General features: G+C 30.0%; 1 protein-coding gene across 6 annotated transcripts; it reads right to left on the bottom strand.

Annotated features, from left to right (window-relative positions):
• Nucleotides 1-8,112: 8,112 nt before the first annotated feature.
• On the bottom strand, nucleotides 8,113-53,742 carry LOC142227924 (apoptosis-inducing factor 3). Of its 6 annotated transcripts, none has more exons than XM_075298151.1 (4): nucleotides 53,640-53,742; nucleotides 52,584-52,958; nucleotides 14,135-15,063; nucleotides 8,113-9,123 (listed from the first exon to the last, which is right to left on the bottom strand). In XM_075298151.1, exons 1-4 carry the CDS (start codon nucleotides 53,731-53,733, stop codon nucleotides 8,371-8,373), a joined length of 2,151 nt encoding a protein of 716 aa, XP_075154266.1. In that variant the 5' UTR covers nucleotides 53,734-53,742; the 3' UTR covers nucleotides 8,113-8,370. The 6 variants fall into 6 exon arrangements, with proteins under 6 accessions (XP_075154266.1, XP_075154265.1, XP_075154269.1 ...); XM_075298150.1 differs by having other exon boundaries at nucleotides 53,628-53,733; XM_075298154.1 differs by lacking the exons at nucleotides 52,584-52,958; nucleotides 53,640-53,742 and adding an exon at nucleotides 34,391-34,529.
• Nucleotides 53,743-72,089: the final 18,347 nt, after the last annotated feature.

The raw sequence follows: 72,089 nt of genomic DNA on the forward strand, positions 1-72,089 counted from the left end.
CCCATATATAGCTTTCGCCCGATTTACACTCATTTGCCCACAGAGGCCAATTTTTTGCTCCGATTTAGTTGAAATTTTGCATAGGGAGTAGAATTAGCGTTGTAACTATGCGTGCCAAATTTGCTTGAAATCGGTTCAGATTTGGATATATCTCCCATATAAAGCTTTCGTCCGATTTACACTCATATGACCACAGAGGCCAATTTTTAACTCCGATTTAGTTGAAATTTTGCACAGGGAGTAGAATTAGCATTGTAGCTATGTGTGCCAAATTTGGTTGAAATCGGTTCAGATTTAGATATAGCTCCCATATATATGTTTTTCTGATTTCGACAAAAATGGTCAAAATACCAACATTTTCCTTGTAAAATCGCCACTGCTTAGTCGAAAAGTTGTAAAAATGACTCTAATTTTCCTAAACTTCTAATATATATATATCGAACGATAAATCATAAATAAACTTTTTCGAAGTTTCATTAAAAATTGCTTCAGATTTAAACGTTTCCCATATTTTTTTACTAACATTGTGTTCCACCCTAGTGCATTAGCCGACTTAAATTTTGAGTCTATAGATTTTGTAGAAGTCTATCAAATTCTTCCAGATCGAGTGATATTTAAATGTATGTATTTGGGACAAACCTTTATATATAGCCCCCAACACAGTTGACGGATGTGATATGGTATCGAAAATTTAGATCTACAAAGTGGTGCAGGGTATAATATAGTCGGCCCCGCCCGACTTTAGACTTTCCTTACTGGTTTTTTACTAACATTGTGTTCCACCCTAGTGCATTAGCCGACTTACATTTTGAGTCTATAGATTTTGTAGAAGTCTATCAAATTCTGTCCAGATCTAGTGATATTTATACCCTTCACCACTACTGTGGTACAGGGTATAATAAGTTTGTGCATTTGTATGTTTAAATGTATGTATTTGGGACAAACCTTTATATATAGCCCCAACACATTTGACGGATGTGATATGGTATCGAAAATTTAGATCTACAAAGTGGTGCAGGGTATAATATAGTCGGCCCCGCCCGACTTTAGACTTTCCTTACTTGTTTTTGATATGTTGTTGTTGTTGTTGTAACAGTTTATTGTGATCTCATCCATTTCATGTTATACGCTTGGTACATCAGCTTGTTGGCAGATCAAGGAACTCTGCGACTATGATGGGGTGTGTCCAGAGTGATCTGGTGGTAAGTCGGGTTGGTTTGGCTGGGCAAGAGAAAAGATGACGCGTGTCGTGTGGCCCTTGGTTGCAAATTGGACAAACGTCAGCTACGCTGCTATCAATCACCGATAAGTAGGAATTGAGGCGGCTGCACTTGCCTGATCTTAATTGGGCCAAAACTACCCTAGTCTGCCGTGGGAGGTCTCTTTCCTCCGGTGCTATGGGCGGTGGTCGGACTCCAAGAACAGGATTAACCTTGTAGCTTCTCAGCTACAGTATCCTCATGAATCCTGTTCAAACCTGCCTGGTACGCTGCTTGATCTAGAGGCTCTCTTTTATAGCGCTGGATCTCGCGCTCTAGATTATGTATATCAACCCTTACGTTCCTGGGTGGTGGTTGTGTATCCATAAGATGGTGGTTTGGATGATTACTGCGATAACAACCCAGGAGATACTGCTTTGACAACATGTAGTTGTGTCTTCGCACAGGGATGATCTTTGTCTCCACATAAAGGTGATCCAGGGGTGTGCTGCGGAGACACCCAGTCGCAGTTCTAAGAGCAGCGTTCTGGCAGGTTTGTATGTTATTCCACTGCGTATCACTGGTCTGCGGTGTCCACACTGGCGCTGCATAGTTTACCACTGACCGGCCAATTGCCTTATAAGTAGTTAGCAAGGTTTCTTTGTCCGCACCCCAAGTACTGCCGGCTAGTGACTTGAGGACCTTGTTTCTACCACGGAGCTTATTACAAATTGCAGAGGCATGGGCAGATGACCTAAAAAGGCTGTCGAATGTGACCCCAAGAATCTTGGCTGAAATTTGGTACATGGTGTTAGTATATGGTCTCTAACAACCATGCAAAAATTGGTCCATATCGGTCCACTTTTACGTATTGCCCCCATATAAACGGACCCCCAAATTTGGCTTGCTCTAAGAGAAGCAAATTTCATCCGATACGGCGGAAATTTGGTACATGGTGTTAGTATATGGTCTCTAACAACCGTGCAAAAATTGGTTCTCATCGGTCCATAATTATATATAGCCCCCATATAAACCGATCCCCTGATTTGGCTTGCGGAGCCTCTAAGAGAAACAATTTTCATCCGAATCGGTTGAAATTTGGTACATGGTGTTAGTATATGGTCTCTAACAACCACGCAAAAATTGGTCGACATCGGTCCATAATTATGCCGGAATTGATTCCTATCAGTCCATAATAATATATAGCTCCCATATAAACCGATCCCCAGATTTGACCTCCGGTGCCTTTTGGAGAAGCAAAATTCATCCGATCTGGTTGAAATTTGGTACGTGGTGGTAGTATATGATATTTAACAACCATGTGATTTGAAATTTGTGGATGACAGTCTTTCGTAGAAGTTTCTACGCAATCCACGGTGGAGGGTACATAAGATTCGGCCTGGCCGAATTTACGGCCGTATATACTTGTTTTTTTTTTTCATAACATTTTCTCTTGAATTGAAGTCTAGACATTTGAAAAAAGTTTGAAAGCGTGTTGGAAATAAGCTTTTCTGTAATACGTCTGTTCATTGAGCTGTGTTCATTTAGTATAATCAAATGCCATATATTTTTTCTATGTTTGCTTGATCGTACAGAGGGCGCTGAAGATTGATTACCAATTGACTCTATTTTAAGATTTTGTCGTTTGGTAAAATTGTTTGATTGTGATTAAATTGAATACAACTGCAATAATTACACTAAAAATACGTTCGTCCTCCAACCAAAGAAGAACCATCGAACCAATATGACCATTAAATTTAAGCCTACGATCCATAACAATGCCAAGATCAACAAAAGAATCAACCTCTTCCAATAACCTAAAGAATCGCAATAGACCTAAAGAATCGCATAAACTTGCATTTCCTCAAGTTCAAATCCATCACCCTACACCAATCATCAAATCTATTCAAATCACCTTGTAATAAATGCACCTGATCAGAATTATCAAACGAGGAGAATAACTTAACGTCATCAGCATTGGCTAACAAGAACATCGTTTCACTTAGTTTTTTTTTTTTCAATAAAAATTAATCAATGCACATCTCGACGATTCACAAGAATAAATTTTTATGAAGAGATGTTTCCTCAAACCACAACGTTTGTGAATATTTTCTAGTAAAACGTCCATAATTCATTGGTTCTCATAGTGAAAATCTTTTAAAATTTTATACCCATCATTCCACTTGTAATACATCGAAATATTGGTTTCCGACAATATAAAGTAAGACAATATATCCATTTCCGTCTGTGGTCTTGCAATTTAGCAATTTAGCATGTGTGTACGTAGTTCGAAGATAAACCAGTCCCCCGATTTGGGGTCTTGGTTTTCTACTTTTTATCTCCTGATGTGAATGCTGGGGCTTCTAGACAACGTAATTTTTATCCGATTTGCTTGATATTCAAAATCTAGAGGTTTTTTAGGTCAGTTGTTGTAGCCCTTTGGAGTTTATATTTTCGAGTTTTTCGGAAAATCGACATACTCCAACTGGGGGTTTGCAGTTCTTGGACAGAGTTGAAAACCCTGTGTCCGCCGTAGACCCGACGGCAACGAGGGTCGGGTCCGTTGTTGTTGGGTTTGTACCCCTTTGGAGTTTGTATTTTCGAGTTTTTTCGGGAGTTTGCAGTCCTTGGACAGAATTGTGTCCGTCCCGGGCCGTAGACTCGACTGCAACGAGGGTGGGGTCCGTTGTTGTAACAGTTTGTTATGTGGTTTCATCTATTTTGTGTTCTGCGCTTAGGTACTTCAGCTTGTGTCCAGATCAAGGAACTCTGCAACAAGGATGGGATGTGTCCAGAGTGATCTGGTGGTGAGTCAAGTAGGTTTGGCAGGGCAAGCGAAAAGGTGAGGAGTGTCATGTGGCCCTTGGTTACAGATGGGACACACATCAGCTACGCTGCTATCAATCAGTGATAGGTAGGATTTGAGGCGACTGCAATTGCCTGATCTTAGTTGGGCCATAACTGCCCTGATCTGCCGCGGGAGGTCTCTTTCCTCTGGTGCCATGGGCGGTGGACGAGCTCCGAGAACAGGTTTAACCTTGTAGCTTCTCACCGCTTCAGCTACAGTATCCTCAGGAATCCTGTTCAGAGCTATCTGATATGCTGCCTGATCTAGAGGCTCTCTTTTGCAACGCTGGATCTCGCGCTCTAGTAGGTGAAGATGAACTCTTACATTCCCGGGGGCAATAGCAACCAAGGGGGTACTTTTTAGACAACATGTAGTTGTATCTACACACTGGGATGATTTTGGTCTCCGCATAAAGGTGATCCAGAGGTGTACTGCGGAGACATCCTGTTGCAGTTCAATGGGCCGCGTTCTGACACGTCTGTATGTTATTCCACTGCGTGTCGCTAGTTTGATGTGTCCACACTGGCGCTGCATAGTTTACCACTGACCGGCCAATTGCCTTATATGTAGTCAACAAGATTTCTTTGACCGCACCCCAAGTGCTGCCGGCAAGCGACTTGAGCACTTTGTTTCTACCGCGGAGCATTGGCATGGGCAGACGACGTATAAAGGCAGTCGAATATGACCCCGAAAATCTTGGGGTAATTTACTGTCGGAATTATTTCGCCATCGACACTTACATGCTGTCGGAATTATTTCGCCATCGACACTTACATGCAACTGCCTGCGTACTTCTGCCGTTCATGTAGTGAAAAGTATGGCTGACGATTTGGTGGCACATATCATCAAATTTCTAGATGTGAAGTAAATTGTAAGATCAGCGAGGTATACGTTGTTGATGTAACAGTTTTCAATGTAGTTTCATCCATTTTGTTCCGCAAATAGATGTGACAGACATGGTTTGTATCGGTTCATGTTTTGATAGATCCCCATATAGATGTGGATCTCCCGATTTGACTTTTTGGTCTTCTAGACATCGCAATTTTTTACGATTTGCTTGAAATTGGAAATTCAGAGAAATTTTCCAGGTCCATACATGAGTGCGTCGAATATGGTGCCAATCGGTATATGGTTTGGTTTAACCCCAATATAGATTGATTTCCCGATTTGACCTCTTGGGCTTCTGGATACCGCAATTTTTATCTGATTTTCTTGAAATTGAAAATCTAGATGTATTTTATGTCCACAAATAGCTGTGACGAATATGGTGTGTATCGGTCCATGTTTTTATAGAGCCCCCATTTAGACCAATTGGGCTTCTAGAAACTGCAATTCTGATCTGATTTTCCTGAAAATTCAATTTTAGAGATAGTTTTGAACTAAAAATGGGTGTGCCGAATATGGTGGTCTTCTTGGTCACAATGGAATGAATAATCTAAGTGAGCCTGAAATTTAATCGGGCTGCCACTTTAATTTTGGTCATCCAGAAACCAACATTTGTATCCGATTTTCCTGAAAATTTATATCTAGAGGTATTTTATATCTACAAATATATGTGCTTAATACGGTATGTATCGGTCTATATTTTTGGGTATAGGCCCAATATAGATCGATTTCCCGATTTTATTTCTATAGAAAATTTTGTCAAAATTTTATTTCTATAGAAAATTTTGTCAAAATTTTATTTCTAAGAAAATTTTGCCAAAATCTTATTTCTATAGAAAATTTTCTCAAAATGTTATTTTTAGAGAAAATTTTCTCAAAATTTTATTTCTGTGGAAAATTTTGTCAAAATTTTATTTCTATAGAAAATTTTCTCAAAATTTTATTTTTATAAAAAATTCTGTCAAAATTTTTTTCTATAAAAAATTTTGTCAATTTTTTTTTTATAGAATTATAAAAAATTCTGTCAAAATTTTTTTCTATAAAAAATGTTGTCAAATTTTTTTTCTATAGAAAATTTTGTCAAAATTTTATTTCTATAGAAAATTTTGTCAAAATTTTATTTCTAAGAAAATTTTGCCAAAATCTTATTTCTATAGAAAATGTTGTCAACCTTTTATTTTTATAAAACATTTTGTCAAAATTTTATTTCTATAAAAAATTTTGTCAAAATTTCATTTCTATAGAAATTTTTGTCAAAATTTAATTCTATAGAAAATTTTGTCAACATTTTATTTCTGAAGAAAATTTTGTCCAAATTTTATTTTTATAGAAAAGTTTTTCAAAATTTTCTTTGTATAAAAAACTTTGTCAACATTTTGTTCGATAGAGAATTTTGTCAAAATTTTATTTCTATAGAAAATTTTATCAAAATGTTATTTCTATAGAAAAAATTGTCAACATTTTATTTCTATAGACAATTTTGTCAAAGTATTATTTATTTATTTATTTGTTTATTTAATCAACCAACGCCCTTCTGGACAACATGTTGATAGAAATTCAATCAATAGAGCTCTATTATTCCAAATAAAAACTTAACCTTATAATTAAAACGAAACTAAAAAAAAAACTTAAAATTAAAATCCTAACGCACAACCCGTTATACATAGCAAACAAGAAATTAAAACGCATTGAGTTTGAAATTGTCAGTGAGATGATAAATATTTGCATTATAGAGTAGATAAATAATTTAACAAATTCTTTTTAAATGTAAAAGGAGTAATAGAGAAATTTTTAAGGTGGTGAGGTAGCGAGTTCCATAACCTGGCTACACGTACAGAAAACGATCTCTCAAAGACAAGATGGTGAAAATGATCCAACAGCACCTGTGTATTTCTAGTCGTATTCAAAAACGTTATTGACTCCATCAAATACAGTGGTGAACCAAATTTCACCACACAGAAAAAAATACAAGCATCTCAAGTTTAAAAAGTTGTCAAATGAACAACCCAAAAACTGAAAAGAAAAGTTTCTCAAAATTTTATTTTTAGAGAAAAATTTCTCAAAATTTTATTTCTATGGAAAATTTTGTCAAAATGTTATTTCTATAGAAAATTTTCTCAAAATTTTATTTTTATAAAAAATTTTGTGAAAATTTTTTTCTATAGAAAATTTTGCCAAAATTTTATTTCTATAGAAAATTTTGTCAAAATTTTATTTCTAAGAAAATTTTGCAAAAATCTTATTTCTATAGAAAATTTTGTCAAAATTTAATTTCTATAGAAAATGTTGTCAAAATGTTATTTCTATAAAACATTGTGTCAAAATTTTATTTCTATAAAAAATTTTATCAAAATTTTATTTCTATAGAAAATTTTCTCAAAATTATATTTCTATAGAAATTTGCCTGAAATTCGAAATTTCGATGTATTCTTGGTGTGCCGAATATGGTGTGTATCGGTCTATGTTTTAGAATAGCCCCCAAATTCAAAGCGTTAATTCATCTTTTTCTTGCACGTGAGATGAGACGTTTCTTCTTAACTGAACTGATTTTCTTGAGGTAGTTGTTTCTTAAAATCCATCTGAAATTCTACTTCCAAGTAACCCACTGTGACGAAAACTTTCAAAGGAAGATTAAAGTGTCAGTTCGATTTAATTCAGGCTCACTTATAGCTCCTTCGCATTAGGCTTGAAATGTACTAAAAGCGGATTTAAAATCAAAGTCAATTGACAGTTGAAATCTAGTTAAAGTGGATTTGGGAAGTGTAATGTGTATGAGGTATTAGACTATTCAGTCCATTGTGATAAAAGGAAATTGCTCCCAAAAAAATTTGCTTTCCTCCGGAACGAAGTTTTTGAGAGAAACAAAATTTTAGCTTTTTAAAAGGTATTTGCTTAATTCATGAGAAGCGATGCAAAGAATGTATCTAATATTGTTTTATTTGTCATGAAAAAAAATTGTTAGCGTCAAGCTGAATTCTAAAATTTCGTTCCTGAGAAACTATAACGTTCATGGTTTATCATAAACAACTAATAACATTTGTTAGTAAATACAGCAGAAAAGTCTGCTAAAACAGCCAAATGTCAGCTGAAAAAGGTAAAGCAGTCATTGTTTATATTCCAAATTTCTTTGGGTGTGTTGTTTCCCGAAGCCTACATTCTTCGTAATATCAAAACAATAGCTTTCTATATTATGGTATTGACAAATACTATATATGTATATGTAATAACAATTTAAGTATTTAAATATTTTATAAAATACACATAAAAAATATAAATAAGAATGATCCACATTTTTATATGTATAAACAGGCATACATAGGTAGGTACATATTGTTTCTAAAAAAGCATCTATTTTTTGTATTTATTAATAATAAACAAATATTTATTAGATATTAGACATAGACGGATAATAATAATGGCTTAAATGCTACAACTGATTCAATGACATTTAGCCACCAGGTGTAATTTTTTTGTCCACGCCACTGGATCACTTGGGTCCTCCAAATCTTTACGATGCAATGATTTTCCTTGACTCTGCAATTCAGCAAATTGGGCAACAATAGGATCACGTCCACAAGAAGCTACAGCAACAACCTTATCATCATCGTTCACAAAATAGGCAACAAATTTCAAATTTTCCAAATCACCCTCGATGACCACATCACTATATTGTCCATAGCCAGCATAACGGAAACCTTTACCAAACAACATGGTAAAGAAGAATGGTACAGCTCGTAATTCTTCCATATACTTTCCAGCCATATTAAGGGCAGCTATACGACCATGATATTGAGCCAATTGATAATGGCCAATTGTGGCACGCTCTTGATTGTGCGAATATACGGGGGCATTGGCAATATCACCACCTACATAGACATCATCGACCAATGTCTTTAGATTCAAATCGGTATCAATGGATCCATTATGATTTAGTGGCAGACCAGAACCAATAAGGAAATCTGTATTGAATTTTGATCCAGTGCCCATGATGAGGACGTCACATGGTAATTTAGTACCATCCTTGAGTACAACTTCATTGACATTGTTATCACTGTCGCCTAATATGTCCACAATGCCACTATTCATTATGGCATTGACACCTTGATCACGGAATAAGCGTAAAACACGTTCGCCCACCACAGGACCAAAACTAGCCATCAGGGGCACCTCTGTGCGTGAGATCAGAGTAACCTAATAAGAAGAAAAGAAAAAGAAGAGAAATGTGTTTAGTATTATATGGTAAAAAATATATATTTTATAATATTCGATTTTTTGTTCAAGGGCTATGCAAGACGGTAATCACCACCGTGGGGCAATGGTTAACAAGTCCCGAACATAGTTAGAATCCCAAAACAGTTTTCAATCGTATGTTGGTAAACCCGTTCAATTATGCCGGGATATATCTGAATTTTTCAACTTCGAAAAACTCACTTTCGATTGGTGATTCACTTCGCTTGCACGAAAGTGACCAGTTTGTAAATAAAAAACAAGTAAGGAAAGTCTAAAGTCGGGCGGGGCCGACTATATTATACCCTGCACCACTTTGTAGATCTAAATTTTCGATACTATATCACATCCGTCAATTGTGTTGGGGGGCTATATATAAAGGTTTGCCCCAAATACATACATTTAAATATCACTCGATCTGGACAGAATTTGATAGACTTCTACAAAATCTATAGACTCAAAATTTAAGTCGGCTAATGCACTAGGGTGGAACACAATGTTAGTAAAAAATATGGGAAACACTTAAATCTGAAGCAATTTTAAGGAAACTTCGCAAAAGTTTATTTATGATTTATCGCTCAATATATATGTATTAGAAGTTTAGGAAAATTAGAGTCATTTTTACAACTTTTCGACTAAGCAGTGGCGATTTTGCAAGGAAAATGTTGGTATTTTGACCATTTTTTGTCGAAATCAGAAAAACATATATATGGGAGCTATATCTAAATCTGAACCGATTTCAACCAAATTCTACTCCCTGTGCAAAGTTTCATCTAAATCGGTGCAAAAAATAGGCCTCTGTGGTCATATGAGTGTAAATCGGGCGGAAGCTATATCTAAATCCGAACCGATTTCAACCAAATTTGGCATACATAGCTAAATACAATGCTAATTCTACTCTCTGTGCAAAATTTCAATTAAATCGGAGTAAAAGATTGGCCACTGTGGTCATATGAGTGTAAATCGGGCGAACGATATATATGGGAGCTATATCTAAATCTGAACCGATTTCAATAAAACTTGGCACACTTGTCTACACTACTAATTGTACTCCTAGTGCAAAATTTCAACCAAATTGGGGTAAAACTCTGGCTTCTGGGACCGTATTAGTCCATGTCGGGCGAAAGATGTATATGGGAGCTATATCTAAAGCCAAAACACAACTTGTGCCTAATTTGAAGTCGATTGGAATAAAACTACGTCCTGAACTTTGATTACAAAAATGTGTTCACGGACAGACGGACATGGCTATATCGACTCAGGAGCCCACCCTGAGCATTTTTGCCAAATACACCATGTGTCTATCTCGTCTCCTTCTGGGTGTTGCAAACATATGCACTAACTTATAATACCATGTTCCACAGTGTGGCGCAGGGTATAAAAATGGATGGGTTTACTTGCCAAAAAGGTCAACGGAAAATGTACACTTTCGATTTCACTGTTGTCACTCGTGCAAAAATAATCTACCAAACTTTGAAGAAAATTTTACAACAAATCTATACAAACAAAAAAAAAATCAAATAAATTTGGAAAACACATTTTTCCTCCATTACTCTTATTATTACAACAATAAAACTTTTATTTCCCAAAATTTTATTTCTATAGAAAAATTTCCCAAAATTTTATTTCCCAATTATTTTGTCAAAATTGTATTTCTCTTATATTTGACATCGAATATTTTATCAATTATTCAGTAACCATTACTCAAGTTTATAACATCATTACATAAGCTACTCTTCTTCTTACTTTTTAATATTACTCTTTCGACCGCCAATTTATGAACAAGTTTAATAAATTGAAAGAAACTATTTTGACGTGTATTATCCAAATTTTATTTCTATAGAAAATTTTGTTAAAATTTTATTTCCATAGGAAATTTTGTCCAAATTTTATTTCTATAGAGAATTTTGTCAAAATTTTATTTCTATATTTTTATGTATTTTATGTATATAGAAAATTTTCACAAAATTTTCTATAGATATAAAGAAAATTTTGTCAAAATTTTGTGTATATAGAAAATTTTGTCAAAATTTTATGTATATAGAAAATTTTGTCAAAATTTTATGTATATAGAAAATTTTGTCAAAATGTTATGTATATAGAAAATTTGGTCAAAATTTTATGTATATAGAAAATTTGGTCAAAATTTTATGTATATAGAAAATTTGGTCAGAATTTTATTTCTATAGAAAATTTTGTCAAAATTTTATTTCTACAGAAAATTTTGTCAAAATTTTATTTATGTAGAAAATTTTTAAAAATTTTAGTTCTATAGAAAATGTCAAAATTTTATTTCTATAAAACATTTTGTCAAACTTTTATTTCTTAAACATTTTGTTAAAATTTTATTTCTATAAAAAAATTTTGTCAAAAATTTATTTCTATAAAAAATTTTGTCAAAATTTTATTTCTCTAGGAAATTTTGTCAAAATTTGATTTCTATAGAAAATTTTCTCAAAATTTTATTTCTATGGAAAATTTTGTCAAAATTTTATTTCTATAGAAAATTTTGTCAAAATTTTATTTCTATAGAAAATTTTGTCAAAATTTTATTTCTATAGAAAATTTCGAAAAAATTTTATTTCTATAGTAAATTTCGAAAAAATTTTATTTCTATATGAAATTTTGTCAAAATTTTATGTCTATACAAAATTTTGTCAAAATTTTATTTCTATAGGAAATATTGTCAAAATTTTATTTCAGAAGAAAATTTTGTCCAGATTTTATTTCTATAGAAAATTTTCTCAAAATTTTCTTTTTATAAAAAAATTTGTCAACATTTTTTCGATAGAGAATTTTGTCAAAATTTTATTTCTATGGGAGATTTTGTCACAATTTTATTTCTATAGAAAATTTTTTCAAAATTTTATTTTTAGAGAAAATTTTGTCAAAATTTTATTTCTATGGAAAATTTTGTCAAAAGTTTATTTCTATGGAAAATTTTGTCAAAATTTTATTTCTATAGGAAATTTGCAAAATTTTATTTCTATAGGAAATATGCAAAATTTTTCATCTATAGAAAATTTTGTCAAAATTTTTCATCTATGGAAAATTTTGTCAAAATTTTATTTCTATAGAAAATTTTGTCAAAATTTTATTTCTATAAAATATTTTGTCAAAATTTTATTTCTATAGAAAATTTTGTCAAAATTTTATTTATATAAGAAATTTTGTCAAAATTTTATTTCTATATAAAATTTTGTCAACATTTTAAGTCTATAGAAAATTTCGACAAAATTTTGGTTCTTAGAAAATTTTGTCAACATTTTATTTCTATAGAATATTTCAACAAAATTTTTTTCTATAGGAAATTTTGTCCAAATTTTATTTCCATAGAAAATTTCCACAAAACTTTATTTCTGAAGAAAATTTTGTCCAAATTTTATTTTTATAAAATATTTTGTCAAAATTTTTTTCTATAGAAAATGTTGTCAAAATTTTATTTTTATAGAAAATTTATTCAAAATTTATTTCTATAGAAAAATTTATCAAAATTTTATTTTCATAGGAAATTTTATTTCTATAGAAAATTTTATTTATGTAGAAAATTTTTTCAATATTTTATTTCTATAAAACATCTTGTCAAAATTTTATTTCTAAAACATTTTGCTAAATTTTATTTCTATAAAAAATTTTGCCAAAATTTTATTTCTATAGGAAATTTTTTCAAAATTTGATTTCTATAGAAAATTTTCTCATAATTTTATTTTTAGAGAAAATTTTCTCAACATTTTATTTCTATGGAAAATTTTGAAAAAATTTTATTTCTATAGAAAATTTCAAAAAAATTTTATTTCTATATGAAATTTTGTCAAAATTTTATTTATATAAGAAATTTTGTCAAAATTTTATTTCTATAGGAAATATTGTCAAAATTTTATTTCTGAAGAAAATTTTGTCCAGATTTTATTTCTATAGAAGAAAATTTGTCAAAATTTTTGCGATAGAGAATTTTGTCAAAATTTTATTTCTATAGGAGATTTTGTCAAAATTTTATTCCTATAGAAAATTTTTTCAAAATTTTATTTTTAGAGAAAATTTTCTCAAAATTTTATTTCTATAGGAAATTTGCAAAATTTTATTTCTGTAGGAAATTTGCAAAATTTTTCATCTATAGACAATTTTGTCAACATTTTTCATCTATAGACAATTTTGTCAAAATTTTTCATCTATAGAAAATTTTGTCAAAATTATATTTCTATAGAAAATTTTGTCAAAATTTTATTTCTATAGAAAATTTTGTCAAAATTTTATTTCTATAGAAAATTTCGACAAAATTTTATTTCTATAGGAAATTTTGTCAAAATTTAATTTCTATAGAAAATTTCAACAAAATTTTATTTCTGAAGAAAATTTTGTCCAAATTTTATTTTTATAGAAAATTTTCTCAAAATTTTATTTCTATAAAAAATTTTGTCAAAATTTTTTTCTATAGAAAATTTTGTCAAAATTTTATTTCAATAGGAAATTTTGTCAAAATTTTATTTCTATAGAAAATTTCCACAAAATTTTATTTTTATAGAAAATTTTCTCAAAATTTTATTTTTATAAAAAATGTTGTCAAAATTTTTTCTATAGAAAATTTTGTCAAAATTTTATTTTTATAGAAAATGTAGTCAAAATTTATTTCTATAGAAAAATTTATCAAAATGTTATTTTTATGGGAAAATTTTATTTCTATAGAAAATTTTGTCAAAAGTGTATTTCTACAGAAAATTTTGTCAAAATTTTATTTCCATAGGAAATTTTATCAAAATTTTATTTTTATAGAAATTTTTGTCTAAATTTTATTTTTCCAAAATTTTATATCTATAAAAAATTTAGTCAAAATTTTATATCGATAGAAAAATTTGTCAATATTTTATTTCTATAGAAAATTTTGTCAACATTTTATTTCTATAGAAAATTTTGTAAAAATGTTATTTCTATAAAAAAATTTGTCAAAATTTTTGTTTCTATCAAATATTTTACTTACACTCTTAACTTTTTTAGCCCAACTCTGGGCAGCTTCCAAGGCAATAAAACTGGAACCCAAACACACCAAGTTACTCTCAGGTTTTATGAGCTTACTGATCTCCTTAACATCTTCATATTCTCGAACGACCATGACACCATTCAAATTCGAACCATTTATGCGAGGCTTGCTTGCCGTACAACCAGTTGCAATGAAAATTTTATCATACTTCAAGGTGGTGTCATTCGAAAGATACAACATTTTCTCATCACAACTCATTTTGGTGGCGGCAACACCCATTAGAGTTTCAATACCATATTCATTATAGAATTCGGGTTTGCGGAATTGTAAAGTTTCAATTTGAGCATCACTGATCTTGGACAGTTTAACACGATCATAGGGTAAATATTGTTCCTTGCAGACCATAACCAGACGTCCGGTAAATCCTTCTTGACGCAAAGTTTCAGCACATACAGCACCGGCAGGGCCACCACCAACAACCACATAACAACGATTGTCGTTGGGATCACGTTTTACCATATCCTTTAGACGACGAGAATTCTCCAGATCCTTACGTTTGGCCCGAATCATAACTTGGCCACTGGATTCGACCTCAACCTTATAGCATGGCAAGGAATCAAGACCTGGGAAATCTTCAATATCTCCTGTATCGATACTGAAACAGGCTCCATGCCAAGGACAACGGACACGGCCATCACCCAATACACCCGTATGTAAGGGGGCACCATAATGGGTACACTTATTGCCAATGGCTTTGATTTGATCCTTTTGTTTGACAATTAAGACCTTGGTATTCTCATTGAATTCGAATTGTTTCATTTCATGCTCCTGCAAATCGCTCACATTGCACACAGCAACGGGATCAGTGTAGTCGTCGACCATGTTGTTGGCTTCGCAGGTAGATTGATACAAACCCGAACCAGTAGTACCTGGAATGGAAAGAGGATTTAGTTTTATTATGCTATTGAAATGCCAATGGAATTTTAATGTGCTAACTTAAGTGTCAGAGTTGGGAAAATTTCTAAGGAAAATCCCTTTTGGGAAAATCGAGATTTTTCTAAATAAAAGGCGAGATGATAGAAAAATTTGGAAATAGTTTTATTGTGAGAGCTGGCGAAGACAGTTGTACCAGTAACTTAAGCAGAGACAAAATGGAAACTGTAGGAAATATTTATTTTCGACTTAAAAAACCTGGTTTACTTAAATTGGATACTCAATTATTCATAATTTCAGAATTATCCTTTGCTTTTGCTATTGATTCTCTTAACGATGACCATCACTTCGTTAAAGGCCTTACCCATGAGACATGAATCCTTCAATGATGAAATATTAAATGATGTTCTATTCAATTCGGATTCATCTGGCAATCTATGGAATCTTGGAAAAAAATACGATTACAGTGTTGTCAAAGAAGGTGATGTACCAATTGACATCTATTGGAAGAAAAATGTATTTGGAAAATCCCATATGGATGAAGGTATAAGTCTATACAATAATATCTACGATTCGAAAAGTGTAGATATTGATCACACGACCACAACAACAACGGCTGCACCTACGACCATTCCAACTAAAGCTGGATTTTGGCAAAGAATTAAAGCTCTGATTTGTAATGATTTTGATATCTCCAAGGCTGCGGAGCAAAGTGGAAGTCTCCTCGAACCAATTGTCGATGTCATTGAGGATGTTGAACATAGTGAAACATGGAAGACTGTCGGTAAATATGCATCGAAAACTAGAGATGTTGTCGTCGAAAATGTCGATGAATTGGGTGATAAGTTAATAGGTTGGAAAGATGATATAGCGGGTATGGTGAAAAAAATTAAAATCTAAGAAACTACAAAACGAAGAGTAACGCTGTGTGTTAGTGTATGTGTGTGTAAAATCATCTTGGACAAAAACCTAAAAACTCCCATACATAGAAATACATATATGCTGAAATAGCGAAATGCCTACACCCAGAGATGGAATATGATCACCTCAAACATATTTACTTTTTCACGGCGATCATGTAGCATTTTTGTCGCAAAAATATTCTTTTCTCGCCAAACATAACATGCTTTCCGAAATCAGATACATAATTTGCGAAAAATGACGTGGTGTCGACAAACATGTTACATGTTTTCCGTGAAAAAGTAAGATTTTGCTCTTGAATCATGTTTGGGGTCAGTGTTGCCAGTATTTTTCAGGCAAATTATGATGTTTTCGTCCCCAAAAATCCCAAATTTAAACTTAAATTACTCATAATAATCCCCAATACATGTTTGACAAGTTTTTTTTTGAAAAAAAAAAAAAAAAATAATAATAATAAAGCAAAAGGCGCTGCTGTAGACAATCAGTAATAATTTAAAAATTAACATTTTGTCAAATCCAACAAGCTGGATTTCGAACCACAACACCAATAAAGTGGGGATCGTCTTCCAAATGCTGGAGGTATGAAAATTGTCACCTTGTGAACGAAAATTTAATTCTAAATCTTCAATTAGTAAAGGGTGATTCTTTTGAGGTTAGGATTTTCATGCATTAGTATTTGACAGATCACGTGGGATTTCAGACATGGTGTCAAAGAGAAAGATGCTCAGTATGCTTTGACATTTCATCATGAATAGACTTACTAACGAGCAACGCTTGCAAATCATTGAATTTTATTATCAAAATCAGTGTTCGGTTCGAAATGTGTTTCGCGCTTTACGTCCGATTTATGGTCTACATAATCGACCAAGTGAGCAAACAATTAATGCGATTGTGACCAAGTTTCGCACTCATTTTACTTTATTGGACATTAAACCAACCACACGAATGCGTACAGTGCGTACAGAAGAGAATATTGCGTCTGTTTCTGAGAGTGTTGCTGAAGACCGTGAAATGTCGATTCGTCGCCGTTCGCAGCAATTGGGTTTGTGTTATTCGACCACATGGAAGATTTTACGCAAAGATCTTGGTGTAAAACAGTATAAAATACAGCTCGTGCAAGAACTGAAGCCGAACGATCTGCCACAACGTCGAATTTTCAGTGAATGGGCCCTAGAAAAGTTGGCAGAAAATCCGCTTTTTTATCGACAAATTTTGTTCAGCAATGAGGCTCATTTCTGGTTGAATGGTTACGTAAATAAGCAAAATTGCCGCATTTGGAGTGAAGAGCAACCAGAAGCCGTTCAAGAACTGCCCATGCATCCCGAAAAATGCACTGTTTGGTGTGGTTTGTACGCTGGTGGAATCATTGGACCGTATTTTTTTCAAAGATGCTGTTGGACGCAACGTTACGGTGAATGGCGATCGCTATCGTTCGATGCTAACAAACTTTTTGTTGCCAAAAATGGAAGAACTGAACTTGGTTGACATGTGGTATCAACAAGATGGCGCTAGATGCCACACAGCTCGCGATTCTATGGCCATTTTGAGGGAAAACTTCGGAGAACAATTCATCTCAAGAAATGGACCGGTAAGTTGGCCACCAAGATCATGCGATTTGACGCCTTTAGACTATTTTTTGTGGGGCTACGTCAAGTCTAAAGTCTACAGAAATAAGCCAGCAACTATTCCAGCTTTGGAAGACAACATTTCCGAAGAAATTCGGGCTATTCCGGCCGAAATGCTCGAAAAAGTTGCCCAAAATTGGACTTTCCGAATGGACCACCTAAGACGCAGCCGCGGTCAACATTTAAATGAAATTATCTTCAAAAAGTAAATGTCATGGACCAATCTAACGTTTCAAATAAAGAACCGATGAGATTTTGCAAATTTTATGCGTTTTTTTTTTTTAAAAGTTATCAAGCTCTTAACAAATCACCCTTAAAATAAGGTGGTAGGCACGTTGCTCAAGTCGGTAGAATTTTACCAGAAATGGTACATCTTTTTATTGCTTGGTAGATTGGTAAAATTGTTGAAGATTTTGTGATAATTTTCTATAGAATTAAAATTTTGACAAAATTTTCTATATAGAAATAAATCTTTGATAAAATTTTCTATAGAAATAAAATTTTGACAAAATTTTCTATAGAAATAAAATTTTGACAAAAATTTTCTATAGAAATAAAATTTTGACAAAATTTTCTATATAAAGGGTGATTTGTTAAGAGCTTGATAACTTTTTTTTTTAAAAAAAACGCATAAAATTTGCAAAATCTCATCGGTTCTTTATTTGAAACGTTAGATTGGTCCATGACATTTACTTTTTGAAGATAATTTCATTTAAATGTTGACCGCGGCTGCGTCTTAGGTGGTCCATTCGGAAAGTCCAATTTTGGGCAACTTTTTCGAGCATTTCGGCCGGAATAGCCCGAATTTCTTCGGAAATGTTGTCTTCCAAAGCTGGAATAGTTGCTGGCTTATTTCTGTAGACTTTAGACTTGACGTAGCCCCACAAAAAATAGTCTAAAGGCGTCAAATCGCATGATCTTGGTGGCCAACTTACCGGTCCATTTCTTGAGATGAATTGTTCTCCGAAGTTTTCCCTCAAAATGGCCATAGAATCGCGAGCTGTGTGGCATGTAGCGCCATCTTGTTGAAACCACATGTCAACCAAGTTCAGTTCTTCCATTTTTGGCAACAAAAAGTTTGTTAGCATCGAACGATAGCGATCGCCATTCACCGTAACGTTGCGTCCAACAGCATCTTTGAAAAAATACGGTCCAATGATTCCACCAGCGTACAAACCACACCAAACAGTGCATTTTTCGGGATGCATGGGCAGTTCTTGAACGGCTTCTGGTTGCTCTTCACTCCAAATGCGGCAATTTTGCTTATTTACGTAACCATTCAACCAGAAATGAGCCTCATTGCTGAACAAAATTTGTCGATAAAAAAGCGGATTTTCTGCCAACTTTTCTAGGGCCCATTCACTGAAAATTCGACGTTGTGGCAGATCGTTCGGCTTCAGTTCTTGCACGAGCTGTATTTTATACTGTTTTACACCAAGATCTTTGCGTAAAATCTTCCATGTGGTCGAATAACACAAACCCAATTGCTGCGAACGGCGACGAATCGACATTTCACGGTCTTCAGCAACACTCTCAGAAACAGACGCAATATTCTCTTCTGTACGCACTGTACGCATTCGTGTGGTTGGTTTAATGTCCAATAAAGTAAAATGAGTGCGAAACTTGGTCACAATCGCATTAATTGTTTGCTCACTTGGTCGATTATGTAGACCATAAATCGGACGTAAAGCGCGAAACACATTTCGAACCGAACACTGATTTTGGTAATAAAATTCAATGATTTGCAAGCGTTGCTCGTTAGTAAGTCTATTCATGATGAAATGTCAAAGCATACTGAGCATCTTTCTCTTTGACACCATGTCTGAAATCCCACGTGATCTGTCAAATACTAATGCATGAAAATCCTAACCTCAAAAGAATCACCCTTTATAAATAAAATTTTGACAAAATTTTCTATAGAAATAAAATTTTGACAACATTTTTGTGAAAAGGAACTATATAGAAAAAAATGTTTAGAAAATGTTCTATGTAGAAAAAAAATTTTTTTGAGATAATTTTCTATACAGAAATAAAATTTTGTCAAAATTTTCTATAGAAATAAAATTTTGACAAAATTTTCTATATAGAAATAAAATTTTGACAAAATTTTCTATAGAAATAAAATATTGACAAAATTTTCTATATAGAAATAAAATTTTGACAAAATTTTCTATAGAAATAAAATTTTGACAAAATTTTCTACAAAAATAAAATTTCGACAAAATTTTCTATAGAAATGAAATTTTGATTTTCTATAAAAAAAATTTACAAAATTTTCTATAGAAATAAAATTTTGACAAAATTTTCTATAGAAATAAAATTTTGACAAAATTTTCTATAGAAATAAAATGTTGACAAAATTTTCTATAGAAATAAAATGTTGACAAAACTTTCTATAGAAATAAAATTTTGACAACATTTTTGTGAAAAGGAACTATATAGAAAAAAATGTTTAGAAAATGTTCTATGTAGAAAAAATTTTTTTTTGAGATAATTTTATATACAGAAATAAAATTTTGTCAAAATTTTCTATAGAAATAAAATTTTGACAAAATTTTCTATAGAAATAAAATATTGACAAAATTTTCTATATAGAAATAAAATTTTGACAAAATTTTCTATAGAAATAAAATTTTGACAACATTTTCTTTAGAAATAAAATTTTGACAAAATTTTCTACAAAAATAAAATTTCGACAAAATTTTCTATAGAAATGAAATTTTGATTTTCTATAAAAAAAAATTTACAAAATTTTCTATAGAAATAAAATTTTGACAAAATTTTCTATAGAAATAAAATTTTGACAAAATTTTCTATAGAAATAAAATTTTGACAAAATTTTCTATAGAAATAAAATTTTGAGATAATTTTCTATACAGAAATAAAATTTTGACAAAATTTTCTATAGAAAAAAAAATTTGACAAAATTTTCTATAGAAATAAAATTTTGACAAAATTTTCTATAGAAATAAAATTTTGACAAAATTTTCTATAGAAATAAAATTTTGACAAAATTTTCTACAGAAATACAATTTTGACAAAATTTTCTATAGGAATAAAATTTTGAGATAATTTTCAATACAGAAATAAAATTTTCTATAGAAATAAAATTTTGATAAAATTTTCTATAGAAATAAAATTTTGACAAAATTTTTGTGGAAAGTTACTATATAGAAAAAAATGTTTAGAAAATTTTCTATGTAGAAAAAATTTTTTTTGAGATAATTGCTATACAGAAATAAAATTTTGTCAAAATTTTCTATAGAAATAAAATTTTGACAAAATTTTCTACAAAAATAAAATTTTGACAAAATTTTCTACAAAAATAAAATTTCGACAAAATTTTCTATAGAAATAAAATTTTGATGACATTTTCTATAGAAATAAAATGTTGACAACATTTTTTATATATAAATAAAACTTTGACAAAAAAAATTTTCTATAGAAATAAAATTTTGACACAATTTTCTATAGAAATAAAATTTTGACAAAATTTTCTATAGAAATAAAATTTTGACAAAATTGTCTATAGAAATAAAATTTTGGCAAAATTTTCTATGAAATAAAATTTTGACAAAATTTTCTATATAGAAATAACATTTTGACAAAATTGTCTATAGAAATAAAATTTTGGCAAAATTTTCTATGAAATAAAATTTTCTATGTAGAAAAATTTTTTTTTGAGATAATTGCTATACAGAAATAAAATTTTGTCAAAATTTTCTATAGAAATAAAATTTTGACAAAATTTTCTACAAAAATAAAATTTCGACAAAATTTTCTATAGAAATAAAATTTTGATGACATTTTCTATAGAAATAAAATGTTGACAACATTTTTTATATAGAAATAAAACTTTGACAAAAAAAATTTTCTATAGAAATAAAATGTTGACAAAATTTTCTATAGAAATAAAATTTTGACAAAATTTTCTATAGAAATAAAATTTTGACAAAATTGTCTATAGAAATAAAATTTTGGCAAAATTTTCTATGAAATAAAATTTTGACAAAATTTTCTATATAGAAATAACATTTTGACAAAATTTTCTATAGAAATAACATTTTGACAAAATTTTCTATATAGAAATAAAATTTTGACAAAATTTTCTATAGAAATAAAATTTTGACAAAATTTTCTATAGAAATAAAATTTTGACAACATTTTCTATAGAATAAAATTTTGAAAAAATTTTCTATAGGAATAACATTTTGATTTTTTTTCTATAGGAATAAAATTTTTACGACATTTTCTATAGAAATAAAATTTTGACAAAATTTTTTATATAGAAATAAAACTTTGACAAACTTTTCTATATAGAAATAAAATTTTGACACATTTTCTATATAAAAATAAAATATTGAGAAACTTTTCTATAGAAATAAAATTTTGATAAAATTTTCTATAGAAATAAAATTTTGACAAAATTTTCTATAGAAATAAAATTTTGAGATAATTTTCTATGGAAATAAAATTTCGACAAAATTTTCTATAGAAAAAAAATTTGACAAAATTTTCTGTAGAAATATAATTTTGAGAAAATTTTCTATAGAAATAAAATTTTGACAAAATTTTATGGAAAGAAAATTAGTTAAATTTATGGAAATAAAATTTTGACAAAATTTTCTATATAGAAAAAAATTTAGACAAAATTTTCTATAGACATAAAATTCTGGCAACATTTTCTATTGAAATCAAAAAAATCCCCAAATTTATGGAAATTCCCCACCAAATCCTGAAGTCCCCAACTCAGAAATTTCTTCCCCATCCTCGAAAAAATATCCCCAATTTTGGGGGGGGGAAACCCCCCCCCCCCCAAAATATCAATTTGCCAAAAACAAAAAAAAATCCATTTGAATGGAACAAACCAAAAATATAGTTTAGGGGCTATTATAGAACAATGGAAGCGAACAAAATATATTTGTATACGTATTCATAAAAAACGCAAAAAAGAAGCGGACCTTTTTCAGAAAACATTTAATTTTCATGCTGTGTGTACTTAAAATGTGCAAAATATCAATTTGCCAAAAACAAAAAAAATCAATTTGACTGGAACAAACCAAATATCCATCTTGGCTTTTCTTACAATTTTTAGATTTTAAGCTGTCTTTTTTAGCAGTATGTTTGCTTTTCCAAAATAGCAGATTGTTTGCTGTTTCAGCAAAAAACAAAAACAACTAAAAGAGCATATTTTTTCCGCTGTAAAACAGCAGTCAGTGTTTGTTTTTAATGGCCGTCTTTTTTCTATGAGTGTATACCCATAGAAAAACTATCTAAATAACACAAGTGGATATTTACTGATATGTTTTGTAATTCTAGGCCTTTCTTACAAGTTTTAAATTTTGAGACGTAAAAAGTTACCCAACGACTTTTTAAGAATCAAAACTAGTTTACATCGTATTCCACACTTAAAGAAATTGTTAGTAGACACAGCAGAAAAGTCTGCTAAAACAGTCTGCTGAGAAAGGGAAAGCAGTCACTGTTTGCTGAAATAGCAAACATAATCAGCTATTTTACAACAAAATTTTTTCTCAGTTTGGCTGAAAGAAACAAAAAAGTTAAATTCCTTGTTGGCTGAAGTGGAAACATATAACACCGTATACCGACTGCTGTTTAGCAGACTTGTTTCTATTAGCTATCAACATATATCTAACATATTACAGACCTAGACCTTGTTTGTTAATTTCAACGAAACTAAACCATGTTGTGGGAAAATTGAGACAACAATATTATCTGTTTTAGCAAAAACGGATTTTCAGCAGACGTTTTGCTGTTTTATTGTTTTTCCATGGTTACTAAAAAATTTTGAAAATTTATGAATCAACAATTTTATTCAGGCAGCTTTTTCAAACATCTTTAAAATCATCATGGGAAATAAGTACATCTCAATAGCACCATGATTATTAAGTAAATATCAAGTAAACAATTTTTTATATTAATGTTTTTCGATGCACACACGCAGCGTTTTAGTTGTAAGACTTTTTCAGATATAAACATTATATTTAAAATAAAAATGCTTAAAATATATTGCTAGCTCTATTGTAAGTGAAATCATTTTTTTTAATCATACTAATTTCATTTTTCTGAACAAATGATGTACTTAACTCTATAAATACAATGAATAAAAATTAATACTATTTTTTATATATTTTACTTTGTTTTAATTAAAAATGGATATTACTTTGGGCTTCCAAACCTACATAGTTATTGTGTCGATTTGGTATTTGCAACTGACAGAAGTAAGGAAACTAAATCAGTATACATTGCGCTTCCACATTTTTATTGTTAAGTTTAGAATAGAACTTGAAAACGGAATATTTACGTTTTTTTTGGAAAATTTTATTTCTATAGAAAATTTTTGCAAAATTTTATTTCCATAGAAAATTTTTGGAAAATTTTATTTCTATAAAAATTTTTTGTCGAAATTTTATTTCTATAGAAAATTTTGCCAACATTTTATTTCAATAGAAAATCTTTGGAACATTTTATGTCTATAGAAAATTTTTGCACAATTTTATTTCTAAAGAAAAATTTTACAAAATTTTATTTCTATAGAAAATTTTTGCAAAAATTGATATCTATAAAAATTTTTACAAAATTTTATTTCTATAGAAAATTTTTGTCAAATTTCATTTTTACAAAATTTTATTTATATCGAAATTTTTTTTCAAAAATTTATTGCTATAGAAAATTTTTGTAAAAATGCATTTCAATAGAAATTTATTTCTATAGAAAATGTTTGCAAAATATTATTTCATTATTTTTGTTTTTGATTTCAGTTTAAAACCATGCCTTGACTAAACTACATTCCTCATCAGTATCCTCTACTTGCAGCAAAACTATCAACCAATTATCAGAATAAAATCAGTTCACTAAACCCAAAGTAAACCACACTTGAACCTTCCGAAAAAAGGTTTATGATAGTCGGCTTTTGCCGTAATAAATCTTTCTACAAACATCTCTCAAAGGAAAAGAGAGATGTTTGTACAAAGATTTATTTCGGAGACGTTTGTACAAAGACTTTATTTCTATTGAAAATGTTTGCAAAACTTTATATTGTCAAAATTTTATTTCAATAGAAAATTTTTGCAAAATTTAAATTTTTATAGAAAATTTTATTTCTTTTCTTTTTCATAGAAAATTTGTGCAAAATTTTATTTCTATGGAAAATTTTTGCAAAATTTTATTTCCATAGAAAATTTTGTCAACATTTTATTTCTATAGAAAATTTTGTCAAAATTTTATTTCTATAGAAAATTTTGTCAACATTTTATTCGTTTTGTTTGTTATTGTTGGTTTCTCTGCAATCATTATTGTTGTTTTTGATTTCAGCTTAAAACCATGCATTGACTAAACTACAAGTGTAGCTTAACCAACAGAGGAAAAGTATGCTTGTCAAATTTATTTGGGCAAAGCCCTATAGACTGCAAGATGGTTGAATGGACGCACGCAAGGCCGTATTCAGGGGGGGGGGGTGAGGGGGATCAAAACCCCCCCGAAATGAATGAATAATTTTATATAAAGAAATATATATTTTTAGCTGCATAGGTTTTATTTTGAAAAACGCTTACCTATAAAACTTGCACAAATCATAGAATACTAGTTGAAAAGCCCGTCAAACGACGGTCGAAAAAACAAATTGTTTTTGTTCTCGCACCACAAATTTCATTTTTGGAAAATGTATTTCTGCTTTTTATGTGTGTTTGTTGTTCTTTTTGTGAACATGACTCGCTTTGTTTGGCCATAGCAACAACAACGAAACAGCCAAACACACATGTGTAAATGAAATGGCGCAAAACTGCGAAAAGAACCTGCCTAATTCAGCGATGGAAGCACTTGGAGAGTGCAATAAAGAGATATTTCCAAACGTGCATATTCTTTTAAAAATTTTGGTCACTTTGCCAGTTACTCAGGGATGGAAAATACAATTTTTAAGAAAGTACAAAAAAGGTATTTTTTGAGCGGAAAGGTACTTTTTACTAAATTTCAACAAAAATTTCACTGGAAGATTATTGTCAAGAGACTGAATTTTAAAGAAAATAAAATTTCGACAAAATTTTCTATATACATAAAATTTTGCAAAAATTTTCTATAGAAATAACATTTTGGAAAAATTTTCTATAGAAATAAAATTTTGCAAAAAAAATCTATAGAAAAAAATTTTGCAAAATTTTTTCTATAGAAATAAAATTTTGCAAAATTTTCCTATAGAAATAAAATTTTTATAAACTTTTCAATTGAAATAAAATTTTGACAAAATTTTCTATAAAAATAAAATTTTGCAAAAATTCTATATAGAAATAAAATTTTGACAACATTTTCTACCGAAATAAAAAATCGATAATATAGAATCGCATTCTTTTTTCGACTAAAACATTCTTGAAGTTCAATAAAATCCTGTTTTTGACTATGTCTTTTACAAAATCGAGATTTTCTTCCCACATGAACATGTCTGTTTTGCCATATTTGTAAAAGACTATTAGCAAATAAGGTTGATAAAGACTTTCTCAAAATATTAAAATATTTTGTCAAAGCTATTGTACCATAAATCTGATATCGACTCAAAAATGTCTACACAAAAGGTACTAAATCATTCGCGGGGGTACTACGGTACTGACCGGGGTTAGGTTAGGTTAGGTTATGTGGCAGCCCGATGTATCAGGCTCACTTAGACTATTCAGTCCATTGTGATACCACAGTGGTGAACTTCTCTCTTATCACTGAGTGCTGCCCGATTCCATGTTAAGCTCAATGACCGGGGTGAAAAAGTATTGAAAAAAATACTTTCGTACTGCATTTTCCATCCCTGCAGTTACTACACACAAAAAATGTTTTTCTGATTCAATCACGAAATTAATTGATCCAATTAATTTTTAATTGAAATGTCTTCAATCACAGAAATGATAGTATCAATTAAAAAAATTAATTGAAGGTCAATTAAAAAGTTAATTGATCCATTTAAAAAATTAGTTGATACTATTATTTTTGTGATTGATGTTTGTTTCAATTAACAAATTTGTTAAATCAATTCAATTTTTAATTGAATATTTTTTAAAACTCAATTAAAATTTTAATTGGAAAAATTTTCGTGAAATTTTTTTGTGTGTACGTGCTCATCCGAACGTTCATTTTCAACAATGAAGAGATTAAAGACGTATCTTAGAAATTCGACTAGCGGGAGTAGACTCAATGGATTGGCATTAATGTCGGTTCATCGCCGAATAAATGTGCCGACAGAAGAAGTCATTGATTTATTTGCTGCCCAAAAAGCCCGTCGGCTTAATTTAATATTATAAAAATATTGTATACATACCTATGCATAAATAAAATTTTCTCCACATGAGATTATATGAATATTTTTTTCTAAAGTTGAACCCCCCCCCCCCCCCCCCCGCCGAATTAAAATCCTGGCTACGGCCTTGGACGCACGTTTCGGAATTACCAAATTCCTCATCAGCATATTCCACTTGCAGTAAAACTATCAACCAATTATCAGAATAAAAGTGAACTACACTTGAAAAAGGTTTGATAGTCGGCCACTGCCTAAACAAATTTGCAAGCCTATCTCTTTCCCTTTGCCAAACTCAAATCTTCTATTTCTATAGAAAATTTTGTCAACATTTTATTTTAATAGAAAATTTTCTCAGAATTTTATTTCTAAATAAAATTTTGTCAAAATTTTATTATTCTATGCAAAATTTTATTTCTATAGAAAATTTTGTCAAAATTTTATTTCTATAAAAAATTTTATTTCTATAGAAAATTTTGTCAACATTTTATTTCTATAAAAAATTTTATTTCTATGCAAAATTTTGGCAAAACAAAAAATAAAAAAATTTTTGAAATTTTATTTCTTGAAATTTTGAAAAAATTTTATTTCTATAGAAAATTGTGTCATAATTTTATTTCTATGGAAAATTTTGTCAACATTTTATTTTTATAGAAAATGTTGTCAAAATTGTATTTCTATAGAACATTTTGTCAAAACATATAATAAAAAAAATTTTAAAATTTTATTTCTATTGAAATTTTTGATAAAATTTTATTTCTATATAAATTTTATTTCTATAGAAAATTTTGTCAAAATTTTATTTCTTTGGACAATTTTGTCAAAATTTTATTATTCTATTCAAAATTTTTTTCTATAGAAAATTTTTGCAAAATTTTATTTCTATAGAAAATTTTGTCAAAATTTTATTTCTATAAAAAATTTTGTTAAAACTTTATTTCTATTGAAAATTTTGTAACAATTTTATTATTCTATGCAAAATTTTATTTTTATTTCTATAGAAAATTTTGTCAAAATTTTATTTCTAAAAAAAATTTTTTTTCTATAGAAAATTTTGTCAAAACATCAAATAAAAAAAATTGTTAAAATTGTATTTCTATTGAAATTTAATTTCTAAAGAAAATTTTGTCAAAATTTTATTATTCTATGCAAAATTTTATTCTATAGAAAATTTTTGCAAAATTTTATTTCTATAGAAAATTTTGTCAAAATTTTATTTCTATAAAAAATTTTGTTAAAACTTTATTTCTATAGAAAATTTTGTAAAAATTTTATTTCTATAGAAAATTTTGTCAAAACATAAAATAAAAAAAATTGTTAAAATTTTATTTCTATTGAAATTTTTGATAAAATTGTATTTCTATAGAAATTTTATATTTATATATTTATACACTCATGCTGCTGCTGTTATATTTTTGTACTTCAGGGCCAAGTGAACAACAATTTATAAAATTTTTAGGTTATAAAATTTTCCCCAAAGCATATTAAAGAACCAAAAGTAGTTTTTGGTATATTTTTGCACTGTAATATACCTACAAGCTCTTAAATACGATCAGCAAACATTTTGTTTGCTGTTATGCCTCAATTCGATAAATATTCAGATTTTTGGTCAAATACTATAAATATTCATAAAATATTGTTTTAATTATGTTAGGATAGCTCCTAAGTTGACATTTTTATATGTTTTAGCCAAAATAAAACATGTTTTATTGTAATCGAGCTTAAAAAATAGCAGGAAATGTTTGCTATTTCAGCAAACAGTGACTGCTGTCCCTTTTTCAGCAGACTTTCTGCTGTTTTAGCAGACTTTTCTGCTGTCCCTACTAACAAATTTCTTTGGGGGTATAGAAAATGTTTGCAAGATTTTATTTCTATAGAAAATGTCAAAATTGTATTTCTATAAAAAATTTTGTTAAAACTTTATTTCTATAGAAAATTTTGTCAAAATTGTATTTCTTTGGAAAATTTTGTCAAAACATAAAATAAAAAAAATTGTTAAAATTTTATTTCTATTGAAATTTTTGATAAAATTTTATTTTTATATAAATTTTATTTCTATATAAATTTTATTTCTATAGAAAATTTTGTCAAAATTTTATTTCTATAGAAAATTTTGTTAACATTTTATTTCTATAGAAAAATTTCTCAGAATTTTATTTCTAAAGAAAATTTTGTCAACATTTTATTATTCTATGCAAAATTTTATTTCTATAGAACATTTTATTTCTATAGAAAATTGTATTTCTATAGAACATTTTATTTCTATTAAAATTTTTGTGAAGATTTTATTTCTATAAAAAAATTTTGTAATAATTTTATTTCTATAGAAAATTTTGTCAAGACATAAAATAAAAAAATGTATTCAAATTTTATTTCTATTAAAATTTTTGATAAAATGTTATTTCAATCGAAATTTTTATCAAAATTTTATTTGTCAAAATTTTATTTCCATAGACATTTTTGTCAAAATTTTATTTCTATAGAAATTTTTGTCAAAATTTTATTTCTATAGAAATTTTTGTCAAAATTTTATTTCTATAGAAAATTTGTTAAAATTTTATTTCTATGGAAAAATTTGTCAAAATTTTATTTTTATAGAAAATGTTTTCAAAATTTTATTTCTATAGAAAATATTGTCAAAATTTTATTTCTATAGAAAATTTTCTCACAATTTTATTTCTAAAAAAAATTTTGTCAAAATTATATTATTATATAGAAAATTTTGTCAAAATTTTATTTGTATAGAAAATTTTGTCGAAATTTTATTTGTATAGAAAATTTTGTAAAAATGTTATTTCTATATAAAATTGAAGTACCTCTTAGTTGGAGAGTTATATTTTGCAAACTCTACCAAAACATCAAGAATTCTACCAATCTACCAAAATGTAAAAAATCTACCATTTTTGGTAGAATTCTATTGTGGTAATGTGCTAAAAGGCGACTGTTTACGCGTATGTAGCAGACAATCCAGGTTCGAGTTACGGTATCGGACTTTTTTTTTATAAATTCGTAACCATTACGTTTTCAAAACATGACTCCTTGTCCTTGTTTTGACAACGCATGGTACTCACTGACTGCTATTTCATTATTGTTTTTCTTTTCGGTTTTCAATTAAGTAACTGTTAATTCAAGTTGATTTGGCGTGAAGTGTAATATCGACTAAATTAAGTTCCATGAACTTTTTATCAAGTCTTGTTAGACAAAATCAGATCGTAAAAACTAATCTCGAAGTTGACTACCTACATTTCACTGATTATGAATAAAATATTATTCCAAAATTTGGATATTTTGAAAAGTTATGTACTTTAGACAGATTCATTTCAATACCTTTCATTGACAGTACTACGCAAATATTTTTTTTTAATAATACGTGATGAAATTATAGTGCACTGAGAGAATGTTAAAAATCCTGGTATTCAAAATAAAGTTTCGTTCTATACTAAATATTCAAAATAAAGTTTCGTTCGTATACTTTCGCAGCACGTACAAATAATAATGAACAATATTTTATTTCAAATATGTTTTTCAGCTATTAAACTAAGTTAATTAAACTTAAGCTGAAGATAATTTGAATGTAGGCTATTTCATTTTTTAAGTTGTTTTTCTTTGTAATTAAGAATGTTAGTATTCTATATTTTTTGTGTATATTTGATCTCTTATCTTTATCTCTTATCTTAATAATTTATCTAAAAAGTTCCTTAAATATCGAGATATCTGGGCACATTTTTCATAGTGTTGTGGTATTAAGCATTATATTTAGGGTTGCCAGATGGACTGGAATGGGCTGGAATTTCCAGATTTTCTATGTCATGTCCAGTTACATGCTATTCAATAATATTTCCAGTTAAATATACTTTTGAAATAATTCATTCATATAATTCTCAATAAGAAGATATTTGAGTGTTAATTACTTTTAACCAGCACCCATTACACCCAGAGAGAGAAAGCGTAGTAACTCAAAATTTAAAAAATCTACCATTTTTGGTAGAATTCTATTGTGGTAATGTGCTAAAAGGCGACTGTTTACGCGTATGTAGCAGACAATCCAGGTTCGAGTTACGGTATCGGACTTTTTTTTTATAAATTCGTAACCATTACGTTTTCAAAACATGACTCCTTGTCCTTGTTTTGACAACGCATGGTACTCACTGACTGCTATTTCATTATTGTTTTTCTTTTCGGTTTTCAATTAAGTAACTGTTAATTCAAGTTGATTTGGCGTGAAGTGTAATATCGACTAAATTAAGTTCCATGAACTTTTTATCAAGTCTTGTTAGACAAAATCAGATCGTAAAAACTAATCTCGAAGTTGACTACCTACATTTCACTGATTATGAATAAAATATTATTCCAAAATTTGGATATTTTGAAAAGTTATGTACTTTAGACAGATTCATTTCAATACCTTTCATTGACAGTACTACGCAAATATTTTTTTTTAATAATACGTGATGAAATTATAGTGCACTGAGAGAATGTTAAAAATCCTGGTATTCAAAATAAAGTTTCGTTCTATACTAAATATTCAAAATAAAGTTTCGTTCGTATACTTTCGCAGCACGTACAAATAATAATGAACAATATTTTATTTCAAATATGTTTTTCAGCTATTAAACTAAGTTAATTAAACTTAAGCTGAAGATAATTTGAATGTAGGCTATTTCATTTTTTAAGTTGTTTTTCTTTGTAATTAAGAATGTTAGTATTCTATATTTTTTGTGTATATTTGATCTCTTATCTTTATCTCTTATCTTAATAATTTATCTAAAAAGTTCCTTAAATATCGAGATATCTGGGCACATTTTTCATAGTGTTGTGGTATTAAGCATTATATTTAGGGTTGCCAGATGGACTGGAATGGGCTGGAATTTCCAGATTTTCTATGTCATGTCCAGTTACATGCTATTCAATAATATTTCCAGTTAAATATACTTTTGAAATAATTCATTCATATAATTCTCAATAAGAAGATATTTGAGTGTTAATTACTTTTAACCAGCACCCATTACACCCAGAGAGAGAAAGCGTAGTAACTCAAAATTTTGAAATTTTCACTTTTCACACTGTAAAATTCTCTATTTTTTTACTTTTCTTTCATTAAAAAAAATGTCGTTATGTCTCTTTTCTTGTCTTCAGAGTTAATACTTTTTTATTAGTTTTTTTTTTGGTGCAATGGTTAGCATGCCCTCCTTGCATACACAAGGTCGTGGGTTCGATTCCTGCTTCGAGCGAACACCAAAAGTTTTTCAGCGGTGGATTATCCTACCTCAGTAATTATGGTGACATTTCTGAGGGTTACAAAGTTTCTCTAAGTGGTTTCACTGCAATGTGAAACGCCGTTCGGACTCGGCTATAAAAAGGAGGTCCCTTGTCATTGAGCTTAACATAGAATCTGGCAGCACTCAGTGATAAGAGAGAAGTTCACCAATGTGGTATCACAATGGACTGACCTAACCTAACCTATTAGTTGGAGTTACTACCCTTTTGTTTAATAGGTGTGATATTCATTATCTATAAGAACTGCATTAAACCTATTTTGGCTTTTTCTCTAAATTTAGTTTGTAAGAAAAGATTGAATTAAAAATATGTTCTCATTTTTTTTAATTTAATTAAATTTACTTTATTTTATTTATGTTTATGAAAATACTGAATTATAAATGTCTTGTTGTGTTTTTATTATTTATTTAAATATTTTAATAGTTTTATTCCTCATATTTGGATTAGATTTTTTTTAAATCCAGCCAACTTTTTCCAAAATTCCAGACAATGGGTCATTTGAATTTGGCAACCCTAATTATATTTCATCAATTAAGAATTCAAATTTTTATTTTGTTGCGGTCACGTAGGGGGAAAGTAAATCGCGTTTGCCCTGGTTTTTGTTATTAGTAATGCTATGTATTTTTAAACTTGGATATTTTTCATAAATAGTAAAAAATGTTCTTACAATTCATTTTGATATCCACCAACATTGCCAATATGTATACACCCAAAGAAATTTGTTAGTAGGGACAGCAGAAAAGTGTACTAAAACAGCAGAAAGTCTGCTGAAAAAGGGACAGCAGTCACTGTTTGCTGAAATAGCAAACATTTCCTGCTATTTTTTAAGCGCGATTACACTAAAAATGCTTTATTTTGGCTAAAACAAATAAAAATTTCAACTTAGGAGCTATCCTAACATAATTAAAACAATATTTTATGAATATGTATAGTATTTGGCCAAAAATCTGAATATTTATCGGATTGAGGCTAACAGCAAACAAAATGTTTGCGAACAGTCACTGTTTGCTGAAATAGCAAACATTTCCTGCTATTTTTTAAGCGCGATTACACTAAAAATGCTTTATTTTGGCTAAAACAAATAAAAATTTCAACTTAGGAGCTATCCTAACATAATTAAAACAATATTTTATGAATATGTATAGTATTTGACCAAAAATCTGAATATTTATCGGATTGAGGCTAACAGCAAACAAAATGTTTTAGGAGCTTGTAAGTATATTACTGTGCAAAAATATACCAAAAACTACTTTTGGTTCTTAAATATGCTTTGAGGAAACATTTATAACCTAAACACTTTTTAAATTGTTGTTCATTAGGCCCTGCAGTACAAAAATATAACAGCAAACATCGACTGCTGTTTTTACCAGACTTTTCTATGAGTGTAGCATAAATGTGACGAAATTGTTATGGTATTTGCAAAATATATATCTTCAAAATTAAAAATTAAAGCAATTTATATTTTTCGAATCTTTATTAAATTGTTTTTACATTATGTAAAAGAAGTCCATGTTTATCACAAATACAATATACTTTTCTTCCAAACCCAGAAAAAATTCCCAACGATGATGGTTGGTCTAACTTTTCGTTTGGGAGGAAATCATTTTGTTTTTTTGAGTGTATATACTTCATTTCTCCCATAACATTTTTTGCAATATGGTGGGTAGAAAAAACTTCGCAAACAGCACTCGTATTCAGGTGTTGAACAATTTAAATCTGCTTGCCACATGATTTCCATTTTACTCTCTCACACATTTCATTTTTTGCTCTCAAACATTCTTATCATCTCATTTACTTTGCAAATTCTTCATAACATTCCAATTTATAGACATTTATATCCACAAAATTTAATTAAGAATTTATCAACCGGTTTATTTAACCTTCATTAAAATAGGGTAGTTTGCAAAAAAAAAAACGAAAAAAAAACAAAAATAATAATTGAGACGTATTTAATTTGAATTTTGTTTGAGTAGCACCGCATAGTTATGGTCAAAACAATGCAATTCACTTCATTTAATCTACTAGCATTACATTTACACTTAAAATTTGACATGTTTAGGTAATAATATGTATAGAATTTGCGTAAAATTTTGAACAAACCCATATTAATCGATAAACAGACGTTGTTTTTGAAACTCGCCGCCTTCTTTACGGATGGTTGGTTGGTTAGTAGGTGGTTTGATGACTCAGTTATAAGAAACACTTACGTACGTTAATGTGTTTTTTTGTTTTGCGATAATGTCTAAAGACTATGAACGTGTCTACGCCAAGACGTTAAGTTTTTAACTAATCTATGTTGAATGGGTCTCTCTATACTTTAGTCACACAGTTTATGCGCCGGCTACAATAAACACAAAGCACACAAAGTTGTTGCATTTTCTCGTAGTTCTCCCCACCACTGATTCCCATTGAGTGGATTGTTGTTGGTCAGCTCTAAACATGTTTATTATTCATCTCTCATTTGCAAGCGGTTGTGTGCAGACTTGCCATATACATTTGCAAATTTAATTGCCATGGTAAAAGTTAATGTATCCCTAGAAATGTTATACACAGTCCGTTGTTAAACTAATGCTAAATTAAATTAAGTTTATGTTAAAAACATTATTTAGTTTTAGTTAATTTATTTTATTTTAGTTAATTTTTAAAATTGTTTAAGAAGTTTTCTCCATCTTAATGAAATTTTCTTTATTTCAAATATGTCTGAAAAATGTTATTAACTAAACTTGGGTATAAAATTCAATAAGTACACCTCTTAAAAATAGTAAGAATGAACTACGGTCTAAAAAATAAATATGGAATAAAATTTAGTTAAACTTTCGCACAAGGTAATTCTTCTTATAAAACAGTTCACTTTTTTCTTGTACACTTCTCGGAAATTGTTTGTAGTAAGGCCAAGCAAGTAGAGGCGAAAATTCGAGCGGAACGAATCTTAAAGGGTGATACGGTCAAAATTTGGTCAAGGGAAAACGCGTGTAAATCGGTGAAATCGTTTATTTAAAAAATCAAATTAAATTTCTTTTTCAAGTTCAATTAGTATAAAATTCAGGAAAAATATTCAGTTAGGCTTTCGCTTTTCCAAATCCGAATTGCCGGGCCTCACGCTTGACACCTGCCATCAGATTTTGTACAGCCACCTTGTCCACCTTCTTCGCCGCAGAAAGCCAGTTTGCCTTGAACTGCTGCTCGTCCCTAGCAGTTTTTTTGGTCTTCTTTAGGTTCCGCTTGACAATAGCCCAGTATTTCTTAATTGGGCGGAGCTCTGGCGTGTTGGGAGGGTTCTTGTCCTTGGGAACCACCTGCACGTTGTTGGCGGCGTACCACTCCATGGCCTTTTTACCGTAATTGCAAGATGCCAAATCCGGCCGAAACAGTACGGAACAACCGTGTTTCTTCAGGAAAAGCAGCAGACGTTTATTCAAACACTCTTTCACGTAAATTTCTTGGTTGACAGTCCCGGAATGCTGTTTTCAAGCTACAGGTACAGATGGCTTGCCAAACCAGATATTTCTTTGCGAACTTTGACAGTTTTATGTGCTTGAAAATATCTGCTACCTTTCCCCTTCCTTTTGCCGTATAAAACTCCTGTCCCGGAAGCTGCTTGTAGTCGGCTTTGACGTAGGTTTCGTCGTCCATTACCACGCAGTCAAACTTCGTCAGCATCGTCGTGTACAGCCTCCGGGATCGCGCTTTGGCCGTCGTATTTTGTTTATTATCGCGATTTGGAGTCACTACCTTCTTTTAAGTCGATAGTCCGGCTCGTTTTTTGGCTCGATGCACGGTTGTAGACGATACACCCAGCTTATTTGCGGCATCTCGGAGAGAGAGGTTAGGGTTTCGCTTGAAACTACCGGCACCTCTCTTTTTCGTCTCAGCGGCTTCCGGTTTTCGATTTCCCCCCGATCCAGACTTCCTGGCTGTCGACAAACGTTCCCCAAACACTTTAATTTGTAACGGTTGATTTTGGCAACTTTTAGCGATTTTGCCAGCTTTGCGTGCGAGTAGCTCGGATTTTCGCGATGCGCGAGCAAAATTTTGATACGCTGCTCTTCTTGCGTGAACGGCATTTTGACAACTGAAGAGTGAATTCCAAAATCAAAATAGGAGCAACATTCTACACACACACACCTTCAAAATGAGGGGTGTTCAGGTTTTTTAAATGCAAAATTGAAAGAAATACGTCAAGTTTATATTGACCAAATTTTGACCGTATCACCCTTTATATACTCTCCAGCTTGGATTATGGTCACAATTCTACTACCAAAAAATCGAGCGGGGCCGACTATATCATGCCCTAAATCACCTCTACTGTGGAGAGTATCATTGAAATAGGTTTCGGAAATAAACCGTATTTCCTTATTTAAGAAAATTAAGGGAACTTCTCGGAAATTGTTAGTAGTAGGGCCAAGAAAGTAGAGGCGAAAATTCGAGCGGAACGAATCTTATATACTCTCCAGCTTGGATTATGGTCAAAATTCTACTACAAAAAAATCGAGCGTGGCCGACTATATCATGCCATAAATCATCCCTACTGAATTAGTAAATATCGGAATATGTAGAGTATCATTGAAATAGGTTTCGGAAATAAACCATATTTCCTTATTTAAGAAAATTAAGGGTTGTATGTTTACGGGAGTTTTATCTCAATCTGATCACCTACAGATTTAGTAGGCCACTACTCCATTATTAAAAAGAGGAAATCGTTCAAACAACATGGGTAATATAGCCAAATTTGTGAAAATCGGGTAATATATTTATGAAAATCTAAATAAGATCGTCTAATATATCGACATTTGAAATTTGGGTAACATTGGTTAATAATAAGAGTATAACGGTCAAATTTGGGAAATTGGACGATGCATAAAAACGGAAGCTTTATCTAAATCTGAATCAATTTAGATGATAATTTGCATGTTTACCCTGCCAGCATTTCAAAGTTCCATTTCATCCTCATCGCTACCACAGACTCGTAAGTGACACTGCAACAATCGCCAACTGTGATGGTGGAAGCGTATGAAAAAGTATGAAATGCACATGACAGTATGTTATTTTGCCATCACTATTGTTACAAGAGCCATTTTATAATTTTGTGAAACACCAAGCCCAACTAGCTTCTTATAATTTATTTAAATAAAATCGATAATGAAGTGCTGAAAACATAGTTATTTCGCTTAAAATTGTAAAAGTTATGTTGGTGAACAATTTTTGACTTTCCAAATGGAATAAAGGGATTATTTTTAAGATATTTTACAGGGATTATTTTTAAGATATTTTACAGACATGCTGCCTCCATCGAGAATTAAAACAATGGCTGATAGACGCTGCAACATGTAACTTGCCACTTGTAAATCAACATAATTCTATTATTAATGAAAAAATTATGTTAAATGTGTTGTGATAGTGGTATAAATGTTATATTTATAAGAATTTATAAATGTTTAATCAAATTAATAAACATCTAAAGAATCGTGTTTTACTTGACCACAATGATTATTTTACAACTATCTTAAAATTCACTTTTTCTGATTGTTTGAAGGTGCTCTTATTGGCGTCGTTCTAAATGTATTGAAAAAGGCACTTAATAATTGCACTCATGCGATACTTTTGTTGTAGTAACTTGGCGTGGTACAACTCCTCAATAGTGACGGTGCTTTTCCGACGAGTTTTGGATGACGTATACGATTGTTTTCGATGTGGTGGGGATTCTCAGAAGCGCCGTCAAATTCAAAAAATGTTGACAGGGTAGGTGATACTATAGAAGATTAATTTGTGCCAGCATTGAGCAATATCGGTTAATAAATAGCTCAGCAAAAATGGAAGTTGTCCTAGAGGCACAACTTTAAAAGCACTTCCTAAAATGTCCTCCCAAACATGTTCTTGATTTTCACTCCACATGAAGTTCTTTTAATTTAAATTTTTATAACTCGCTTTTTTCATATTTTTTAATGGGCAATTTTATCTTGTTTTTTTGTTTCAAATAGGTAAAAACAGAGTAAGAATTGCTAAAATGGTGCAAATCATTTAAATTTGGTCAAACAAATTTTTAATGGGTAATTTTAATTTCTTTGTTTCAAATGGGTTAAAAACAGAATATGAATTAATAAAATAGTACAAATTATTTAAATTTGGTCAAAAAAATGCTAAATTCATTATAGAAAAATTGCGAATTTTTGAAAATATTTGAGGTTAAATGTCTCAGATAAGCGTTAGAATGCATACAAAATTATACAAATTATTTATTTGGCAAAATATTACAAAATTATTTTAATTCACATCTAAAACACTGAATTCGGATCACACCTTAAGAAAAGATGCAAATTCAGTGCAACGGCTGTTGGAATGGTGGACATCCGTCCTATGACAAGCCCACGTTAAATGCATGGCTTCTGTGCCAATTTCCCACCACTTCCACTACTTTTTTTGGCGACGCTCTTTTTTCTGGGAGGTGTATTAAGGCCAAATTTGGGAAAATCGGGCGATTAGTATATATGAGATCTATATCTAAGTCTGAACCGATTTCTATTACATTTGGCAGACTTAATTTATCTATAGAAGGTTACATTATGCCAACTTTGAGTAAGATCGGTTAGTTAATAATGATATTATGGCCAAATTTGGCAAAATCGGACGATACATATATATGAGAGCTAACCGATTTAGATTATATGTTGCAGGTTTGGTTGATATTATTGCCTTTCGGTGCTGAGCCATATATTATATTGTAAACTATATGAATTTTTGTTAATAATAATAAAAAAAACAAAAAAATGGGGGCATTATGGTCAAAAATAATATTATTAGAGCCAAATTTATGAAAATCGGGCGATACATATATATGGAGCTATATATAAATCTAAACCCATTTGGATGATATTTTGCAGGTTTGGTTGATAGCACATAAGGTTATCTTATGCTAAATTTGAGATCGGTTAATAAATACGGCTATTATGGTCAAATTTTGAAAAATAGGGCGATACATATATATGGGAGCTATATCTAAATCTGAACCGATTTCGACGAAATTTTGCATATTTAAAGGATTGTGAATTAAATTACTTTGTGCCAAATTTGACGATCGGTAGTAAAGAGACCCAATGTGACCCCATTTGTCGAAATTGGGCGATACATGTATGTAGGAGCTATATCTAAATTCGATCCGATTTTTTCAAAATTCAATAACGTTCGTCTTTGTACCAAAAACACGCCATGTACAAAATTTCATCAAAATCGGTTAATTATTGCGATCTAGATTTTCATAAAGCGTTGTAAAAACAAGTATATACAGCACTAAGTTCGGCCGAGCCGAATCTTAAATACCCACCACCATGAACCAAATATAAGGGTTTCCTTTGAAATTTCAGGAGGGCTTGAGGACTTGAGGACCCTTCCCGAAGATAAATTTAAAGATTTCACCTATGAGGACTATATCAGATTCTGGATTTATAAGAACCATTTTTGTTTGAGTTTTAGAGGAATCATTAACATCTCTTGTAAGTGTGCAAGAAAATTATAAAATAACGTCTTGATTTGAAATCTTAAATCTGTAGAAGTAAAATCTGGAAATTTTACATTGAGTTTCAAGCAATTTTCATGATCAGTGCGCCTTCTACACCCTCAAGAAGTGAAGTCGGTCTATTTGGAGGCATTACCAAATGGACCGATAAAAACTTAATCCGATACACGTTTTTGTGAGCCTAAAATACCAGAATATTTACAATTTCAGGCAAATCAGATAAAAACTACGATTTCTAGAAACCCAAGGAGTTAAATCGGGAGATCGTTCTTATGGGGGCTATACTAAAATATGGACCGATACTCACCGTTTTCGGCACACCTCTTTATGACCCGAAAATACCTCTAGATTTCCAATTTCAGGCAAATAGGATAAAAACTTCGGATTCTGGAGGCCCAAGAAATAAAATCGGAAAAATCGGTCTATATGGGGGCTATACCAAAATATGGACCGATACTAACCGTTTTCGGCACACCTCTTTATGGTCCTAAAATACCTCTAGATTTCCAATTTCAGACAAATTGGATAAAAGCTACGGTTTCTATAAGCTCAAGACCCCAAATCGGGACGTCTTTTTATATGGGGACCATACCAAAACATGGACCGATACTAACAATTTTTGGCACACATATTTGTGGTCCTACAATACCTCTAGATTTCCAATTTCAGGAAAATTGAATAAAAACTGCGGTTCCTATAAGCCCAAGAAGTAAAATCGGGAGATGGGTCTATATGGGGGCTATACCAAAATATGGACCGATACTCACAATTTTTGGCACACGTATTTGTGGTCCTACAATACCTCTAACTACGATTTCTATAAGCCCAAGACCACAAATCGGGAGGTCGGTTTATATGGGGACTATATCAAAACCTGGACCGATATAGCCCATCTTCGAACTTGACCTGCCTGCAGACAAAAGACGAGTTTGTGCAGTTGTTCAGCACGATTGCTTCATTATTGAAGACTCTAGCGTGATTATATATATATATATATATATATATATATATATATATATATATATATATATATATATATATATATATATATATATATATATATATATATATATATATATATATATATATATATATATATATATATATATATATATATATATATATATATATATATATATATATATATATATATATACACCCTCAAAAAAAATCGCTTCTCTAACATATGTTCCAAACATATTTTGCAGGAAGCACACATATTATTGGATACCGCCGAAACATTAATATGTTTGTTTTATGTGAGCATATTATATGTTTGGAAGCATTTTGAGTCCAAAAATTGTATATGCTTGGAATAATTCCCCAAAGAAGATTATGTTCATTCCCTCACATATTTTTAACTTCCACGAAATTTTTGAGTTCTTCGCATCTTTTTCTGTAATACAAATATGCTGTTTTTTTTTTTTTCAAATGTCTATTTTCTTGGTTCCGAATGTCTATTCTCTTTATTCCGAATACTCCATCTACTATTCAAATTAAATAATATTTAGACTTAAGCATACCAAATTTTTGGCCATATTATAAAACAGTTTTCCGAAACAACATACAAGCGGTTTCACACAAATTGCTCTCATTTCATTCTCTCGCTGTGTTATGTTGATATCTTTTTATTCAACCCTCCCGGTTTCCATCTCTATTTCTTTCTCTATACTAACTCTCTCTCTGTCGCTCTCTGAATAAAGTATCACAACATATATATGTTTACTCGAAATTTGTAAATTTATATACGTTTACATTCACGCATATTATTTTTATGAAACATTCATGCCCCAAACATAATATATTCTAACATATTAACATATGTGTCCCAAACATTCTGTGTTAGTTTAGGAACATTACATGTTTGCACTTAAATATATTGTGTTTAAAAATTGTGCCCGAAACACATTTTGTTTATATCGGAACATATGAAAAACATATTTTTCTAACAGTGTATATATATATATATATATATATATATATATATATATATATATATATATATATATATATATATATATATATATATATATATATATATATATATATATATATATATATATATATATATATATATATATATATATATATATATATATATATATATATATATATATATATATATATATATATATATATATATATATATATATATATATATACTTTATATAGTCGGAAATCGATATTTCGATGTGTTACAAACGGAATGACAAACTTATTATACCGCCGTCACCATTCTATGCTGGTGGGTATAATAACGAAAATTTACTAACATTATTGGATTTTTTATTATCTTTTGCGAAATTCGTTCTTCTTAAAATTAGCAAAACAAATGTTTTATTTTTTATCTAAATTTTATTACAATTGCCGATATCACAAAAATAAGTAAATGTATATTGTGTTCATTCAACCTCTTTAATTGTCCAATGTTCTGGCAACTCTGTTATTCATGTCTGTAATTTCCCAAAGCTAAAAGGGGTTGATTTTGCTTGTAGGCAACAGATGTTTATATCAACTGTCAATTTAGTCGTCTTGCTTACGACTCTCCCGTTGGCTTACCAACCAGCAATAGTGGACAATATCTGAGTTTCGTGAAATAATAAAATTGTCGAATGTTTTATTATTGGTACATGTCAATTACTAAAGTGTAATTACTCTAAAAAACTACAACATGTTAACCCTCGATAGGAATGAGTTTTATGCTTTGGAGGTCACACCAATGCTGTTTAAATCCACGAAAAAAGTTAGAATATTGATATTTTGGCCTAACCATATATTTGTTTCGTATGGAAGAATACTTTTTTGTGCGTAGTTCATTGCAACATAATTGCAATAAATGTTAATGCTGGTTGTGAGACATAATGAATAGGTTCTATCTAGAGTTGTGTACGTGACTCGAAATATTCGTGACTCATGGCAAAGTTAATTGCATGAGTTCGCATTAAAGTGAGTAGTGTCAGAAGAAAATTGCAATAGATTTGAATATTCATCGTATCAGATTTTTAATAACTATAGGCATTGCCTACTACTTCCAGATACATTAGAAACAACTTTTCAAATTGGAATAAACCAATTGGCCCCGTTAAGACAACGGTTGGCATAGTTGGTAGAATTCTACCAAAAATGGGTTTTTTTAAATTGTTTGGTAGATTCTGAAAAATATTCCTCTCCAACTAATATGTACTTCATAATTAATAAATTGTGTATAGAAATAAGATTTTGATAAAATTTTCTACAGAAATAAAATTTTGAAAAAATTTTCTACTATATTCGTTGTTTTGATCTCAGCTTAAAAACCATTGCGTTGATTAAACTACTATAGTATAAAATGAAATTTTGACAAAATTTCATTGTGCAAACATTGTGCAAAAATTTTCTATAGAAATAAAATTTTGACAAAATTTTCTATAGAAATAAAATTTTGACAAAATTTTCTATAAAAATAACATTTTGACAAAACTATAAATAGAAATAAAATTTTGCAAACATTTTCTATAGAAATAAAATTTTGCAAAAATTTTCTACAGAAATAAAATTGTTCACAAAATTTTCTACAGAAATACAATTTTGCAAACATTTTTATAGAAATAAAATTTTGAAAAAAATTTTCTATAGAAATAAAATTTTAACAAAATTTTCTATTAAAATAAAATTTTGACAAAATTATAAATAGAAATAAAATTGTGCAAACATTTTTCTACCAAAAAATTGATTTTTTTTTAATTGTTTGGTAAATTCTGAAAAATATTCCTCTCCAACTAAGATGTACTTCATAATTAATAAATTGTGTATAGAAATAAGATTTTGATAAAATTTTCTACAGAAATAAAATTTTGAAAAAATTTTCTACAGAAATACAATTTTGCAAACATTTTTTATAGAAATAAAATTTTGAAAAAATTTTCTATAGAAATAAAATTTTGACAAAATTTTCTATAAAAATAAAATTTTGACAAAATTATAAGTAGAAATAAAATTTTGCAAACATTTTCTATGGAAATAAAATGTTGACAAAATTTTCTATAGAAATAAAATTTTGACAACTTTTTACTTTTTGGAAATAAAATTTTGACAAAATTTTCTATAGAAAAAAAAAAATTTGCTAAAATTTTCTATAGAAATAATGTTTTGCAAAATTTCTCTATAGTAATTAAATTTTGAGAAAATTTTCTATTGAAATAAGACTTTGCAAAATTTTTTTATAGCAATAAAATTTGACAAAATTGTCTCTAGAAACACAATTTTTACAAGAATTCCATACAATTAAAATTGTTCAAAAATTTTCTACAAAAAATATTCCTCTCCAACTAGGATGTACTTCATAATTAATAAATTGTCTATAGAAATAAGATTTTGATAAAATTTTCTACAGAAATACAATTTTGACAAAATTTTCTACTATATTCGTTGTTTTGATCTCAGCTTAAAAACCATTACGTTGATTAAACTACAAGAGTATAAAACAAAATTTTGACAAAATTTTCTACAGAAATAACATTGTGCAAACTTTTTTATAGAAATAAAATTTTGACAAAATGTTCTATAAAAATAAAATTTTGACAAAATTTTTTTATAAAAATACAATTTTGACAAAATTATAAATAGAAATAAAAAGTTGACAAAATTATAAATAGAAATAAAATTTTGCAAACATTTTCTATAGAAATAAAGTTTTGCAAACATTTTTTATAGAAATAAAATTTTGAAAAAATTTTCTATAGAAATAAAATTTTGACAAAATTTTCTATAAAAATAAAATTTTGACAAAATTATAAATATAAATAAAATTTTGACAAAAATATAAATAGAAATAAAATTTTGCAAACATTTTCTATGAAAATAAAATGTTGATAAAAATTTCTAAATGGTGATACGGTCAAAATTTGGTCAATATAAACTTGACGTATTTCTTTCAATTTTGCATTTAAAAAACCTGAACACCCCTCATTTTGAAGGTGTGTGTGTGTAGAATGTTGCTCCCATTTTGATTTTGGAATTCACTCTTCAGTTGTCAAAATGCCGTCCAAGCAAGAAGAGCAGCGTATCAAAATTTTGCTCGCGCATCGTGAAAATCCGAGCTACTCACTCAAAGCTGGCAAAATTGCTAAAAGTTGCCAAATCAACCGTTAAAAATGTAATTAAAGTGTTTGGGGAACGTTTGTCGACATTCAGGAAGTCTGGATCGGGGGGAAATCGAAAACCGGAAGCCGCTGAGACGACAAAGAGAGTTGCCGGTAGTTTCAAGCGAAACCCTAACTTCTCTCTCCGAGATGCCGCAAATAAGCTGGGTGTATCGTCTACAACCGTGCATCGAGCCAAAAAACGAGCCGGACTATCGACTTACAAGAAGGTAGTGACTCCAAATCGCGATGATAAACAAAATACGACGGCCAAAGCGCGATCCCGGAAGGTGTACACGACGATGCTGACGAAGTTTGACTGCGTGGTAATGGACGACGAAACCTACGTCAAAGCCGACTACAAGCAGCTTCCGGGACAGGAGTTTTATACGGCAAAAGGAAAGGGAAAGGTAGCAGATATTTTCAAGCACATAAAACTGTCAAAGTTCGCAAAGAAATATCTGGTTTGGCAAGCCATCTGTACCTGTGGCTTGAAAAACAGCATTCCGGGACTGTCAACCAAGAAATTTACGTGAAAGAGTGTTTGAATAAACGTCTGCTGCTTTTCCTGAAGAAACACGGTTGTTCCGTACTGTTTCGGCCGGATTTGGCATCTTGCAATTACGGTAAAAAGGCCATGGAGTGGTACGCCGCCAACAACGTGCAGGTGGTTCCCAAGGACAAGAACCCTCTCAACACGCCAGAGCTCCGCCCAATTGAGAAATACTGGGCTATTGTCAAGCGGAACCTAAAGAAGACCAAAAAACTGCTAAGGACGAGCAGCAGTTCAAGGCAAACTGGCTTTCTGCGGCGAAGAAGGTGGACAAGGTGGCTGTACAAAATCTGATGGCAGGTGTCAAGCGTGAGGCCCGGCAATTCGGATTTGGAAAAGCGAAAGCCTAACTGAATATTTTTCCTGAATTTTATACTAATTGAACTTGAAAAAGAAATTTAATTTGATTTTTTAAATAAACGATTTCACAGATTTACACGCGTTTTCCCTTGACCAAATTTTGACCGTATCACCCTTTATAGAAATAAAATTTTGACAACTTTTTACTTTTTGGAAATACAATTTTGACAAAATTTTGTATAGAAATAAAAATTTGCAAAATTTTTCCTAATTAATTAAGTTTTGATAAAATTTTCTATTGAAATAAAATTTGAATTTGTCTCTAGAAACACAATTTTGACAAGAATTCCATACAAATAAAATTGTTCAAAAATTTTCTATAGAAATAAAACTTTGCGAAGATTTTTCTATAGGAATAAAATTTTGCAAAATTTCTATAGAAATAAAATTTTGACAAAATTTTCTATAGAAATATAATTTTACAAAAATTTTTATAGAAATAAAATTTTGACAAAATTTTATATATAAATACAATCTTGACAATATTTTCTATAGAACTAAAATTTTGCAAAGTTTCTATAGAAATAAAATTTTGACAAAGTTTTCTATAGAAATAAAATTTTTGCAAAAATTTTCTATAGAAATACAATCTTGATAAAATTTTTTATAGAAATAAAATTATGCAAAAATTTCTATAGCACTAAAATTTTGCAAACAAATTTTATAGAAATAAAATTTTGCAAAAATTTTCTATAGAAATAAAATTTTGCAAATATTATCTATAGAAATAAAATTTTGCAAAAATTTTCTATGGAAGTAAAATTTGCAAAAATTGTCTATAGAAATAACATTTTGACAAACTTTTCTGTAGGAAAAAAATTTACAAAATATTCTATAGAAATAAAATTTTGACAACATTTCCTAAAGAAGTTTTTCTGTGGTAAAATTTTCTCTATATTTCGGTAGATTATTTTTGATTAGAGGAACATGTTCTATTGACGCTAAAAAAATTTCTTTCAATGCAAACAAAAAAGTTAAATCGCTTATCATAAACTATTATAGAAGAAAGGGAAATTTCGTTTGTCTAAAATTTCGTACCGGAGGCAAGAATTTTTTCGTTGTGGGTTTAGTAAAAGTCATATAGTGAACTACTGACTGATGACAACCGACTACTTCTATGCCTATAGGGATAGTAGAGAATGTGTTAACGATAAGAAATTTTTAAGGCCAGTTGATGGGTTTCACCCTCCTGGTGATGAAAAAAATATGCTCATCTCTGTATTTATTGGGAATCTGGTCTATGAGCGCTCATCGTACGTGATTTAAGAATAATGCTTAATCTTTAAATGCTCACTGTATCCTTTAAGATACAAGCACTATGTTTACAAAAATAACAAAAAAAAAATTAGAAAAAAATGTGCTATGCAGATGTTCTTTTTACCATTTTGCATATTATATATTTGTTTCGGAGGAATCGGCATTCTTGTACATTTCAGGGTGAAGTGTTATTAAAACATTGCTCACGTGCATATCTCTTTTACAACCATGTGGTGCTGTTCTATCTCTCACTTCGTACATATACAGTAAAGCCTTTCAGAAGTGGACACCCACGATCGCCTAAAATTTCTACTTTTGAGAGGGACCCGCTTTTAAGATTGTTTAAGTTTGAGAGGTTTCACTGTACTTTATAAAAAAAAAAAAATAATTTGTGACATGGCTTGCTCTCCGGTATAAATTATAAACATTTTACGTTGTCGTCTTTAGTTCATATTGATGAAAACAAAATCTTTTTGGTTTGGCGAATGCACATTCCCCTCAAGCCCTCTAAAGAAATTAGTGATATTTCTTTCGTTCCATTGGGCAAAACCTTTATTTTCCTTAATTTCTCAAATAAAAATAGTTTTGCATTATTAATGAGTTGGTCATGTACACGTTTTGTCCATTAGAAACTACCTCTCCCAATGAAGTTTTCATTGAACAAATACAAATTGAAATTTGCTTTATGACTCAATAGAAGGTACTTTTTTAATGTACATAAAGGGTGATTTGTTAAGAGCTTGATAACTTTTTTAAAAAAAAAAAACGCATAAAATTTGCAAAATCTCATCGGTTCTTTATTTGAAACGTTAGATTGGTCCATGACATTTACTTTTTGAAGATAATTTCATTTAAATGTTGACCGCGGCTGCGTCTTAGGTGGTCCATTCGGAAAGTCCAATTTTGGGCAACTTTTTCGAGCATTTCGGCCGGAATAGCCCGAATTTCTTCGGAAATGTTGTCTTCCAAAGCTGGAATAGTTGCTGGCTTATTTCTGTAGACTTTAGACTTGACGTAGCCCCACAAAAAATAGTCTAAAGGCGTCAAATCGCATGATCTTGGTGGCCAACTTACCGGTCCATTTCTTGAGATGAATTGTTCTCCGAAGTTTTCCCTCAAAATGGCCATAGAATCGCGAGCTGTGTGGCATGTAGCGCCATCTTGTTGAAACCACATGTCAACCAAGTTCAGTTCTTCCATTTTTGGCAACAAAAAGTTTGTTAGCATCGAACGATAGCGATCGCCATTCACCGTAACGTTGCGTCCAACAGCATCTTTGAAAAAATACGGTCCAATGATTCCACCAGCGTACAAACCACACCAAACAGTGCATTTTTCGGGATGCATGGGCAGTTCTTGAACGGCTTCTGGTTGCTCTTCACTCCAAATGCGGCAATTTTGCTTATTTACGTAGCCATTCAACCAGAAATGAGCCTCATCGCTGAACAAAATTTGTCGATAAAAAAGCGGATTTTCTGCCAACTTTTCTAGGGCCCATTCACTGAAAATTCGACGTTGTGGCTCGTTAGTAAGTCTATTCATGATGAAATGTCAAAGCATACTGAGCATCTTTCTCTTTGACACCATGTCTGAAATCCCACGTGATCTGTCAAATACTAATGCATGAAAATCCTAACCTCAAAAGAATCACCCTTTATATGCCATGGTTAACAGAAATGTGATATTCAACACGCAATCTCCCTTCTTTCATTTCAGGATACTTGAGGAGGGTTCTTAACTAAGGACAACCTACATACCACCGAATTGAGGTCAGACATTTTAATCGATAATCCTTTGTATAAATACATATAAGAAATGACAAAATATTGACAAAACTATCCAGAGATAGTGAATTAAAGGACGAAAGAGGTAGGTCACTAATTATTCATTAAGCTATTTCACAGCGAAAGTTCAATATTAATATACAAATATTTTAAAGAAAAATACTTTTTTTTTGTCAAGTGTAAAAATTATCTAGCGTGCTATACAAAGAAAACAAGTATATTCGGCCGTAAGTTCGGCCAGGCCGAATCTTATGTACCCTCCACCATGGATTGCATTGAAACTTGTACTAAAGACTGTCATCCACAATCGAATTACTTGGGTTGCGGTAACACTTGCCGAGGCATCTTAAAACTTCTTAACACCGACTTCTCAATTGTAAGTTAGTCCATACGGGGTAGGTTAGGTTAGGTTAGGTTATGTGGCAGCCCGATGTATCAGGCTCACTTAGACTATTCAGTCCATTGTGATACCACATTGGTGAACTTCTCTCTTATCACTGAGTGCTGCCCGATTCCATGTTAGGCTCAATGATAAGGGACCTCCTTTTTATAGCCGAGTCCGAACGGCGTTCCACATTGCAGTGAAACCACTTAGAGAAGCTTTGAAACCCTCAGAAATGTCACCAGCATTACTGAGGTGGGATAATCCACCGCTGAAAAACTTTTTGGTGTTCGGTCGAAGCAGGAATCGATCCCACGACCTTGTGTATGCAAGGCGGGCATGCTAACCATTGCACCACGGTGGCTCCGTCCATACGGGGTATATATAAAACAAAAAAAAAGCCGATTAAATACGTATAAAATTCAGTTTGACAAAATTTTCTATAGAAATAAAGTTTTGACAAAATTTTATGTAGAAATAAAATTTTGACAAAATTTTCTATAGAAATAAACTTGACAAAATTTTATATAGTAATAAAAGTTTGACAAAATTTTGTACAGTAATAAAATTTTGACAAAATTTTCTATAGAAATAAAATTTTGACAAAATTTCTATAGAAATAAAATTTTAACAAAATTTTCTATAGAAATAAAATTTTGACAAAATTTTCTATAGAAATCAAATCTTGACAAAATTTTGTATAGTAATAAAATTTTGACAAAATTTTCTGTAGAAGTAAAATTTTGACAAAATTTTCTATAGAAATAAAATCTTGACAAAATTTTATATAGTAATAAAATTTTGACAAAATTTTCCATAGTAGTAAAATTTTGAAAAAAATTTTCTATAGAAATAAAATTTTGGTACATTATTTTTGGGGATCGGCTATATTTATCTATAGACCGATATGGACCAATTTTGGCATTGTTGTTAGAGGCCATATATTGGCGCAATGTACTAAATTTCACCACGTACCAAATTTCAACCAGATCGGATGAATTTTGCTCCTCCAAGAGCTCCGGAGGTCAAATCTGGGGTTCGGTTTAAATGGGGGTTATATATAAGACCGGTATGGACCAATATACCAACACTACATACCAAATTTCAACCGGATCGGATGAATTTTGCTCATCTATGAGGCTCCGGAGGTCAAATCTGGGGATCGGTTTATATGGGGGCTATTTATAATTATGGGCCGATGTGAATCAATTTTTGCGTGGTTGTTACAGACCATATCATGTACCAAATTTCAGCCCGATCGGATGAAATTTGCTTCTCTTAGAGGATCCGCAAGCCAAATCGGAGGATCGGTTTATATGGGGGCTATATATAATTATTGGCCGATATGGACCAATTTTTGCATATTTGTTAGAGACCATATACTAACACCATGTACCAAATTTCAACCGGATCGGATGAATTTTGCTCATCTATGAGGCTCCGCAAGCCAAATCTGGGGATCGGTTTATATGGGGGCTATACGTAAAAGTGGACCGATATGGCCCATTTACAATACCATCCGACCTACATCAATAACAACTACTTGTACCCAGTTTCAAGTCGATAGCTTGTTTCGTTCGGAAGTTAGCGTGATTTCAACAGACGGACGGACGGACATGTACAGATCGACTCAGAATTTCACCGCGACCCAGAATATATATACTTTATGGGGTCTTAGAGCAATATTTCGATGTGTTACAAACGGAATGACAAAGTTAAAATACCCCCATCCTATGGTGGAGGGTATAAAAATATTCAATAAAAAATTAAATTATTCAACAAATTTTTTAATTCAAATAAAAATCAATCAAAACAAGTATATACGGCCGTAAGTTCGGCCAGGCCGAATCTTATGTACCCTCCACCATGGATTGCGTAGAAGAATTTTGCTCTTCCAAGGTGCTCCGGAGGTCAAATCTGGGGATCGGTTTATATGGGTTTATGGACCGATATCGACCAATTTTTGCATGGGTGTTTGAGGCCATATATTAACATCACGTACCAAATTTCAACTGAATCAGATGAATTTTGGTCTTCTAAGAGGCTCCGGAGGTCAAATCTGGTGATCGGTTTATATGGGGGCTATATATAATTATGAACCGATATGGACCAATTTTTGCATGGTTGTTAGAGACCATATACTAACACCATGTACCAAATTTCAGTCGGATCCGATGAAATTTGCTTCTCTTAGAGGCTCCGCAAGCCAAATCGGGGGATCGGTTTATATGGGGGCTATATATAATTATGGACCGATGTGAACCAATTTTTGCATGGTTGTTAAAGACCATATACTAACACCATGTACCAAATTTCAGCCGGATCGGATGAAATTTGCTTCTCTTAGAGGCCTTGCAAGCCAAATTTGGGGGTCCGTTTATATGGGGACCATTTGCAATACCATCCGACCTACATCAATAACAACTACTTGTGCCAAGTTTCAAGTTGATAGGTTAGGTTAGGTTAGGTTATGTGGCAGCCCGATGTATCAGGCTCACTTAGACTATTTAGTCCATTGTGATACCACAGTGGTGAACTTCTCTCTTATCACTGAGTGCTGCCCGATTCCATGTTAAGCTCAATGACAAGGGACCTCCTTTTTATAGCCGAGTCCGAACGGCGTTCCACATTGCAGTGAAACCACTTAGAGAAGCTTTGAAACCCTCAGAAATGTCACCAGCATTACTGAGGTGGGATAATCCACAGCTGAAAAACTTTTTGGTGTTCGGTCGTAGTAGGAATCGAACCCACGACCTTGTGTATGCAAGGCGGGCATGCTAACCATTGCACCACGGTGGTTTCAAGTCGATAGCTTGTTTCGTTCGGAAGTTAGCGTGATTTCAACAGACCGACGGACGGACGGACGGACATGCTCAGATCGACTCAGAATTTCACCACGACCCAGAATATATATATACTTTATGGGGTCTTAGAGCAATATTTCGATGTGTTACAAACGGAATGACAAAGTTAATATACCCCCCATCCTATGGTGGAGGGTATAAAAATATTCAATAAAAAATTAAATTATTCAACAAATTTTTTAATTCAAATAAAAATCAATCAAAAAAATTAATGGTATCAATTAATTTTTAATTGATACTATCATTTCTGTGATTGAAGACATTTAAATTAAAAATTAATTGGGTCGATTAATTTCGTGAATGAAGACCAAAAATATTTTTGTCTGCTATTACATATATTCTAGAAGTATATTCACTACAATACTGAAGTTTCGGCTCAAAGTGAATAGAATATTTGGGTATGACTAAGCTTTTATTTAAATTTATTCATTTATCTCTCATACTATATTCACAAGAAAATACCAGGTTTGAAAATAATTTTTATGACTAATGGTTTCAATTCGTTATAAAGCGGAGTTGGACAAAACGTCCAGATCACTAAAACTAGATTGAACACATTTTTGTTGGTATTTACCATTTTCCTCTGGTCGATTTGAACAGGCATCATTTGTGGTTACATATTCTTTGCAATTTATGGAGCCCATAGCGACGAAAGAACGTGTCTGTATTCGGTTTATTGGCCTTAAGAGTTGTTGATGATGTGGTTGTTGTTGTTGTAGATATGGCAGCTGTTTGAGATGACGCAATGACCTTGTAAAATAATTCACAATGAAATTGTGAGGTCGTTGCCGGCAATATCCCCACCACCACAACAATGCACTTGAGTTAGAAATATGAAACCTGTTGATTGTAATTTTGATAGTTTTGTTGTTTTTGTCGGTTTGGAGATTGTAAGCGTATACTTTGTTTGTTGGTTTGTTTGGAATTTTTTTGTATTTTTCACTTGGACCTGCAATAGAAAAACCTCGGTCTAGAGATAGATATCTTTTAACAGTTTTTTTTTGTGGCTTTAAAAGATTATATTCCTTTGTAACTTTGCCCTTTATTTGGAAAACTTTTGATGTACACTGTAAACTTCACTCTATGATGGCTAGGCACAATTTTAATGATAGCGGGACTTAAGGGGAGGTATGATGTTGTACACCTTGATAAGATTTGTTTCGTTTTTTTTGCAAGATGTGACAAATAAACAAAGCGGTGAATTGGAAAGAGGGAAGGGGAGTCAATATTATTGGTGTTGGGTTTAATTAGTTAGCTGCAAACGCTTGACATATAATTAATTTTGGAGTTTTATGGTTTGTTGTTTATGGTGTTGCTACGCTACATATGCTAGAGACAAATACTGATTGTAAATCACTAATAAAACACAAACGAAAATTAATTTTGTCACCACATTTGGCTTTTAATTAAGTGATGAATAATTTTATTAACAGAAACTAGATTGCACTCGTATTGAAAAACAAATGACAACTCTTTTCATGCTCGATAGCAACTACCGTTACAAAATAAGCGTCATTGTTGGTTGGTAATGAATAAAGAGAAGAATACATGCATTGCGTGGTTTTTATAAATAATGATCCATCTGGTTCAAACAAATCACGGCGCTTACATTACATACGAAAATACACACCGACTACAACCGACTGTTCGACCAACTCGATTTGTAAGCACTTTACGACTGACTTCGATATTGGCCTGTGAATATGCATTTGCCCGCCAAACATTCTCTGGCCAAGATATTCACTTGCTCACACAATTAGACGCAATAAAAGCAAGCAGTATGTATTATATGTACGTGATAACACTATAGAAAGTTCGAATATGGCCAACATATTTTTATGAGATTTATGGCCAGTTTCTCATCCTCCGATTAATTTTAACCGGTGGATAGACCTCCGGTTAGTAAAATTTTTGTATGGGATCAGCTGTTTTATCGACACGATAAATAATAACAAGACATTGAGAAACTGGTCCTTAGACATACAATTAATTGTAAATTGTATAGGGCAATGAGTGTGTATAGGGCAATGAGTGTGTATACTACAGTGAAAAAAAATATTTTCATGATATTAAAACAAATAATGAAATTTTAATTTAAAACAAGTATATACGGCCGTAAGTTCGGCCAGGCCGAAGCTTATGTACCCTCCACCATGGATTGCGTAGAAACTACACGCAAAAAAATAATTCTTTCGTCCCAAACGAAATTTTAGACAAACAAAGTTCGTTTCTCATTTGCTTTTCGCTGTAAGGAAGTGTATTTGGAAGAAAAGTATATACTTTTTGTGATAAACGTTTATTCTTTTCATTTTTTGCATGGATGTAAAAAGGATGTAAAAACACTTTCATAAAGACAAACTCAAAAAAAACATTGTTTTCTTGCTAATTGCATTTTCCCTCACATCTTCTCACATCCACGAGGTTTTTTAGTTCTTAACACCTTTTCCTGTAATACCAACAATGTAGAAGAAATTATACGATTTTATAAATTTTTAATTTTTTTTTTACCTTTCGCCTGGACGGAGAATCTAACCGCGGACCATGCACTTTGTAAGCCAACACACTAACCACTGAGCTATGTACCTGTTATGGTCATCAATAGATAATTATCCATATAAGTTATATTTATATAGCATAGCTTGCGGCGCCCACGAACCGAATAAACAAAGTTTATTTAACAGAAACAAACATTTAGTTTGGCACCGTGGAGCAGTGGTTGCTACGTCCGACTTGCATGCCAAGGGTCGTGGGTTCGATCCCTGCTTCGACCAAAGTTTTTTTTGTTTTGTTTTTTTTTTACATATATTCCAGATATGTTCGGAAGATTCCGAAAAATGTTCAACATTACATTGTAGTATATACAATTTTGAACTGTAAAATGTGTCTTATTAAAGACCTAAAGTCAGAAAAGAACAGTGTTTGATATAAACGAAATGGACTGTGTTGTTGTTTCAAAAATAACTTTTTTTATTGAAAAAATAAAAATTTTGTAACGAACGAATTTTTTTGGTGATAAAAGTTTAAAATTTTCGAAGCAATTCAAAAAACTCTAACAAAAGAAAAACGTTTTCGGTACACGTTTTCCAAACGTTTTTTTTCTTTGCGTGTACTACTGAAGACGGTCATCCACAATCGAATTACTTGGGTTGCGGTAACACTTGATGGTGAGGTAACTAACACCGTAATATGTATATACCACATAGTCCATACGTGGTATATATTAAACTAAAAAAGGCCGCTTAAATACGTAAATAATTAAGTTTAAAGTTTCTATAGAAATAAAATTTTGACAACATTTTCTATAGAAGTAAAATTTGGAAAAAAATTTCTATAGAAAAAAACTTTGGATAAAATTTTCTATAGAAATAAAATTCTGAAAAATTCTCTATAGAAATAAAATTTTGACAAAATTTTCTATAGAAATAAAATTTTAACAAAATGTTCTATAGAAATAAAATTTTGCTAAAATATTCTATAGAAATAAAATTTGACAAATTTTCTATAGGAATAAAATTTTGACAAAATTTTCTATAGAAATAAGATTTTGCTAGATTATTTTTGACTCGAATGGCAACCATGATTATGAACCGATAAGGACCAATTTTTGTGTGATTGGGGATCGCCTATATATAACTATAGACCGATATGGACCAATTTTTGCATGGTTATTAGCGGCCTTATACTAACACCACTTTGCCAATTTTCGACCGGATGGATGAATTTTGCTCCTCTAAGAGGGTCCGTAGATCAAATCTGGGGATCGGTTTATGTGGGGGCTATATATAATTATGGACCGATATGGACCAATTCTTGCGTGTTTGTTAGAGACCATATACTAACACCATGTACCAAATTTCAGCCGGAACGGATGAAATTTGCTTCTCTTAGAGCAATCACAAGCCAAATTTGGGGGTCCGTTTATATGGGGGCTATACGTAAAAGTGGACCGATATGGACCAATTTTTGCATGGTTGTTAGAGACAATACACTAACACCACGTACCAAATTTCAATCAGATCGGACGACTTTTGCTCCTCCAAGAGGCTCCGGAGGACAAATCTGGGGATCGATTTATATGGGGGCTATATATAATTATGGACCGAAATGGACCAATTCTTGCATAGTTGTTAGAGACCATATACTAACACCACGTACCAAATTTCAACCGGATCGGATGAATTTTGCTCCTCTAAGAGGCTCCGGAGGTCAATTCTGGGTATCGGCTTATATGGGGGCTATATATAATTATGGGCCGATGTGGACCTATTTTTGCATGGTTATTAAAGAACATATACCAAAACCATGTACCAAATTTCAGCCGGATCGGATGAAATTTGGTTCTCTTAGAGGCTTCGTAAGCCAAATCGGGGGATCGGTTTACATGGGGGCTATATATAATTATTGACCGATATGGACCAATTTTTGCATGGTTGTTAGAGACCATATACTAACACCATGTACCAAATTTTAGCCGGATCGGATGAAATTTGCTTCTCTTAAAGAAATAGCAAGCCAAATTTGGGGGTCCGTTTATATGGGGGCTATACGTAAAAGTGGACCGATATGGAACAATTTCTGCATGGTTGTTAGAGACCATATATTAACACCATGTACGAAATTTCAGCCGGATCGGATGAAATTTGCTTCTCTTAGAGCAATCGCAAGCCAAATTTGGGGGTCCGTTTATATGGGGGCTATACGTAAATGTGGACCGATATGGCCCATTTACAATACCATCCGACCTACATCAATAACAACTACTTGTGCCAAGTTTCAAGTCGATAGCTTGTTTCGTTCGTGATTTCAACAGACGGACGGACGGAAGGTCGGACATGCTCAGATCGACTCAGAATTTCACCACGACCCAGAATATATATACTTTACGGGGTTTTAGAGCAATATTTCGATGTGTTACAAACGGAATGACAAAGTTAATATACCCCCATCCTATGGTGGAGGGCATAAAAAGTTTATAATCTTTGTTTCAAAATTTTTTTTTCATTAAATTTAGGACACAAATTTTTGAATATTGCGACCCACCATTAAAGTCGTATGTCCTTGAACCAAGGCAAATTTTCCTGAATGTAAAGAGACCCATTTTTGATTTTTGATGATTTAAAGAAATTGTCTTCAAATTAACTGAAATATTGAATCTATGGATTTAAGATAAAAACGCTTCAAATATAGGCTAAGACTTATTTTGAGGATTTAGCATCTTTGGTTTAAAGTTTCTTTCGAATTAAGAAAACATTTCTTAACAGGTTGGCTGATAAGTCCCCGGTCTGACACATAGATGGCGTCGCTAGTATTAAATGCATAATATTTTTATATAGTACCAACCTTCAAATGATTCGTGTCAAAATTTGACGTCTGTAAGTCAATTAGTTTGTGAGATAGAGCGTCTTTTGTGAAGCAACTTTTATTGTGAAAAAAAAATGAATTTCGTGTTTTGATAAAATATTGTTTTCTGAAGGGAAAAAATACGGTGGAAGCAAAAACTTGGCTTGATAATGAGTTTCCGAACTCTGCCCCAGGGAAATCAACAATAATTGATTGGTATGCAAAATTCAAGCGTGGTGAAATGAGCACGGAGGACGGTGAACGCAGTAAACGCCCGAAAGAGGTCGTTACCGACGAAAACATAAAAAAAATGATTTTGAATGACCGTAAAATGAAGTTGATCGAGATAGCAGAAGCCTTAAAGATATCAAAGGAAAGTGTTGGTCATATCATTCATCAATATTTGGATATGCGGAAGTTCTGTGCAAAGTGGGTGCCGCGCGAGCTCACATTTGACCAAAAACAACAACGTGTTGATGATTCTGAGCGGTGTTTGCAGCTGTTAACTCGTAATACACCCGAGTTGTTCCGACGATATGTGACAATGGATGAAACATGGCTCCATCACTACACTCCTGAGTCCAATCGACCGTCGGCTGAGTGGACAGCGACCGGTGAACCGTCTCCGAAGCGTGGAAAGACTCAAAAGTCCGCTGGCAAAGTAATGGCCTCTGTTTTTTGGGATGTGCATGGAATAATTTTTATCGATTATCTTGAGAAGGGAAAAACCATCAACAGTGACTATTATATGGCGTTATTGGAGCGTTTGAAGGTCGAAATCGCGGCAAAACGGTCCCATATGAAGAAGAAACAAGTATATACGACCGTAAGTTCGGCCAGGCCGAATCTTATGTACCCTCCACCATGGATTGCGTAGAAACTTCTACGAAAGACTGTCATCCACAAATTTCAACTCACATGGTTGTTAAATATCATGTACTACCACCACGTACCAAATTTCAACCAGATCGGATGAATTTTGCTTCTCCAAAAGGCACCGGAGGTCAAATCTGGGGATCGGTTTATATGGGAGCTATATATTATTATAGACTGATAGGAATCAATTCCTGCATGGTTGTTGGATACCCTATACTAACATCACGTACCAAATTTCAACCGAATGGGAAGAATTTTGCTCTTCCAAGGTGCTCCGGAGGTCAAATCTGGGGATCGGTTTATATGGGGCCTATATATAATTATGGGCCGATATGGACCAATTTTTGCATGGTTGTTAGAGACCATATACTAACACCATGTACCAAATTTCAGCCGGATCGGATGAAATTTGCTTCTCTAAGAGGCTCCGGAGGTCAAATCTGGGGATCGGCTTATACGGGGGCTATATATAATTATGGACCGATATGGACCAATTTTTGCATGGTTGTTAGAGACAATATACTAACACCATGTACCAAATTTCAGCCAGATCGGATGAAAATTGTTTCTCTTAGAGACTCCGCAAGCCAAATCGGGGGATCGGTTTATATGGGGGCTATATGTAATTATGGACCGATATGGACCAATTTTTGCATGGTTGTTAGAGACCATATACTAATACCATGTACCAAATTTCAGCCGTATCGGATGAAATTTGCTTCTCTTAGAGCAATCGCAAGCCAAATTTGGGGATCCGTTTATATGGGTGCTATACGTAAAAGTGGACCGATATGAACCAATTTTTGCGTGGTTATTAGATACCATATACTAACACCATGTACCAAATTTCAGCCGGATCGGTTGAAATTTGCTTCTCTTAGAGGCCTCGCAAGCCAAATTTGGGGGTCCGTTTATATGGGGGCTATACGTAAAAGTGGACCGATATGTCCCATTTGCAATACCATCCGACCTACATCAATAACAACTACTTGTGCCAAGTTTCAAGTCGATAGCTTGTTTCGTTCGGAAGTTAGCGTGATTTCAACAGACGGACGGACGGACGGACGGACATGCTCAGATCGACTCAGAATTTCACCACGACCCAAAATATATATACTTTATGGGGTCTTAGAGCAATATTTCGATGTGTTACAAACGGAATGACAAAGTTAATAGACCCCCCATCCTATGGTGGAGGGTATAAAAAGTGTTGTTCCACCAAGACAACGCACCGTGCCACAAGTCATTGAGAACGATGGCAAAAATTCATGAATTGGACTTCGAATTGCTTCCCCACCCACCGTATTCTCCAGATCTGGCCCCCAGCGACTTTTTCTTGTTCTCAGACCTCAAAAGGATGCTCGCAGGGAAAAAATTTGGCTGCAATGAAGAGGTGCTCGCCGAAACTGAGGCCTATTTTGAGACAAAACCGAAGGAGTACTACCAAACTAGTATAAAAAAATTGGAAGGTCGTTATAATCGTTGTATCGCTCTTGAAGGGGATTATGTTGAATAATAAAAACGAATTTTGACCAAAAAAAAATGTGTTTTTCTTTGTTAGACCGGGGACTTATCAGCCAACCTGTTATACTCTCTTGATATTATAATCGTATTGGATCTATACATTTACTGAAATACAATTATCACTGTAATCTATTGTTCAACATATTCCAAAAGTGGTTTTCCTTTTTGTTCCAGTTTGGATGCTGAATTCGGATGAAACAGGTTCCTAAGAGTTTTTTCCAGTAATTATTTGTACTTGTATTTACTCGTACGAATGCTCCACAATGTGCATACAGATCATATTGTTGGTAAGATGCTCGTATATACGTGAATCTATATGTATGTGTATAATGCTATAGAATTGGGGAAAATCGGTTTTTGGTTGTTTTTTTATTTTTTTTAGTTTTTCTATTGGTCGTTTTATTTTAATATTCTGTTATTCACACATAATTACTAGAAAAAAGACAATTTCGATAAATATGAATGTATGTACAGTGAAACCTCTGAAAGGTGGACACCCACGGTCGCCTAAATTTTGTCCAGGTATGAGAGGTTAATTTTAATGTGTTAATATAACGAACATCACCATATAACTGTTCATGTTTGGGAGGTGTCCGGTTTTCCGAGTGTCCACGTTTGAGAGGTTTCACTGTATATGTACATATTATTAATTATTATTTCTTTGTTTTGATTCCTCTTCGTTTATCTATTCCTTGACTCATTAATTTCGAGTTGTGTAGCGTTTAAAAAAAATAGATTGTTAAAGAGTGATGAGATTTAAGCAATATGCAATTGGGAAAATAGCTGTTTACATGGAATCTTGGCTTTTTCTAATTTTGAAAAATCTATTACTATTATAGCAATTTTTATTTTTTATCTTTAAAATTAAATTTCTTATTATTTTTATCTTTAAAAAGTTTTTTTCTATAGAAAATTTTATCAAAATTTTATTTCTATATAAAATTTTGTCAACATTTCATTTTTATTTCTGATTGATTAGTCAGTTTAAATTCAGTTTAAAAAAGAGTGTGAAGTTGTGCACATCAGAATAAATCCTTGGAAACGGTTTTGACGAAGTCAACCGAAATATTGAAAATAGAAATTAAATACATCAACCCTATGTTTTTTAATCGACCTATAGCCGAAACTATGAAAACTATTGCTTAAAAAATTTATTTTTATAGAAAATTTTGTCAAAATTGTATTTCTATAGAAAATTTTGTCAAAAATGTTATTTCTATAGAAGATTCTGTCAAAATATAGGAGTTTTGTCAATATTGTAATTCTATAGAAAATTTTGACAAAATTGTATTTCTATAGAAAATTTTGTCAAAATTTTATTTCTATAGACAATTTTGTCAATTTTTTGTTTTTGATTTCAGCTTAAAACCATGGATTGAGTAAACTTCAATTTTATTTCCATCGAAAACTGTGTCAAAATTTTATTTCTATAGAAAAGTTTTCAAAATTTTATTTCTATATAAAATTTTGTCAAAATTTTATTTTTATAGAAAATTTTGTCAAAATTTTATTTATACAGAAAATTTTGTCAAAATTTAATTTCTATTGTCAAAATGTTATTTCTATAGAAAATTTTGTCAACATTTTATTTCTATAGAAAATTTTGTCAAAATTTTATTTCTATGGAAGATTCTGTCAAACTATTGCCAAAAGTTAATTTCTATAGAAAACTTGGTCAAAATTTCAGATTTTTGTCGCTGCGCCTTCCGAAGCGTATTTAGGAATATTTTGAGTTAACTTAGTCAACTATATCCTTCGTGCTGAAAACAAATTCGAAAAGATTTGAATTCTTTTAAACAAATCGGACTACTTGATTTTTCGTTTATAGGTACAAATACGGCGGGAGAGGGTGTACCTTCTTCTATATTTCTTATGAAGTTTGAGTGTGGTTTGTCAAGCAAAGGTATCTTTCTCCTCAACATATCTGAAAATTAAGCACTATATTATAATAACATACAAAGAATTACTGTTTCCCATCCAATAAATCGGAAAAAGCAATAATTGTAAAAAATTTTACCACATTAACATTTGCTAAAATGTTGGAAAATGATGCATCCTCTACGTTGGCTGCCAATTTCATGTAAATTTAAGTTCTTTACTAAAAAGAAGTCTGGCAGAAGCCTGTGAAAAAATCATAAAATTATGTACCGAGTTCCCATTTACGGACAACCCTCTACTTTCAATTTAAGAAAAAAAAAACGGACAAAAGGGAACCCTCCCCCACCTTCGCTCCACTCCGACCTGATATCGGACTATCACGTACTCTATATTAATTTCACAACTACTCAATGGTCCCTACAAATTCTATCGAAGTAAATCGACAAAGTTTATTTCAATTTTCCCCTTCCCCAACCAGTTATCGAAAAATCATATACTAATTTAAAAATCATATATATATATATATTTAATCACCTCCTCCCACGTTCCCTGTAAATTTCAAGTAGATCGGCGATGTTAAAATTTTGCTCTATTGTTTTAAAGGGACGTCACTTTCCCCGATACAATATCGACAAACACCGTAGTGAATAGCACCCCTAACCTTCCATGAAAATTCTTGAAACTTTCCTTCAAGTGTGGGGCAAGGAAGGTTGGCTCTTCGTTCATAACCTTCCCCCCACTGCCTATGTAAATTTCAAGAAAACTTAAGAATTGTTGTTTTTTTGCAGTTTTAGACCTCCTCCCCGACTAAATATCGAAAATTGATGTAGCTTATCTTTTGTAAACGTCCCAGAAAATGTCAAGCAAATTATAAGCCTAAAAGGACGGCCTCTCTTCCGTCCAAATATCACAAAATCAGTCAATTTCAAGTATCTCGATATAAGTTTAATTGTTTCTCTGTATGTACTTAAGAGAAGCGGATGTCTCCCTATGCCCTTTTATTTTTATTAAAAAATTAAGAACCTGATATAAATTTCATAACCCATTTTTCCGTAAAATTTCAGTCGGGGGAGTTTAGTTACATATGAAATCATCGGGTACCCCATATTAATTCCATAACCTCACCACATGTTCTCTGTAAATCTCAGATAATTTAGAGAATTTTAGTTTTTTCACTGTACTTTAAAAAAAGTCGGTCAAAGGGGAGGCCCCCCTCCGCCACCAAATATCGAAATAAAAAGTAGCCGATCTTTGTCTAGATGCCAACCCCAATCTTAAATGAAAATTTCAAGCAAATCGATCAACTTTGGTCCAATTTTCAAAAAGTCCGACGGAGGGGAGGTCCCCCTCCGCGACCAGGTGTCAAAAAATGAGGTACCCTATTTTCACCACATGAACGCCCTCTACGATCTCTGAAAGTTTCAAGTAAATCGGTTCAGCCGTTTCGGAGCCAACTCGGAACATACAAACAAACAAACAAATAAACAAACATAGATTGAATTTTATAGATATAGATTCTGTCAAAATTTTATTTCTATAGGAGTTTTGCCACGTTTTTAATTCTATACAAAATTTTATTTCTGTAGAAAATTGTGTCAAAATTGTATTTCTATAGAAAATTTTGTCAATTTTGTCAATTTTTTGTTTTTGATTTCAGCTTAAAACCATGCAATGAGTAAACTACAATTTTATTTCCATCGAAAACTGTGTCAAAATTTTATTTCTATATAAAATATTTCAAAATTTTATTTCTATACAAAATGTTGTCGAAATTTTATTACTATAGAAAATTTTGTCAAAATTTGATTTATACAGAAAATTTTGTCAAAATTTAATTTCTATTGTCAAAATTTAATTTCTATTGTCAAAATTTTATTTCTATAGAAAAGTTTGACAATACTTTATTTCTATAGAAAATTTTGTCAATATTTTATTTCTTAGAAAATTTTGTCAACATTTTATTTCTATAGAAAATTTTGTCAAAATTTTATTTCTATGGAAGATTCTGTCAAAATATTGCCAAAAGTTATTTTCTATAGAAATTTTGGTCAAAATTTCAGTTCTGTAGAGATTTTTGTCAAAATTTTAATTCTATAGAAAATTTTGTCAAATTTTGTTTCTATCGAAAATTGTGTCAAAATTTTATTTCTATAGAAAAATTTCCAAAATTTTATTTCTATAGAAAAATTTTCAAAATTTTATTTCTATATAAAAAGAGATATGTTTGTACGAATTTATTTTCGGCATAAGCCGGCTGTCAATGTAAAACCTTTTTTCTGAAGGTTCAAGTGTGGTTCATTGTTGGGTTTAATGAACTACCTGAATTTATTCTGATAATTGGTTGATAGTTTTTCTGCAAGTAGTGGATGCTGATGAGGAATGTGGTAATTGCGAAACGTGCGTCCATTCAACCATCTTGTAGTCTATAGGGCTTTGCCCAAATAAATTTGACAAACATTCTTTTTCTCTGTTGGTTAAGCTACACTTGTAGTTTAGTCAATGTATGGTTTTAAGCTGAAATCAAAAAAACAACAACAAAGTTTTGTTTCTATAGAAAAATTTGTCAAAATTTTATTTTTATCGAAAATATTGTCAACATTTTAGTTTTATCGAAAATATTTGCAAAATTTTATTTCTATAGAAAATTTTATCAAAATTGTATTTCTATAAAAAATTTTGTCAATATTTTATTATCTGTAGAAAATTTTATCAAAATGTTATTTCTATATAAAATTTTTCAAAATTTTATTTCTATATAAAATTTTGTCAACATTTTATTTTTATTTCTGATTGATTAGTCAGTTTAAATTCAGTTTAAAAAAGAGTGTGAAGTTGTGCACATCAGAATAAATACTTGAAAACGGTTTTGACGAAATTAACCGAAATATTGGAAATAAAAATTAAATAAAAAAATCAACCCCATGTTTTTAATCGACCTATAGCCGAAACTATGAAAACTATTGCTTAAAAATTTTATTTTTATAGAAAGTTTTGTCAAAATTGTATTTCTATAGAAAATTTTGTAAATATTTTATTTCTCAGAAAATGTTGTCAAAATTTTATTTCTATAGAAAAATTTGCTGTTGTTTTTTGTTTTTCACCTTAAAACCATGCATTGAGTAAACTACAATTTTATTTCCATCGAAAACTGTGTCAAAATTTTATTTCTATAGAAAATTTTTCAAAATTTTATTTCTATATAAAATTTTGTCTAAATTTTATTTTTATAGAAAATTTTGTCAAAATTTTATTTATACAGAAAATTTTGTCAAAATTTAATTTCTATTGAAAATATTGCCAAAAGTTAATTTCTATAGAAAATTTTGTCAAAATTTCAGTTCTGTAGAAATTTTTGTCAAAATTGTATTTCTATAGAAAATTTTGTCACAATTTTATTTCTATAGAAAATTTTGTCAAAATTGTATTTCTATAGAAGATTCTGTCAAAATTTTACTTCTATAGGAGTTTTGTTAATATTGTAATTCTACAGAAAATTTTGTCAAAATTGTATTTCTATAGAAAATTTTGTCAAAATTTTATTTCTATAGAAAATTTTGTCAATAATTTATTTCTCAGAAAATTTTGTCAAAATTTTATTTCTATAGAAAAATTTGTTGTTGTTTTTTGTTTTTTTTTTTTCAACTTAAAACCATGCATTGAGTAAACTGCAATTTTATTTCTATCGAAAACTGTGTCAAAATTTTATTTCTACAGAAAATTTTGTCAAAATTTCTTTCTATATAAAATTTTGTCAAAATTTTATTTTCGTAGATCTTTTGTCAAAATTGTATTTCTATAGAAAATTTTGTCAAATTTTATTTCTATCGAAAATTGTGTTAAAATTTTATTTCTATAGAAAAATTTTCAAAATTTTATTTCTATATAAAATTTTGTGAAAATTTTATTTTATAGAAAATTTTGTCAAAATTTTATTTTTATAGAAAATTTTGTCAAGATTTTATTTCTACAGAAAATTTTGTCAAAATTTTGTTTCTACAGAAAACTTTGTCAAAATTTTATTTCTATAGAAAATTGTGTCAAAATTTCTTTCTATATAAAATTTTGTCAAAATTTTATTTTCGTAGATCTTTTGTCAAAATTGTATTTCTATAGAAAATTTTGTCAAATTTTATTTCTATCGAAAATTGTGTTAAAATTTTATTTCTATAGAAAAATGTTCAAAATTTTATTTCTATATAAAATTTTGTGAAAATTTTATTTTATAGAAAATTTTGTCAAAATTTTATTTTTATAGAAAATTTTGTGAAAATTTTATTTCTATAGAAAATTTTGTCAAAATTTTATTTCTATAGAAAATTTTGTCAAAATTTTATTTCTATAGAAAATTTTGTCAAAATGTTATTTCTATAGAAAATTTTGTCAAAATTTTATTTCTACAGAAAATTTTGTCAAAATTTTATTTCTACAGAAAATTTTGTCAAAATTTTATTTCTATAGAAAATTTTGTCAATATTTTATTTTTATAGAAAATTTTGTCAAGATTTTATTTCTACAGAAAATTTTGTCAAAATTTTATTTCTACAGAAAATTGTGTCAAAATTTTATTTCTATAGAAAATTTTGTTTATATTTCATTTCTATATAAAATTTTGTCAATATTTTATTTCTTAGAAAATTTTGTCAAAATGTTATTTCTATAGAAAATTTTGTCAAAACTTTATTTCTATAGAAAATTTTGTCAATATTTTATTTCTATAGAAAATTTTGTCAAAATTTTATTTCTATAGAAAATTTTGTCAATATTTTATTTTTATAGAAACTTTTGTCAATATTTTATTTCTCAGAAAATTTTGTCAAAATTTTATTTCTATAGAAAATTTTGTCAAAATTTTATTTCCAAAGAAAATTTGTTAAAATCTAATTTCTATAGAAGATTCTGTCAAAATTTAATTTCTATAGAAAATTGGGTCAACATTTTATTTCTATAGAAAATTATGACGAAATTTTATTTATTTTATAGCTCTTAAAAAACACCTTGTTTATGTGAAATCCTCTGGCAAAAAAATAGGCCATTAGAGGGTTAAGGGCAGTTTCAAAATCATTCTATAAAACTATATAGCGTCTAGTTTCAAATATGTGCTCCAATGGTCTATTATGTAAGTATGTTTATTAAGTCCATAACCAAGGTAAAAACTTATAACCACAATACAAACCATCGACACATAAAGCGAAACACCGTATACTGTGTTTAATAATGCCATTGTAATTAAAATGTTCAAATATATGTTCTTCGGAATATAACATTTTTCTCTTTGGTTTAAGAAACCTAAATTAGGTTCATTCAACCATTTCATAAACCTCCATGTACAAAACTGCCATTCAAAAAAGTGAATGTAATTTGGTAATGACTTTGGATAATTTCTAAAAAAAAAATTACTCGATATACGTGTTTTTGAAATACTATGTAACCTACTTAGCTATTTAGGGTAGAGATGAATAAGTAGATGCAATCCCACAAGATTTTAACGAGAATGAAATGAAATTGGGGAAACCATAGAAAAAAAAAAGAAAAAGGGCGATGGCTATTATCCATTGAAATAACATCAGATTCAATTAATCATCGGTTTTCGTTTGGAGGAGTGACAATCAATGTCATGTACCATGGGTATTGGCCGTGGTCATATCCGCCATATGATATTACGGAAGAAGATATTGGTACAAAACGTAGTACCGATGACCTCTCAAGTCAATTAACAGAGCTGCTATATGTCTGCACATTGTACACTGAAAAAAAAAAATAAATACCTGGATCCAAAAATTTTGGCCTTGCCTTATGGATTTTGGTGTTGATTCCGAGCTAAATATACTGATTTAAACCTACCTAAATTTAAATCTAAGCTCTATAAAAATAAGGATACAGAACTCATTGATCGATTTTCCGTCTATATCTCTTCTACATTTGTGGGATATATTGTCCAAATCAGTCATGAACATGAAATAATGTCACAATTGTAGCCAAGATGAGTAAAATTATGAATTAGCACCTGAGCCTCCAATATAAAATTCGGTACCCTTTGGATGGAGTGGAATAAATAGGAGCAAAGTTTTCTTTTTAAGTTTGACGATTAGCTGTGCTTCTTATTTAATAATAGGCCCGTTTTCCGTTAGTGCTGAATACAGCATTTGTATGAGCAATCCAGAACATAGTTGCACTGGTTGCTCATTTTTGGACATGTCCTGGATAAACGAGTACTCTGTTTTCTTTTATTCCGTCAGTACTAAAAGAAATAAAATAATTTCGTGTAGAAATAAAAATAATTTCGTGTAAACCATTATTGTAAAACTGATCTACAAAATTAAAAAAGTCGTCCCCTTTCACATGCCATCCCCAATTTGGGGAAAATCTCAGGTAATGGCAACACTGTATACAACGTCTATTGTATTATTCTCAATAATCTGTTGGTCGAATTCTACCAAAAATGGTAGATATTTTAATGTTTGGTAGATTGGTAAAATTCTTGGTTGACAAATTATTCCTCTCCAATTTAGAGGTATTTCAAATATGTTCTATAGTAATACAATTTTGTCAAAGATTTCTATAGAAGTAATTTTGACAAAATTTTCAATAGAAATAAAATTTTGCCAAATTTTCTATAGAGATAAAAATTTGACAAAATTTTCTATAGAAATAAAATTTTGACAAAATTTCTATAGAAATAAAATTTTGAAAAAATTTCTATAGAAATAAATTTTTAACAAAATTTTCAATAGAAATAAAATTTTGACAAAATGTTAAATAGAAATAAAGTTTTGACAAAATTTTCTATAGAATTTGGACAACATTTTCTATAGAATTAAAATTGTGACAACGTTTTCTATAGAAATAAAATTTTGACAAAATTTTCTATGGAAACAAATTTCGACATAATTTTCTATAGAAATAAAATTTGGACAAAAATTTCTATAGAAATAAAATGTTGACAAAATTTTCTATGGAAATAAAATTTTGACATAATTGTTAATAGAAAAAAAATTTTGACAAAATTTTCTATAGAAATAAAATTTTGGTTATAATTTTCTATAGAAATAAAATTTTGACAAAATTTTCTATGGAAACAAATTTCGACATAATTTTTAATAGAAATAAAATGTTGATAAATTTTTCTATAGAAACAAAATTTTGACAAAATTTTCTATAGAAATAAAATTTGGACAAAAATTTCTAGAGAAATAAAATTTTGACAAAATTTCTATAGAAATAAAATTTTGACAGAATTTTCTATAGAAATAAAATTTTGACAAAATTTTCTATGGAAACAAATTTCGACATAATTTTTAATAGAAATAAAATGTTGATAAATTTTTTTATAGAAATAAAATTTTGACAAAATTTTCTTTAGAAATAAAATTTGGACAAAAATTTCTATAGAAATAAAATTTTGACAAAATTTTCTATAGAAATAAAATTTTGACAAAATTTTCTATAGAAATAAAATTTTGACAAAATTTTCTATAGAAATAAAATTTTGACAAAATTTTCTATAGAAATAAAATTTTGACAAAATTTTCTATGGAAACAAATTTCGACATAATTTTTAATAGAAATAAAATGTTGATAAATTTTTTTATAGAAATAAAATTTTGACAAAATTTTCTTTAGAAATAAAATTTGGACAAAAATTTCTATAGAAATAAAATTTTGACAAAATTTTCTATAGAAATAAAATTTTGACAAAATTTTCTATAGAAATAAAATTTTGACAAAATTTTCTATAGAAATAAAATTTTGACAAAATTTTCTATAGAAATAAAATTTTGACAAAATTTTCTATGGAAACAAATTTCGACATAATTTTTAATAGAAATAAAATGTTGATAAATTTTTTTATAGAAATAAAATTTTGACAAAATTTTCTTTAGAAATAAAATTTGGACAAAAATTTCTATAGAAATAAAATTTTGACAAAATCTCTATAGAAATAAAATTTTGACAAAAATTTCTATAGAAATAAAATTTTGACAAAATTTCTATAGAAATAAAATTTTGACAGAATTTTCTATAGAAATAAAATTTTGACAAAATTTTCTATAGAAATAAAATTTTGACAAAATTTTCTATAGAAATAAAATTTTGACAAAATCTTCTATAGAAATAAAATTTTGACAAAATTTTGTATGGAAACAAATTTCGACATAATTTTTAATAGAAATAAAATGTTGATAAATTTTTTTATAGAAATAAAATTTTGACAAAATTTTCTTTAGAAATAAAATTTGGACAAAAATTTCTATAGAAATAAAATTTTGACAAAATTTTCTATAGAAATAAAATTTTGACAAAATTTTCTATGGAAACAAATTTCGACATAATTTTTAATAGAAATAAAATGTTGATAAATTTTTTTATAGAAATAAAATTTTGACAAAATTTTCTTTAGAAATAAAATTTGGACAAAAATTTCTATAGAAATAAAATTTTGACAAAATCTCTATAGAAATAAAATTTTGACAAAAATTTCTATAGAAATAAAATTTTGACAAAATTTCTATAGAAATAAAATTTTGACAGAATTTTCTATAGAAATAAAATTTTGAAAAAATTTTCTATAGAAATAAAATTTTGACAAAATTTTCTATAGAAATAAAATTTTGACAAAATTTTCTATAGAAATAAAATTTTGACAAAATTTTCTATAGAAATAAAATTTTGACAAAATTTTCTATGGAAACAAATTTCGCCATAATTTTTAATAGAAATAAAATGTTGATAAATTTTTTTATAGAAATAAAATTTTGACAAAATTTTCTTTAGAAATAAAATTTGGACAAAAATTTCTAGAGAAATAAAATTTTGACAAAATCTCTATAGAAATAAAATTTTGACAAAAATTTCTATAGAAATAAAATTTTGACAAAATTTCTATAGAAATAAAATTTTGACAGAATTTTCTATAGAAATAAAATTTGGACAAAATTTTCTATAGAAATAAAATTTTGACAAAATTTTCTATAGAAATAAAATTTTGACAAAATTTTCTATTGAGATAAAATTTGGACAAAATTTTCTATGGAAATAAAATTTTGACAGAATTTTCTATAGAAATAAAATTTTAAAAATATTTTCTATGGTAATGAAATTGTGACAAAATTTTCTACAGAAATAAAATTTTCACAAGATTTTCTGCAAAAATAAAATGTTGATAAATTTTTCTATAGAAATAAAATTTTGACAAATTTTTCTATAGAAATAAAATTTTGACAAAATGTTCTATAGAAATAAAATTTGGACAAAAATTTCTATAGAAATAAAATTTTGACAATATTTTCTGTAGAAATAAAATTTTGACAAAATTTTCTATAGAAATAAAATTTTGACAAAATTTTCTATGGAAACCAATTTCGACATAATTTTTAATAGAAATAAAATTTTGACAGCATTTTCTAAAGAAATAAAATTTTGACAAAATTTTTTATAGAAATAAAATTTTGAAAAAATTTTCTATAGAAATAAAATTTGGATAAAATTTTCAATATAAATAAAATTTTGACAAATTTTTCTATAGAAATAAAATTTTGACAAAATTTTCTATAGAAATAAAATTTGGACAAAAATTTCTATAGAAATAAAATTTGGACAAAATTTCTATAGAAATAAAATTTTGACAGCATTTTCTATAGAAATAAAATTTTGAGAAATTTTTCTATAGAAATAAAATTTTGACAAAATTTTCTATAGAAATAAAATCTTGACAAAATTTTCTATAGAAATAAACCTTTGACAAAATTTTTTATAGAAATAAAATTTTGACATAATTTTCTATGGAAATAAAATTTTAACAAAATTTTCTATGGTAATGAAATTTCTACAAAATTTTTTATAAAAATAAAATTGTGACAAAATTTTCTACAGAGATAAAATTTTTACAAACATTTTTATAGAAATAAAATTTTCACAAGATTTTCTGCAGAAATAAAATTTTGATAAATTTTTCCATAGAAATAAAATTTTGATAAAATTTTCTATAGAAACAAAAATTATGACAAAATTTTCTATAGAAATGAAATGTTCACAAAATTTTCTATAGAAATAAAATTGTGACTAAATTTTCTATGACAAAATTTTCTATAGAAATAAAAGTTTGATAAATTTTTCCATAGAAATAAAATTTTGATAAAATTTTCTATAGAAATAAAATTTTGACAAAATTTTCATAGAAATAAAATTTTGACAAAATTTTCTATAGAAATAAAATTTTGACAATATTTTCAAAAGAAATAAAGTTTTGGCAAAATTTTCAGTAGAAATAAAGTTTTGATAAAATTTTCTATGGATATAAAATTTGGACAACATTTTCTATAGAAATAAAATTTTTACAAAATTTTCTATAGAAATAAAGCTTTCACAAAATTTTGTGTAGAAACAAATTTTTGACAACATTTTCTATAGAAATAAAATTTTCACAAGATTTTCTGCAGAAATAAAATTTTGATAAATATGTCCA

The sequence above is a fragment of the Haematobia irritans genome, chromosome 3 (genome assembly GCF_050003625.1).
Source record: "Haematobia irritans isolate KBUSLIRL chromosome 3, ASM5000362v1, whole genome shotgun sequence".
Lineage (NCBI taxonomy): Eukaryota > Metazoa > Arthropoda > Insecta > Diptera > Muscidae > Haematobia > Haematobia irritans.

Coding starts and splice junctions, on each gene's coding strand:
- LOC142227924 (XM_075298150.1), bottom strand. CDS start 53,733: ATGTTTGGCGGGCAAATGCATATTCACAGGCCAATATCGAAGTCAGTC. Junction 15,064..52,583: donor AAATCGACCAGAGGAAAATG/GTAAATACCAAC, acceptor TTTCCATTCCAG/GTACTACTGGTTCGGGTTTG. Junction 9,124..14,134: donor GGGCTAAAAAAGTTAAGAGT/GTAAGTAAAATA, acceptor TCTTCTTATTAG/GTTACTCTGATCTCACGCAC.